At 34.2% G+C, this 72,089-nt stretch overlaps 4 protein-coding genes across 15 annotated transcripts in view; 2 read left to right on the top strand and 2 right to left on the bottom strand.

The window, feature by feature from the left end:
• Positions 1 to 23,864: 23,864 nt before the first annotated feature.
• Positions 23,865 to 33,386, top strand: LOC18435425 (RNA polymerase II degradation factor). Of its 6 annotated transcripts, none has more exons than XM_088853970.1 (16): positions 23,865 to 24,411; positions 24,500 to 24,553; positions 25,202 to 25,429; positions 25,737 to 25,835; positions 25,961 to 26,016; positions 26,295 to 26,406; positions 27,212 to 27,391; positions 27,546 to 27,809; positions 29,099 to 29,317; positions 29,980 to 30,183; positions 30,297 to 30,413; positions 30,621 to 30,995; positions 31,117 to 31,215; positions 31,751 to 32,265; positions 32,408 to 32,475; positions 32,985 to 33,386. In XM_088853970.1, exons 1-15 carry the CDS (start codon positions 24,301 to 24,303, stop codon positions 32,439 to 32,441), a joined length of 2,667 nt encoding a protein of 888 aa, XP_088710096.1. In that variant the 5' UTR covers positions 23,865 to 24,300; the 3' UTR covers positions 32,442 to 32,475; positions 32,985 to 33,386. The 6 variants fall into 6 exon arrangements, with proteins under 6 accessions (XP_088710096.1, XP_011623813.1, XP_088710095.1 ...); XM_011625511.3 differs by having other exon boundaries at positions 30,291 to 30,413; XM_088853969.1 differs by having other exon boundaries at positions 25,199 to 25,429.
• An 11,014-nt stretch (positions 33,387 to 44,400) lies between these two features.
• BLI (protein BLISTER) lies at positions 44,401 to 56,574 on the top strand. Of its 4 annotated transcripts, none has more exons than XR_016046013.1 (14): positions 44,401 to 45,064; positions 46,572 to 47,265; positions 47,396 to 47,994; positions 50,306 to 50,386; positions 51,554 to 51,619; positions 52,942 to 53,052; positions 53,723 to 53,799; positions 54,072 to 54,141; positions 54,291 to 54,358; positions 54,889 to 54,999; positions 55,129 to 55,331; positions 55,475 to 55,543; positions 55,781 to 55,942; positions 56,220 to 56,574. XR_016046013.1 is itself a non-coding variant. In XM_020668015.2 (13 exons), exons 1-13 carry the CDS (start codon positions 44,972 to 44,974, stop codon positions 56,298 to 56,300), a joined length of 2,415 nt encoding a protein of 804 aa, XP_020523674.1. In that variant the 5' UTR covers positions 44,401 to 44,971; the 3' UTR covers positions 56,301 to 56,574. The 4 variants fall into 4 exon arrangements, 2 of the variants coding, with proteins under 2 accessions (XP_020523674.1, XP_011623811.1); XR_016046012.1 differs by having other exon boundaries at positions 50,267 to 50,386; XM_020668015.2 differs by lacking the exon at positions 54,072 to 54,141.
• Positions 56,575 to 61,355: 4,781 nt separating this feature from the next.
• LOC18435423 (tRNA-thr(GGU) m(6)t(6)A37 methyltransferase) lies at positions 61,356 to 67,763 on the bottom strand. Of its 4 annotated transcripts, none has more exons than XR_016046011.1 (10): positions 66,933 to 67,763; positions 65,925 to 66,031; positions 65,079 to 65,200; positions 64,472 to 64,572; positions 64,134 to 64,329; positions 63,904 to 63,996; positions 63,617 to 63,731; positions 63,427 to 63,501; positions 62,264 to 62,353; positions 61,356 to 61,792 (listed from the first exon to the last, which is right to left on the bottom strand). XR_016046011.1 is itself a non-coding variant. In XM_011625508.3 (10 exons), exons 1-10 carry the CDS (start codon positions 67,001 to 67,003, stop codon positions 61,460 to 61,462), a joined length of 1,248 nt encoding a protein of 415 aa, XP_011623810.2. In that variant the 5' UTR covers positions 67,004 to 67,763; the 3' UTR covers positions 61,356 to 61,459. The 4 variants fall into 4 exon arrangements, 3 of the variants coding, with proteins under 3 accessions (XP_011623810.2, XP_020523513.1, XP_088710093.1); XM_011625508.3 differs by having other exon boundaries at positions 63,617 to 63,676; XM_020667854.2 differs by having other exon boundaries at positions 61,356 to 61,738; positions 63,617 to 63,676.
• A 2,946-nt stretch (positions 67,764 to 70,709) lies between these two features.
• The window catches only part of LOC18435422 (ATP synthase epsilon chain), a 9,525-nt gene continuing 8,145 nt past the window's right edge, over positions 70,710 to 72,089 (bottom strand). Inside the window, exon 2 of the mRNA XM_011625507.3 lies at positions 70,710 to 70,930. Within this exon, the coding sequence (XP_011623809.1) occupies positions 70,905 to 70,930 (26 nt within the window). The 3' untranslated portion in view covers positions 70,710 to 70,904. The remainder of the gene's footprint in view (positions 70,931 to 72,089) is intronic.

The following is a 72,089-nucleotide window of genomic DNA, read 5'->3' as shown; positions in this document are numbered from 1 at the left end:
TTCACGATCTCTGATTACGTATCCTTAAAAATTAAGTAAAAAAATCCATCTCGAAAATTGATTTTTAAAAGGTGGATCATTTCTACATGGACTCATAAAAACCTTAATAGAAATAGAAATCGATCTTTTATAAGGCTGAATCATTTCCTTTCATATCTAAAATTATGGAAGTCAAGATGATTGATGTGCAACACCAAAACTGCAATTTATAGTAACATTTAAAGTGACAATCCTTCGAAATGCTTTCCATTTTCAAGATCCACAAATTGTTTAGGGATAATGATCCCAGTCTGTGACTGAAATTTGTAGGACTATGACCTTGAATGAAATTTGTAGGACTATGGTCCCCACTGTCGGTGCGCTATTAGAGAAAGTGGAGATGGTCCATAAGTCCGTCAAAAGTCCATCATTGTATGTCAAGTGAAATCACGGATCATCTCCACCATCTATGGTTGATATTAAAAGTCTTGAACATGTTTTGTACATGAGAGTGTCCAATAAGATCATTACCCTATGTTAAAAGGAAATTATTGAAGATTTTATGACAATGGGGACTAAGGTTGGCCATTGTGTGTGATTCATGGTCTTGTGACTTGATTGGTTTTCTAGGTGTTTCTTTTAAAAGGAAATGTATCATGTCCACATCGTGTGGTTCCTGACCACATCATTGTGGACAGGTTGAAGGGTCCGCAAGTACCTTTCCCATGGTAGAGATTTCACATGATCAAATATAATGGTACAAAATTATTTTTAGTACTTTTTTTAAATAATAATTTTTTCTAAAATTTGGGTTGTAGGTTCATTTTTATAAATATAGTTAAATAAAATAATAAAAAAAGTATTTCAAGTAAAAAATGACAAAACTACCCTAAATTTGTTTTGACAAATATTTTTTATTTAAGACAATTTTATTTAATTATATTTATAAAAATAAAACAAAATTCATATTAGTATCATTTTTAAATTAAGAACTAAAAATAATAAACAAAATTCATTTTTTGACCCTTGGTTGAGGCTGGTTCAATCTTAAGTTTTGAACCATTAGAAGGTGTCTGTGGACCTTTTAAGCATCCACAGCTTGTGGAAGCAAAATACCATCCCTTCTTTTAAATATTGTTACACAGGGATAACATTGTACACTTGGTCACTTAAAATTTTTTGGATCTACTTTGAATTACTTTATAAAATAAAAGGATTTTGAGCTATTAAACATGTAGATCATATTGCCTAAAATTAGACGGATCTCACCACAATATTCTTTTCAGGCATATATATATATATATATATATATATATAACATCACTTGCATGACGGTTATTGTGCGGGTTGACTAAAGCCTTGCTTGGGCATTCTAGTGACCACATCTGAGCTATATCACATGGGTATTCATGAAAACCGATATCGTTAAATTTTAAATGTTAAAAGTGGCTACTAAAAATATCATCGTTTTTGTGAAAAATGGCAAGAGTTCTTTTTTTTGTCATTAAAATAATCCTCACGTATTTTGACGAAAGTAGATTACACTTTTAAAACACATATGAATAGTGACGTATCAAATTAGCGTGGTTGCCCACTCATGCCTAACTGTAAGGAATTTTATCTTAAGAAAGCATACAACCGAGGCTTTGACGCCCAAGCTGGTGGAAATCTCTATTTCATCTCTATCATTCATGGTGTATGGCTCGGCCATTGGGGTGGCAATATTTTCTCTCTTATTTGTTCGTTTATTTTCTACCACTTCACAATAAGAATAAAACTTTTGTACCCATCGGGTACGGGTATGGGTGCACAAGAATAAATTTTTTGTATTGTTAATGTTCACAAGCTGACCCCGGAAAAAACACTTGACAACAACGACGACTTCTTGATGTTCACTAATGTAAAAGACTGGGGAGATAATTAAGGTACAACACACAAATCTCACAATAATTGCAAGGAAAATTATGGGTTCACTTTTGGGTGTGGTTTCAAATCATCAAAGTGAGGTGCATCTCCAAACTTTGTGATGTGATATAATTTTAGTGTCGAAAATTATTAGATGGGGCAAGAATCTATTTTTATCTCTAATTATAAAATTTTAAAACTTCAAAAATATTTCAAATCAAGTAGATCTGTAGACACATGAAAATCTATAAAATAAACGATTCAAATAATGTGTTGTAAGTTGTACTATTTTTAAGACTTGAAATATATATATTATAATCCATGCATGTTGATATCAAGATGATCAATTAGATGTTTTTCAACATCAAAAAACTTTTTCCAAGGATTTTAGAGGTGCATCTATACTATGGGTGTCAATCTTATATAAACTTTTTCATTCACTTTTTAGATGCGATTACGTTGTGAAAAGGTTTTCTTATTATCGTGCCCGAGCACAGTATTCATTTGCTTCCTCGGGTAAAACTTAATCTATAGTATTTTTAGACTCCAGATTTTAGAAATGTAATCTTCTTGACCTAGACAAACCTCAAAAAAATAAAATAATAATAATAATAATAATCATTAAAAGAACAACATTCCAATATGGAATAAAGACAGGAGAACTCAAAATCCAATTTCTTTTTTTACAATAAGTATAGGGGATCGTACAAGAACACTTTTCTCTTATATGATTGCATCCACTTGCGATGGGATAGAGGGTCCGCAGATACTGGTTGAATCAAGTCAAAAGAATGGCTTCCCCGAAGACTTTCCAAAGAGATTGGTCCAAAGAAGTTGTGGTGCATTGGGGTTCTGAAGAGGTAGTTTCCGACTTACAATTATATGCTCTACCATCGGCGGAGGGATTTCCCTTTTCCTATTGTGAGGTCAAGGGCATGGTCAATCATATTACAAATCTCTTCTCTGCAGCACTAAAATTGGGCAGTTAATGTGAACAGATCCACTCTTCGGATAAGTCTTAAGTGGAGTCCAAAATTTTGATAAAATATTGAGCGCATACACCATGCTTCCGTGGGAGCATATTGTACATCTAGTAGCTTGGTTTGAAGACCTACTCAATTTTTCACTCTACAGTTTTGGGAACCACCTAACGATTACTGGATGATTATTTTCAAAAATAAAAAAATTGAATTCCGTGTTCTCCAACACTTGGCCTCAGCCTCTAAAAGTTTGGACGCTCTCTACTTGATATTATAATTTTCAAGTGCATAGAGGGTGCCAATTAAGATATTCTTTTATTGATGTTAATCTATAGATTGAAGAGGTTAGCCCCCAAAATTTAGGGTCCTAAAATTGATCCTCGACCGCGTTTAAATGGACCTCGTGCTCCCCCAAAAGTATAATATCTTTTGGCTAAATATTTACCCAACAAAATATTTAGATAAAAAATCTTCTCAAATAGCTGTTGCTTGAGCTACACGTGCTAATTTATTATACCTTCCATTCAGCAATGATGCTCGAAATTTATGGTGCTCCATGTGTTTTGCTCGAATAAGTAAGAAAGAAAACCAGAAAAAGGTTGGTGGCATAAAGTCATAGACCACATCATGCAATGTAGTCTCCTCTCTGGCCAAATAAATATGCAAAGGCATGAAATGGTGTCAAAAGTGTGGATTCAATTGTTTTGGTTGATCAAATTTTTATCGCAACTAACATCGTGAAATCATATCCTAACAGGTAGCTGACAAGCGGACTTAGAATTGCCAGAGTTAGCTCGGATTACGGGGTCACGAGTTTTCGATAGTCTCAAATCAATGAATCACCCCAGCTTGTCAAACATTGAGTAGTCCACTGTGGCGAACTAGGGACTAGGGCGATTTTTGATTGTCAGTCGGTTTCCTTTTTCTCATTTTATTTTGCTTTCTTGCTTCTTGTGTCGGGGGAATTGACGAGCTGATTCACCTTGACACTTTATATATAGGTTGGTGTCATGTGGCGACCATATCAACACTTAGATATTTAAATTAAAGTGTCCTAACACAAATCTCTACATGATACCACTTACATTTTACTTTTGGCAAGTCCATGGTTTGGTTCCCATGGCTTTCAATGTATTGCATCTCTCCTTTTCACTGTTCTTTAGCAACACAAAGCTATACCATGCTCATGGTGGGAATGGACCACATTACCATTAGTTGTACATAGCGGGTCGAGTCTAGGCCAACTTAGATCCAATTAGGTCGACTTAATACTTTTTAACTATAAAAAATTAGTATACAGACATAACTTACATTATGGCTTTTTAGATCGATATACTAGGCACTTAAAGTACCAACACCCACGTCGGTATCATGTAACACTAACAAATCCGCATCCGATTCCAACTTTTAAGACACTAATTTCAACAAAATGAAGATCAAGCTTGGATTGAAGATGGGGGCCCTGTTCTTGGATATGATTGAGCTTAGGTGAAAGAGGGTCAAGCTTGGTCTTGACTCAAAAACTGTTATTTTGTAGGTTACAAGTTCTATATTCTGGTCATATTAAATTGTACAGGTTTTCAAGACGATCAAGTAAAGAGTTTTATGTGCTTCATTTCATCAAGGGTAAAGGCGTGAGGGCAAGGGCCATGAAAATAACTTGAAACGGTTCCCTTGTTTCACGAAATTAGGCAAATCAAGTTATTAAATTTTGAAAAGGGTTTTTTTTTTTTTTTTTGGATAAGTCAATGGAGGAGAAGCCCCTACCCGTTTTTCATTAACTTAAAATGGAAAAAATACATATAATTTTGAGAGGGTTGGTATTGCGCCCACATGCTATGGATGCTCAAAAGGTGCACAAGCACCTTGTAATGGTTCAATGTTTCAAGGTCTAAAAGATTAGTGCGGTGGGTCAACACGGTCGAAGCCAATCCAACTCTCGAGTCCGACTAGCAATGTACAATTTTTCCTTTCATTTATAACATATTGTTTATGTTTTTTATTTCTAGTCTGGAACCTGACTCGAGCTGGTGGGATGGGTCCTAGTCTGGTTGACTTGGACGAGACCCAAGTCCAGGTCCAACCTAAACCTAGTCGTACCGAGTTTGGGTCCAGGTCAACCAGAACCATATCCAAACCATTCCAAGCCCCGCCACAACATGACTTTGGAGTTCCATTTTCCAAATTCAAGATTTAAAATAAAAAAGCAGAGTATAGTCTACAATCCTTGTCTTAATATGCATAGTTTTATGGTCAAGTAAGCTCCCTAGGGAGTAGGGAATTCCCAATTAGTGTTATTAAAATCTGACCGCCACTTAGCTGCCTAGGGGTCTAGCTTAGTCAAAATGAATCTAATTGTTGGTCACTATGTTTTTTATTTTTTATTTTAAAAGGTAGAAATAGTCATTGAACAACTTCAAAGATATTATGAAGAGAATGTATACTACGAGACCATGTATTATTGGTATAAGGTCACAATTATCCTTAGCTATCAAATGTGAAATTTGATGGCTTAAAGATTATCACATAGTTCAAGAAATTTAACTTTGGACCTTGTATCTAGTCAACTACGCATCTCGTACTGCCTAATTTCATAACTAATGATCAATAATTATTGTGTCTTCCTTATATCAAAGATAAATGGTCTTTTATATATATATATATATATATATATATATATTACTATAAAAGAAGTTGTTCGGCCATGCTTTACCGATCCAGCCAATCAAAAGCCACTAATGGGACCAGCTAAACCTGGTAAACTATTAATTTTGACTAACTTCAACTAAGCTTTGAATTTACTATAGACCAAACCAATCAAGACACTGATCACCAATCCAACTAGTCACTGACCTATACAATCCGATATCGATAAAATTGATCGGTACTTTTGAAAATTAATCCCCAACTCGAGATACCCACTTTACATGGGTGATAGAGATGAAGGGTCAAGATTGTCAGCGGGAACATTTGTCCGAATACATATTTCTGCTGGAAATGTTAAGGTAGAAAAATCGCCTAACAAAATTTATGTATGGAAAAATTGTGTAGCTTGATCAGTCTGCAACTGTGGGACAAAGAGCTTGAGATGGTAAATACTCCTGGCAGGAACCAAAAAGTTGTACACATTTCATGCATGATGTTTTTCTCATTGATTATTCTCCTTAATGTGGTCTAAAAATACAACTAAATAATCTTGTGCATAATTAAAATTCTTTTTAAGGGGTAAAAATAATCATTGAAAAATGGTGAAACATATTATGAAAGAAGTTACCCAGCCTCGCTTTATCAATCCAAACAATAAAAAACCACTAATTGAATACCTCTAAAAAAAAAAAATTTGTACACAACTGAAATTAGAAAAATATTATTTGAATGGTTAAATATCTTTATAAAATTACTGAGGTGGTAAAAAATCATCTCATTTTATATTAGAAATCTTATGTTGGAAGTTTTATTTGAGGCACTTCTTAAAAAAAAAATATGATAGTAAACGACTAAATTGCCTTTGTTATGAATTGGAAACCCTAAAGAAGCACCAGTGTTTTAGCTATTTGGTCTCACTTGACCCAAGGTAAATGTTACTATTTAAGTTTAGCAACACAGAATTCATTTTTTAAAAAAATTATAAACCCTTTTTTCGTGGTGGTGACCTTGATCAACCAAGGGTATCATCTGGTTTGTTTATACTTGAGTAGCCTAAATGATAAAAATGCCTTTGCTTATTTAGGCCTCCCAAACTTATACAAGAGCAATTTGATTGTATTTTTAACATAATGGGAATATTATCACAGTGATAGATTTATCTCACAAAATCATTAAATCTCTCAAAAGGTCCTATTTACCTTTGCTGGCTGTATTTTGTACGTTTTATTTCATAAAAAGGCCTCCTTAAAAATGTTGGTCAAAGATCCTAAAATTTCCCCTAATAAGAGTATCCCTGAACAATAGCATTTTGGTAAAGTGCCCATTTAAGTGGCTTGAGTAAAATACAAGTATTTATTCATGATTAGAAAAGGTCTATAGAGCCGAGGCTCTAAACAATCAAAGTAAAGCCCACTTTCAAATAGTATCGAGAAATGTGGTTTCAATACTGGAAATCTTTGTGATAACTTTAAAGTATATTTTTTATCTTTAATTATGAAATTTAAAGCTTTAAAAATAGTGTAGATCGAGCAGAACTATGAAACCTTAAAAATCTTGAAAATTGACGGTCCGAAAATGCGTTACAAGATGAACTATTTCCAAAACTTGAAATCCATTTTTTTCTCATGTCCATGCATCTTGATGTCAAGATGATCAATTTGAGGATATTTGGACATCAAAACAACCTCTTCTAGTGAAATTTTTGAGGTGGGCTGTAATTTGATTGTTTAGAGCCTCGACTCTATATAAACTTCTTCCTTATAAAAGTGATACCACTAAATAGTAAAAATACCCTTGGTTTTGTATTGTTAACCCTGAACAACCTTAGGCTATGCCATCAAATATTGGCCCACCCTATTCCATGTCTGTCAATGTAAACAATATTTAAATTATGTGAACCCTTTTTAGCTTTCTAAGGTGAATCCCTTTGCTGAAATATAAACATGACACGTTTCCTTCTGATATTTTTACTATATAAGCGTATTTCATAAAATGCTTTCTCCTATAGGAATTTGATCTAATGAGATGATTATGCCAACAAATGAATTTTGGTCGACCCCTGCCCACTTTTGGAAATTGTTTAATGACATGCATATTAGCCCTTCCCTCTTGACACTATGATCACAATGAATGGCAACTATCAGTAAGAGGGTGAGTGCCCTGAACTTTGATGTGGGGCATCAAGCTACAATATCATTTTATCTGTATCAATGTTTTAAAAATTGGAGAGAAAAATTGGAGAGTTGGTTTAGAACTGATAGGTGACCAACTAGGTTCTAACCCCCAGTTTTTCGGTTCAGATAGGTTTATACCCATTTTTTTTGAAAAAATTTCAATATAAAAAATCTTAGATAATTTATGAACTAGCTCGGGTGGTTCCAAGCCTGCTCGTGGACATTAGAGATTGGTTGACCCATTAGATGCTTTTTTAAAAAACAAAAGAGAAAAATTATATATGGGTGGGGCCCCTAAACAATCAAATTAAGGTGCACCTGAAAAATTCACTAGAAGAGGTTTTTTCGATGCCCAAAAATCTTCAAATTGATCATATTGACCTTAAAATGTATAAACATGAGAAAAAATGGTTTTCAAATATTGAAAATAGTATATCTTACAAAGCATATTTTGGAGCATCAATTTTCAATATTTTCAAGCGTTCATAGATCTGCTTGATCTACACTATTTTCTAGGCCTTAAATTTTACAATTAGGAATGAAAATAATTTTTCAGGCCATTACAAAAAAATTTAATCCTGAAACATCTTTCGATACTATTTGAAGGTGCACCTGACTTTGATTATTTAGGGTATCAACCTTATACAAACCACACCCAATTGAAAATAGATGAAATTTTTATCTTTGGTAAACAAATATGGTGTTATTGTTTATCGAATTAGGGAAAATATTCAATGAGGCCATTTACTTTCACTTGAAAGGATAAATTTCCAATATCAGATGTGAAATTGGTCGCTCTCATATATATCATTAAGGGATGTCAAAATCCAATAAATATTTTCATTTGGACTTTGTTGGAAAAATATACATACCTATTCCATAGGATTCCATGAGGGTTGTCAAAATCCAAGAAATATTTTCATTTGGACTTTGTTGGAGAAATATGACATACCCAACTCGTAGGATTCCATGTCTAACAGATTGGGATGCTTTTTATCTCATTGTGTGAAACGTAAATGGTTTCAAAGGTCCCATTAATATAACATGACAAGGTAATTATGGTATCAATTCTATTTTCTCCTAGAAATGGTACAATTAGGGTAAGAGGTGACAATGATAACTAAGAGATATTATCACATGGAAAAGTATACAATGAAACCATTTACCTTTAGTACAAGGTGGTCACAATTAATATTGACCATTAGATGTGAATTTGGTTGGCTACATTTATTCCATTGACTAAGCTCAAACTTCAAAATAATTTTTCTCGAACTTTGTGACACATCCAAGCTATCAGATTTCACATTGGATGGTTATAACTAATTGTGACCTTCTTGTATCAAAGGTAAATGGTCTCATCGTATACAATCCCTTATCATATTATTCATGATAGATGAAAGATTTGGCATCTCAACCATATATTTTGATTTAATTTTGAAATTCTCATAAAAAACACATGATATTGAGTTGGGGTGACTACAGATGGGTAGAATGTTAAATAGTTAATTTCTTACGATCCTAACAAAATTCCCATAAAAGAATAGAAGATATTGGAATATGAATCAAAAAGCACGTTTAGTTTTTTCAGACATCGGCTTCATACCTTATGAGTTATGAATCAAAAAGCACTTTCCCATGAAATATCGCTGATTTTATATAGCAGCATGAATAATTTTGCTCTGGGTACAGCTTTCGCTTGAAATAAACATGGAAAAGTGGCTTAGTCAATAAGACTTCTCTCCCAAAGAGAGATCTCACAAACTGGATGTGATGTTCCCCACGATCCAAATGGGTGGAAGGAGAAGAACACCTAGCATTCCTAATGCAATATTGGTTTTATCAATGAAACAAGAAAATAAACAACTATTGTTGAGAAAAGAAAATAAACTTTTTGAAATTTATAAGGATTTCAACAAATTGAGAGTTTTAATTCCATAATTAAATTCTTCTTGTTAGTAGGTTTGGAACCTTACATTGTTATGGACCAACATATGGCTCATTTAGAAGAAGTTTATTTTAAAAAAATGCAGTAAAATTTTCCCTCATTGTCCCTCTAGCCTATGATTTACTTTATGTAAAATATAATTTGGGTGAGAGGAGAAGCTTGTTCCACTTAGTCCTTTTTATTTGGAAAAAGGGCCAATATTTTGTCTAGAAAAACATCAAGTGGTCCCATGGGACCAAATTATTAATTGGTTTCCCAAATCAGATGCCTATTTTTGTAAATTAAACGAAGCCCAAGACTATTAAATTGTATCCATAACACTCTATAACGACTTAGGGAAATCACAATGGATATGGAGCTAAAAAATTGTCGTGAATCAAATCCACTGCAACATTAAATCTAGCTTGTCCATTTTGGAGGGCAAGTGGAGTTTTGTGCTCAACAATTTTTTTTTTCCTTTTTTCTTTTTTTTCTCTCTCTGTTTTTATAGATACAAATCTAAGATGAAAGTTTACTCAAGATCTAATCCATTTTGATATGTGTCAAACTCGTTATTTAAAAATATCAATAAAGATGTGGGTTCTGTCAAATTATGATTTATGAAGAAATTAGCCCCGAAAGACATATTCTTCACATATCGTCAGTAGGCCAGCTTAGGTTTGCATAAAAGCTAAATAAACTTCAAGAAAACTCAGAGAAAAATTGAAGGAACATGTTTTGAATGATTTGAGTGAAAAGACAGTAAATAATAGAAAATAAAGAAATAAAAATAAAACAAAAAGAGCGAAATACTGAGGAGGTCAGTTCCTCAGCCCCACACTTGAAGTTGGGGCCCGGATCAAACATAAGATGTGAATATTTGGTCCTTCACCTTCGAGTTTTGCTGAACTATAATTATCTAAACTTCGGAAAAGTGTTGCATAAGAATTTGTTTATAAGGCTTTGTTGACCTAGGAGGGATGTTCTTCTCCTAAGTTTTGATCTAAATTTATAGAGGGCTCATGAGGGTTTAGGATTACGGTTAGGGTGTTAATCTCCGAAGAGGCTCAGAGATCCGAAATGCATATTTATAAACCAAAGTTGCTCCAAACATGAAGGCGGATGGACAACAATGAAGTGTACATCACTGGATCTGCACACCGAGGCCAGGTCCAGGGATGCACACTACATTGTTGCCTCTTCGTTAGTTCAAGATAACGTGAATTGCTCCATACTTGCTTAGGTAGAGACAATTGAAGATCTTGTATTATATCATATATAGAGGCACTAATAATAGATATGAGGTTAGAGACCCCTCCAACAAATATTATTCATACCCCAAACATGATAGGGTCCCAAACGACAACTATGTTATATGATATTCAACAATTGGTACAAAACTATGTATTTATGGCTCTCTCTTCGACTTTCTCTGCTATGGGCTTGTCTGGTATGAATTCTCACCTATCCCTTAATAATTGGGATTTAGTGACTCGGGTGCCTCTAATCATATGACCGAAGTGCACTCAAGTCCATCATCTACTAAACCATACCAAGATAACAGTCAGATTCTCACACCCTATTAAAAATATATGATTTTTTTTGTATTTGATAAATAAAGAGGGTATTATTTTATCGAAATAGAGAAAGTATTCAACAAGACTATTTACTTTCACTTAAAAGGATAAATTTCCAAGCTATCAGATGTGAAATTGGTTGGTTTCACATGTATCATTGACAGTTGTCAAAATCCAATAAATTTTCCCATTGGACATTGTTGGAGAAATATGACACACCCAGACCAAAGGATTCCATGTTTAACACCTTGTGGGGCTTTTTATCTCATTGTGTGAATAAGTAAATGGTCTCAAAGGTCTCATTAATATAACAGAATTGTGAAAGGAAAGTATATATTGTATACCTGGTTAATATAGAACGTATATATTGTAATCTGTATATTTAGGAAGGGTAGATACAATATCTTATATTTATAGCAAGTATGGGTATAATATAAGAAACTGTGATTTATTTCTATATTTTATCATCTGTAATTTGTTTATAAAAGACAAATCTGTGTATTCATGCGATTAATGAATACTGAGTCTCTTCAGATAAACATGAGACTCTTCACATGGTATCAGAGTTAAATTTATCTTGGCTATGTCCATTCCTCATCCCTGAAGTATTGTCGCCAATTTTCAAGACGAGTCTGTTGTTGACCCAGTCGGTGCAACTTTTGTTGAGTCGTGCTTTGACTCTCTGCTGAGTCATTTTTCAATTACCTAATTTGTCCTCTTTGTCGAGTCATATTTCAACTCTTTGATCTGTCTCTCTGCCGAGTCATGTTTCGACTCTCTTATCTGTATTTATGTCGAGTCGTATTTTGACTCTCTGATCGTTTTGATCTTTTTCAAGATTTCTTGAAGTCATCTGTTCTTGAGGCATGTTGATTCGCCGTTGCTTTCTATGCTTGTTGATCAAGCAATTGGAGTATACACCTAAAGATCCTACTGCTCGTTTTCGCGACTTGGTGTTCAAACTCTAGCTACTCTCTTTCATAGCATTTTGAGTTTGAGAGGGAATGTGAAAGGAAAGTATATATTGTATAACTGGTTAATATGAAAGGTATATATTGTAATCTGTATATTTAAGAAGGGTATATACAATATCTTGTATTTATGGTAAGTTTAGGTATAGTATAGAAAAATGTGATGTATTTCTATATTTTCTCATATGTAATTTTCCTATAAAAGACAAGTATGTATATTTATACTATTAATGGACATTCAAACCTGAGACTCTTCACAAGAACAAAGTAACAAATGGTATCAGATCTATTTTTTCCTACAAATGGTGCAATGAGGGTAAGAGGCGATAATGATAATAAAGTAAAAGAAGGAAAATTTATCATATTATTCATGATAGATGACCAATTTAGCATTTCACTCATGCCTTTTGATTTAATTTCAAAATATCCATAAAAAACACATAATCTTGGATTGGAGTAATTGCAGATGTGTAGAATGTTAAATAGTTAATTTCTTTTGATTCTGGCAAATTCCCCATAAAAGAATAAATGATTTGGACTATGAATAAATAACCACTTTCAATTTTATCAGAAATCAGCTTCATACTTTACGAGTTATGAAGCCGCTTTCCCGTGAAAGGTAGCTAATTTTATATAATAGCATGAATAATTTCGCTTTGGGTGCTTCTTTCTCATGGAACAAACATGGGAAAGGGGCTTAGTTAACAAAACTTCTCTCCCAAAAAGAGATTTCTCACAAACTAGATATGATGTTCCCCATGAACAAAATGACATGAAGGAGAATAATACCTAGAGTTTCTAATGCAAAGTTGGTGTTGTCATTGAAAAAAGAAAATAAACAATTATTGTTGAGCAAAGAAAATAAAATTTTTGAATTTTTTAAGGATTTCAACCAATAGAGAGTTTTAATTCCATAACTAAATTCTTCTTGTTAGTGGGTTGTTTCGAAGAAGCTTATTTTAAAAAAAATGCAATGCAATTTCCCCTCATTGTTCCCATGGCCTATGATTTAATTTATGTAAAACATAATTGGGGTGAGAGAGGAAGCTAGTTCCACTCAGTCCCTTTTATTTGGGAAAAGAGCTAGTATTTTATGCTTGAAAAAATATCAAGGGGTCCTACAAGACCAAATTGTTAATTGGTCTCACAAATAAGATGCCTATTTATGTAAACTTAATGGATCTCAAGACTTTTAAACTGCATCCATAACACTCTAGAACACTCAAGGAAAGCACAATGAATATGGAGCTCAAAGATTCCCCCGAATCAAATCTACTGCAACGTTCAATCTAGCTTGTCCATTATGGAGGACAAGGGGAGCTTTGTGCTCAACAACTTTTTTTCTTTTATTTTTATTAGTTTTTTTTATAGCATGTTCTACCCAACTCTGTTATGAAAATCGTTGCAAGATCTAACCCATTTCGATATGTGTCAAACTTGTTTATTTAAAAATATCGGTAAAGATATGGATTCCGTCAAGTTATGATTTATGAAAAAATCATCCGTGAAAGATCTATTCATCTCATATAATCGAAAGGAGCAGCTTAAGTCTGTATAAAAACCAAAGAAACTTCAAGGAAACTGAGAAAAAATAGAAGGACTAGGTTTTAAATTATTTTAGAAAAAAGACCGCAAATAATAGAAAATAAAAAAATAAAAATAAAGGAAAGGGAACAAAATACCGAGGAGGACGGGCCCTCTTGCTTAATATCGGAAGTTGGGGCCTGGATTAGACAAAAGTGGCGAACTTTGGTCCTTCACCTTTGAGTTTTGTTGAATTAGAATTTTCTTGAGCTCCACAAAAGTGTCCACCTAGGAATTTGCTTCTAAGGCTTTGGTTGACTTAGAAAGGATGTTCTTGTCCTAGGGTTTGCTCTAAATTTTTAGAGGGCCTAGGAGGGTATAGGATTAGGGCTAGAGTGTTCGTCCTGGAAGAGGCTCAAAGACTCAAAATGCATATTTATAGACCAAAGTTGTCCAAAACAAGAAGGCGGATGGCCAACAATGCACTGTGCATCACTGGACATGCACATTGAGCTTGGGTCTAGGGATGCAAACCGCATAGTTCTAGACAACATGAATTGCGCCATACTTGCTTAATTTGAGGATTTTCTGATCGATTTGAGCATTTATAGACTTCAATCCTCTATTTTGAATACGTTATCTCTTTTCACACACATGACCAGTCTATTTTGGTGATATTATCCTAAACTGGGTTATTAAGAATAGTTGAGGAATATTCTAAGGTTAGACTATGGTTTAAGTGTCGTTGCAGTTTAGTGTGTCCTATGCTAGTCTGGTTCCTTAGGATAGTGTGGTTCACAGCTTCGGGGATCAAAATTAAATCTAATTTCAATGGGGGTACCTATGACTCCTAACTAGGTATTTTGGTTTCAAGTTATTAGGCAAGGCTACTCGTAAAAAGAAGATTCAAATTATTAGAAACTATATTTCTGTATAATTGGGCCTTAAGCCCCCATGGAATATGTATTATTGAGCTTGTCAAAGATGTAAACAAGAGCCCCAATTTATAGGGCTACAAAGTTGTGTACTATTAGAAAAAATAACATATGTAATGAACCACCTTCATTATATGGGTACACATAAAAGTACGAAAAATAGTGTTCCAAAAAATAAGTGCAGGTTTTATATTTCAACACTCTCCCTCAAACTCAAGATGCGTTAAGAGAGAGAAACTTGAGTTTAGACATCTAAAGACAAACCTTAGCAACAAAGCGGAACAAAATAAGCTTGAGTAGCTGCAAATTAGCGATCCGTAGAAACCGACATCTCAAACAGAGTAGTCTCTTATAACAACAAATCAACAGGCATACAGAATAGACATGATTAAGTAAACTTGATCATCACACAAGATGGAGTAATAGAAAACTCCATCATCCACTAAGATTGAGTAATGAAAAACTCAATCATTAAACATAGGCAATCCGAAACAGACAGGATCGAGTAAATTCAATCATCATACAAGATGAAATAGCGGAATACTCAATCATCCAATAGAATCGAGTAATGGAAAACTTAATAATTAAATATGATCAAGTAACATAAAACTTAACCATCAACCAAGATCAAGAAATTCGATCATCAAATAGGAGGCACTTAGAAGAGCCAACATAAATTAGCCTCGGATCAACAAAAATCAAGTATTCCCTCTGAAATACTAAGGGTGCTACTTCCTTGGGGTCATCAAGAATAATGATGGCATCTTCCAAAGGCAGTGGAAGTTGCAGTCAGATATTCTTCGGAGCTGCGTATGAAAGAAAGCACCATCGTGGTTACGGTGGGTTTAGTGAGAGAAAGGGATGGCTTTATGATGCAGAGAGAAAATAACACAAGAAAAATAATCATAAAAAACAAAGAAAGGTTGAAAGAATATATCATCTCTCAAAGGTCTGCAAGGGAATCCACTTTCAAAAATAATCTTTTCACGAAACCAAATTTTATTAACTCATTCACCTGTTTACAACGAAGGGAGTTTTCTCTTAAATAGACTAAAAAAAAGATAAACACTTTCCTATTTTATCTCTGTTAAAGTATTTCCTCTCTCATCCCTATTTCTTAACTTCATGTACGAAAAATATTTGCTTCCTTAAATAGACTAAAACAGAAGATAAACACTTTCTTATTTTATCTCTCCTCCCTATTTTCACTCTCTCTTAACCTATTTCCTCTCTCATCCCTATCTCTTAACCTCATGTACCAAAAAGATTTGCTTCATAGCCCACTTTTTATCCAAAGCTTCCCCCTAGAGGGAGAACCTTGTTTGAAAAGATTAACTCCCCTTAGACTTAACCTTATCCTATTTACATTCTTCTTTCTTAGAAACTAACCAACGCAATTGATCAATATCAATAAACTCATGCCCATCAAGCCCATCTAATTATTTGCACCTCCTATTCTTGAGATAAATAAATAAAAGAATAAAAAAATAAAAAAATTAAAATAACCCTAATTTTTTTTGCATCATTTTAACCACGATCCTCTGTTTTTTTTTTTTTTAATTCTTCCAAGATTTTGACGGTTGAAATTATGCTGCTAGGGCTAGGTTTTGAGAGAGGAGATTTTGAGCTCGAGCAAGGAAGGTTAGGGCTAAAGGCTTCTATGATGAGTCCCAGGAAGTTGCTGAGAGAGCAATCTGGAGATTGAAGAGAAGCTCCTGCTCTTCATCGTCGGAAAACTCACCAGATACCACCCTTTCGAAGCAAGAAGCCGCTAGGTCGTACCTTTCAGGTCATGCCATATCATGCTTGTTACTTGTTTTATAATAGAAGGATGGAGCTTTAATGGTCGAAGATGGAATTCCAGTTGGATTTCCGACCACAACTAGGAGATCTGTGGCTATCTGACGAAGCTTTGCTTGTTGTTCATCAAATTTTGGCCGTAATTCTTGGCCTAAAAATTTCTTGGCAACAACTGGTCGAGAGTTTGTAAGGTTGACGCAGGTGTTCCAGAGCCTGAGCTTAGCTTCCATGCTTAGAGCTTTTGGTTCTCTGATAAACGAAGGCGGAGTTAAGGCAAGAGAGAAGATTTCTAAGCTTCGACGAGAACTCTGGTTGTTTGATGAAGTCAAGTCACTTGGTGAGATTCTTTGGATCTCTTGGATTGAAGCTTCAATAGGAGAAGTTTTTAGGTCGAGAAGGTTCAGGCCTGAGGGTTTGGTTTTAGGGGAAACATCTGAGGTCCCATTGTTCGTCGAAAAATACCTTACCAAAAAATAAAACTACGGAAAATACCTTACCAAAAAGGAAAACAAGTCCCTAAAAAGAAAACAAGTCCCTATTACATTGCCAGAAAAATACATGACTCTGATACCATATTAGATATTGTATTTCTGTATAATTGGGGCTGAAACCCTTATGGAAGAAGTTGTATTATTGAGCTTATCAAATATGTGAACAAGTGCCCCAATTTATAGGGTTACAAAGTTGTGTGTCACTAAAAAAACTAACATATATAATGAACCACCTTCTTAATATCAATACGCATAAAATGAAGAAAAATATTGTTCTAATAAATAAGTGTAGAATATCTATATTTCCACACACGTAGATGGAGGGCTTGATTCTCACAAAACTTGCATACATTTGCATCTTAATTGTAGATCAAGCATCTCAAAATTACTAGTGAGTATGCTTGAGTTCTAAATAACTTGCTTTTAAGCTTCTTCTAGCCGTATAATGCAAAGAATGTGAGTATGAAAGATATTTGCTCAACCCAAGGTTCAAAATACTATCATAAATGTTTTCAACAGTTGGAGCTTAAAACAATATAAGACAACCACCACCACCGATGTATAAGGGTTTAAAGTAGGGAAGTTTTTTTATTTTTTATTATTTTATTCTTTTTAATAGTAGATTAACATGCAGTGTTTTAAGATATCTGATATAACAAACTTTGTAATGGTTATACATGGTATCCTTTTTTATTCATTAATACAGGGCAATTCATCAAAATACACATAACTTTTCAACAAGAAACAATTTACCCTTTTACGGGACAAAATGTGAAGGTATTTATTTTTCATAGAATGGATATAACAAAGTTTATAAGCCGCTCTTAAATTTAAATTCATAAATTAAAACACCAACTTATAACATCTACTATAATCCTCAAATAGATATTTAAACACATTGCGTATATATCGGAATGTGCAAGGCCCGAATGGTTAAAAACGACAGCTATATATCATATTTTAGTTTTTATTTTTATTTTTCTAGCCCCATGCTTTTTTGTGAGCTGTGTCAATTTCTCAAATTATTGGGCTGGTTCTCGACGTGAATCAGGCCAGTTAATTTGATAAACCATTGTTTTTGGGTATACGAAGTGAAAAATATATATATTGAGCTTTTTTCGGGGACTTTCTTGAATCAATTTGATCCTTATTTGCAAAAAATTCTTCCCAAATCTCTCATTTGATCATTAATCCATCAATTTTTAAGTAGAAACAAGCTTGAAGTTTTTTATTTAGGTGGGGTTCTCCTCAACATCCTAATCCGCCTTTCCTTCTCTCGTAAATCTCAACTTAAAAATTTGAAATTTGTTCAAAATATTGCCGACCGAGCCGACTAGCAAAGCCTTGAGTAAATTGATTCAAAACATATTGATTTTAGTACATTTCAACACCCAAATTTTGGGTCTTATGAGAATCGATACTCTAATCCGCCATTCTTTTTTGTTCTCTCTCATACCACCAAATTGTTTCGAATGGTTCATAATTGATCCCACTACAAAGGCTCCATAAATTTATTGGATCAATTACAAAATTTGAAGATATCTAAGCTTTTTAATTATTATTTCTTTAAAAATGCCTCAAATATTTGAATAAGTTTTGTTCTATTATGGACAACTAATATTATGTTTAGTTTTGTTAGGGATTCTTCTCTAGTAGTATTGAACTGGTCCAGATAATTTTTGTTAATTTTCCCCTAATTTCTAATGAAAACGATATATTATTGCTCGGTTCTCTAATTTTTTTTGGAAAACAACACTTGAATTTTCTTGGAAACCTAATCCAGGATAATCTCATATGAAATTCCCTCTATTTTACGTTTTAAACTTAATCAATAAAAAGTTGGTGGAAAAGAGTAGGGTTCGTTGAATTACAGTATGGGAGAAGATCGATCTACGAGAATAGAGCTTCTCGTCATACACCATCGGCGGAGACGGCTAGAAAATTGTATAAAAACTAAGGAATGAAACCCAAAAAATTAAAGGGAAAATATAAAGAAAAAAACTAAATTGAAATTAAGTTATCCTGAGACTTTTTGATTTAGGGTTTCATAGTCTGCAGAGAATTGGGGTTTCACGACCTAGGGTTTCTAGGTTTGAATGGGGAAGACAATAGGCTCTATGATTTCTCTCTGGGCTAAGAGTTTAGAGTTAGGGTAGTCTCTTCTAAAAGAGACTAGAAGAGATTTCTATTAAGCTTCAATGGCTCCTAGATCCATTAGGAATAGGAGTTATGTAATATCTAGAAATCCTAGGGTTTTTAAGTTTCTAAGGCTGGTAGAATTTGATTGGACTCAAGAATCAATAATTTAATTTTGAGGCTAGTTGAACTCCCAAATCTTTGATAATCTATCCCCTAGAAGTGGAACTAGAGGGTGGACCCCTCGTCTTACAATACTAAATTGCCCCGGCAGCAATGTAGATGCATCGCTTGGCTAGCGACGCATCGCACATTGCTGGGCCTTGGCGACAACTTCGGAGGTCCTGTCCAATCTCCATGTTAGAGTTAAAAATTAAGTCTTCAAATATATCTCAAAAATAGATTTCTTAAGAGGCCCACATTTCTACATATGCGAGCTTGGCCACATAGAAACCGGATCCATTAAATTGAGGCATTTTTTGCCATGGTGCATCTGGGTTTCTTTCCTGTTTTCTGAAATCTCGTTTATCTCATTATGCACTAACTTATTTTAAATCTTACGAATTTGAAGGCACTTGTATTTAGATTTTTGTAACAAACAAAAAATAAATCAAATAAAAATGTCTAGAATCTTGTAAAAAAAATAAGTGTCTGGAATACAATTCTCCTGTGCTTCATATAACCATACTTGTCTCACATAACGCCATCTGCTCATATATTTTGCTTCTTGTGGTTAAAAAAATTATACAAAATTCAGTGACAAAAAAAAAACAAATTCACTGACACAAACAAAAAGCCATAAAATTATTGACCCTAAAACTTTCATCATTATCATTTCAGTTTTATCCCAACTATTTGGAAACAACATATGACCCTAAACTTTTATATAACAAATACATATAAAATATACATTAAAAATTTTCATGTCGGGCCAATGCTGCCCTAGGCCCTGACTTGAAAATAATTTTGGCATAATAGATCCAGCCTTGGTCCGCCCTGTTGGCATCATGTGGCCCAAACCCAACCCAAAGCTACACCTGCCCGGGTCCCTGGCAGCCATAGGCCTACTTGGTTGAAGCCACTTTGAGCTGTCTCATCCATTCAAGGTCAAACCGGCTCCTATATGTCGGTTGAGAAATATGAGCATTCTTTAATTTTAGGGTGTGGTTTCTCTTAAGTTGCAACCTTAAACAATCCAATTAAGGTGCACCTCCAAATTTTATCATAGCATGTAATTTCTGAAAATCTATTTTTATCTCTAATTATAAAAAACTAAGCTTAAAAAATGATTAAAATCAAGTAGATTTATAAACATGTGAAAATCTTGAAAATTGACGGTCTAGATAATGTGTTACAAGATGCACTATTTACATGACTCAAATTTTTTTGCTTTTTTCATATTCATATATCAATTAGAGGGTTTTTCATCATTAAAACACCATTTTCCGACGGATTTTTTAGGTGCATCTTTAATTATACGTTTTAAGGTTGCAACCTTATACAAACTTTTTCCTTAATTTTAATGGTTAGTTACTGAAATAATACCACCTTGATGTTTCTTTTGACAAAAATACCGCCTTGGTGATTCTCTAATTCCAAAATATCTTTCCAAGGGAAAGTAGCCAATTAGCCATACACCTGTGGCGCACAGAATACGATAAAACCATACGGATATCTGCCGTCTATTGTGATGACTAATGGTGGAGATCAACTGTAGCTGAGTGACTATCCACCCAGTAACATTGTTCAATCTCCACCATCCGTGATGCATAATACAGTATCTTCATCACAGCATATCATATACCATGGATATTTTTTTATTTATTAAAATATATTAAATATTTCGATTATTTAACATTTAAACTTAAGGTATCATTTGATGGGCTATTTGAAATTCAATCAAAAGAATGATGGGCAATTTGAAATTAGATAAAAAGATTTAGAATTTATATTAAATGGTACAAATAATAAGTGTAGTTTGATAAATTTCCCTTTTTTTCTTTATAAATTTTCCTTTCTTCTTTCTTTTAGCAAGCATACCATATTACTAATGCATGTTATACCGCTTATTTGCAATTGGTGTAGAGAGAGAGAGATGCCATGGCAATGCATGTTTGAAGTTTCAACCACTTCATTTTGAGAGAGAGAGAGAGAGAGAGATTCACTAAAAATAGAATGAAATGTCTAACGAGCATTCCGTCACCTCTTCAAGAAGCAAAGCAGATTTTTGAAGCACTTCATTTTCTTGCTCCAAAAACACAAAACTCCACTTTAATGGATAAAAACAAACGCAACCTCTCCTTTTCGTTGAGGGACTCCGCACCTTACTTATTTTCCCTTTCTAAACCAATGCAAACAAAAATCTCGACACACTTCCAAGTATTATTCCGGGCTTTTTTTTTCTTTTGTTTTTTTAATAAATTATCAGAAATAGATCTTAATTTTTTATTTATTAAAAAAGAACCTATACTTTTCTAAAACTCGTCTATATTTTTTTTTTTTACTTTTCACATTTTTTATCGAAATAGTATTCACGGTAGTCGTATTACTATAAACACATCGATATATACTCAGTACTATGATGAACTTAATATTTTGAGGCATCACATTACTTAAAATACCGTGATGAGGTTACCTGGCCAATCCTCATATCAATCACAAAAGCCATATGATGTTTCCTTGTCTCTCACATCAAATGAGAGTCGGCAGAACCCGTCCAATTAAGCCCATCACGATACTGAGTATAGCGTGATGCTTTCACGGTCATATGATTATGTAATTTTGGTAAAAAAAAAGGTGAAAAGTGAAAAAAAAAATAGTATAAACGATGTTTACGAAAATATAGGGTTTTTTCTAATAAACCAAAAACTAAAGTATATTTCGAAATAATTTCCCTTATTTTTTTTAAAGTGCCTAACTATCTTCTTTTTTTATCGGGCAGAGTCTTGAGTTCTAATCTTATAACTTCCCAAAACCATCCCATTTGTATACTCTCCCTCTTTTCACTTATGTTGGTTTTCTCTCTCTTGCTTTTAGTAGTTTCTCTCTCTCTCTCTCTTTCATTCATTTGTAAGCCATCCTATTTGTGTTCTCGCTCATTCGTATATACATGTTATCTCTCTCTTATTCATTGTATACAAACAAGACATGTTATCATTCTCTTATTCATTGTATACAAACAAGACCTGTTATCTCTCTCTTATTCATTGTATGCAAACAAGACATGTTATCTCTCTCTTATTCATTGTATACAAACAAGGTTTCTAGGAGAGGGGCCGATTCATCTATTTAAATGACATCTCTCTTAAATCTATTTTAGAAATGAATTTTAGATTTAATCTCTCTTAAATCTATTTTGGAAATCGATTTTACATTCAATATTTCAAAGAACGAAAATCTCAACCATGATGAGTGGGAACCATGAAAAAAATAAATTTTAAAAATAAAAACTAAAATTTTTTGACATAATTTGCGCAGTTGATTTTAAAATTTTTGGGGCCACTATTTTCTAACGTCCATCTCCAAAATAGATGTTAAATGCCTTAGGGAACACTGTTGTAGAAGTGCGTCCCCTAACACATGCACTACTTTCCTTTTTGTATATTCTCTCAACAAAAATCTGAAGTTTGTCTCTCTACTTCCAAGTTCTGATTCCTATTCTTTTTTTGATTTAACATTGCCTTTTCATCTTGTCAAACAAAGTCTAAGTTCTAACCTTATAATTTATAAAGGGAAAACCTATTATATTTGTCCACCCAGCTATATTAAATAACCTCAATTATAATTTCACACCAATGTACCATTTTATTTTATTTTTTTTCTACAAATTATTTTGATATCAAATTTGGAGTGTCTCACACTTCTAAAAAATAATAAAAAAAATTTATAAAATAAAATGACCAAAATACTTTTAAAAGTTTCAAGAATATTTTGATCACTTTATTTTTTAAAAAACATTTTTAATATTGTTTTTAGATGCATCACATTGAGATGATGACATGTACTAAATTTCATACTTACATAAGTTGTAAAAAATAAAATAAAATACTATGAGACACATGATCTAGATCAAACAGTCAGTGACTCACTGACTCACGAGTGATATTATTTGTATAGTCTCTCTCTCAACTTTCATGTTCATTTGCAGTGTTTTGAAACCTAGTTTGTTAGGGTGGATTGTTCATCCACATATCCTTGTTGAATTATTAGATTGATGATTCGGATGCGGTCAGTCCGAATCTGTGTTTTAAAGAAATATTGTACATAAAATAAATTAATAATTGAAATAGGGGTTCATGGGAATTTAATGGGACCTAAAAAAACCTTAGACAAACATAAAAAACAAAAAAAAAAAAAAAAAAAAAAAAAAAACCCGAGAAAAGGGGTATTAGGAAGAACATGGCCTAAATTGTAACATCGTTGAACATAATCAGTCGAATCATTTCCTATCCAAATCGGTGATCGAAATCCAAAAATCACTTAGTTTTAAAATACTGTTCATTTGTGTAAGTCATTTATTGTATATTTTTAGTGTGAAATGAATGGTCTAGATGATTTGTTACAATATGCATTATTTTTAAAACTTAAAATCTTATTTTATTTTTTCACAACCGTAATATCCAAGCTGAGATGATCGATTTAAAGATTTTTTAACCCTTAGAATGGAAAATGAGGTGAGGTTTTACTTATTTTGATTTGGATAGGGCTGCAGCACCATCAAACCATTCCTCTTTATAGTTAGCCCTAGAAGCCTAAAACAATTGGGAGAAACAAAGGCAGACAATGGCATTTTTCTAAGACTCATTTTTTACTACTTCACTGTGTTGCTTCTCTCTTATTGGTCCTTATTCTTTCAGATTTCCATGGACCCCATTTTACCCCTATATATTCGTCCATAAACCCTTCCCATTTTCGACGGCCATTTTTCTTTTACTTTCATATCTCCTCCTCTCGCCAAGTTCTCAGTCCATTGGCTTAAAGTTGCCCTACATTAGGGTTTCACCGTTAGGGTTTTCTCTGCGAGTCCTGGGGCTTGGGCAAGGATTTTGGTTTTTCTAGGGCTTCGGCTAGGGTTTTGGTTTTCAGCTACAAATGTAAGTTTTCTTATGCAATTTTGCTCAACAATTGCAGGTGGGGCTTTTTCTTGTACTGGGGTTTGTCTGTTTTTTTGTTTGTTTGGGGGTTTTTGCTGGAGGTTTTTAGGGTTTTGGGAGAAGCGAGTGGAATTGAAAGGGTTGGAGAACTAGGGCTTTTCAGCCATGGAAGCTGGGGCTGGGCGCGGTGAGCCATTGCCCATGCCATCACATTCAGGAAGAAAGGAGTGGAGGGCTGTTACAGAGAATTCGATTAGGGCAAGCCCTGTTAGCGAGGTTAGCTTCGAGTTTTGGCTGTCAATTTGGGTTTTCGTGTGCTATTTTTGTGCTCAAAGGACTGAGAATTTGTGGTGATTTTGGTCAGGAAATAGACCTATCGAAGCTGACTCAATCATCAGATGAGCGAACTATTTACGAGGTAATGCTTACCGTCTTCTACCTATGTTTTATTGTTTGGTTTTGAGATTGAAACATTGGTGTCAATGGATCTAGGGTAAAGCTTTGGAAAAGTGCAAAGACCTGGATTGTTTTAGGGCTTGAATACCTTTAACGGATTCTTACCTCCAATGCTCATTTTTCTATTGTTGATTTCTGTACTAAGACAGCGAGTACTTGGTTTGAAATTTGTTGTCTTTGATACTTTTTTTGGTGTTTTTTCCATCCATATATTGCTTTGTCTTTGTTCTGAAATTCATGCGGCATCATTATTGTTTCCTACTTCTGTAGTCCATGCATTTTATTTGAAATATTCTTGAATTTTGTCGTTTTCTCTACTTGTATAAGCCATTGTCTTACTTAAATGTATCTTTATTTTGTTTAAAAGTTTATGGGGCATTGATATTGTTTCCTACTTCTCTAATGCGGTTACTATTTCCCACTTTTTACACTTTGTTCCTACTTCAGTAAGCCATTACTTCCATTACTTCTCCAAACAAATGTGTGTTTTTTTGTTTTTTTTGTCTTTTGGGAAAAAACTTGGGTTATTGTTATTGTTTACAGCTATTGTAATGTAGTTACTGATTTCTACTTCTATAATCTTATGTCTTTCTTTTGCAAGGTACAGCAGGGATCAGGGCCCCTTGATGTCGATTTTTGTTCAATTACCATTGACAATGTCCCCAACGGTGACCCATTGCAACAACGCCTGCATGACATTTCTACTCAGAGGGAAGAGTTGCAACAAATGGAGATTGATCTTAGAGCAGAATTTATTGCGCGATCAGAGATCATGGAAATGCGAAAGAGCTTTGATGCACAGCTTAAAGAGCATGCCAACAATGCTGCCAAACTTAAGGTTCTTAATCCATTCTTTTTCTTTTTTGTCTATTGTTTAGTTTTTAAAATAGTGAACTATTTTTTATTTGTATTATTTTTGTGTTGTGGTACTATACTAGTTTATCATGACTTGAATTTCTTCAGTCATAGTCATCTATATTCATGAACTAGCTTCATGCTATGTTTTTCATTTATACCATTCTTTTTTTGTAATAGCTATGTGTTAGGTACCAAGGCATAACAATGCTGAAAGAGCGTGATATGTTTGAAATGAAACATATAAATCTTCATAATATCTTATGCTATGGGAAATTTGACTTTGATAGGAGCAACTCCAAGAAAGAGAACGGTGTTTACATGAGTTGGAGATGAAAATGGAAGAGAAAGAGAGGGAGCTCCGTGCTATTAAAATTGACAACGAAGCGGTGCGCTAAAATATTTTTCTCTTGGATCCTCTTCGTAGTGTTTATATAGCTGTCAAATATTAGTAAAATGTTGGTCTCAGTTCTTCCAATTTTCTTTTTTGGTGATAAGTTTATTATTTTTTTAGGTGTGGGCTAAAGAAGACCGTTTGAGGGAACAAAATAAAGAGCTAGCTACATTTCGGTATGTGCAAAAGTCTTTATTGGACAACTTCTTGCATACTTATTAATTTAGTATGTGGTAGTGTCAATTGAGGGTTCACTCGAGACCATGGAGTCCATAAATATTCTCAAACGATTTAGTCATCTCTAAATTCTAGGTAGTTTCAAAATATCAATATCTTAACTAAATGCTATCTTTGTTCCTTAAACTATGAACATATAGCAAAAATGAGGTTCTCATTAGAGTCGCAAGAGAAAACTGTAAAATTATTGAATACTCATTACAGTTGCTTCTTGCAGAAGAGAGCGTGATAACTCTGATGCTGAAAGGGCCCAACATCTTTCACAAATACATGAGCTAAAAGAGCATATCCAAGAGAAAGAAAGGCAATCCCAAGAAATGGAGGAACAGGTTATTCCTTTCTAAGTGCTTCTAATTTTATTTTATTAGAATTAGGTAATGGTGATTCAGACATCGACCTGACAGTACACATTCTCTCCTAATTGTGGAATATTATTTTATAAAATCTGATGTGCATGTAAATGCTTTACACTTATGCTTGTGGTTAATAATACCGAAAGACCTAACTTCCATGCATTCCACTGGATTTTGTGTTTCATTTCTTTCAAATTTTCAGTATGAACCTTCGCTGCTTTCCACGATAGTGTGGTTGACACCCTCAAACAACCGTTGAATTATTGTTGTAACCCATCTGGGAACTTCTCGATCGCTGGTCTGCTATCTTTTTTTTCGGCTAAAGGGCCTGTCATATTATATTTGTCCAGTTAATTTGAGAAGAGAACTTGCAATATAGCGAGTGACAGTAAAATAGTGTGCTGTTGCCTTTAGACCTCTTTTAGTCGATGCTTAATAGATTTTGTTTTATTTGTGACATCATGGGCCTCTTCTTCTGAGTCTTCACTAACATTCTGAAACTGCAATAGTTTTATCTTCTTCTTCTTCTTCTTCTTCTTCCTCTCTCTCTCTCTCTCTCTCTCTCTCTCTCTCTCTCTCGCTCTCTCTCTCTCTCTCTCTCGTATTTCACATTAAATTCATGCTGGATATTTAGTGAGTTTCTTTCGCTAGATTTTGCAGTTTGCCTTTTTAATATCCAAAGGTCTGTCTAAGTTGTTTAATTTTAATGGATTGGAACCTAGCTAGAAACGCTAGAAGGCTGCATGGGGAACGTGGGTGTCTAAAAATAAATATTTTGCAGCATAGAGCCGCACAAGAAGCTATTCTATACAAGGATGAACAATTAAGGGAGGCTCAAGCATGGGTTGCTAGAGCTCAGGAAATGGATGCATTGCAATCAACTGCCAACCATTCATTGCAAGCAGAACTGCGGGAGCGCACTGACCAATTTAACCAACTCTGGATTGGTTGTCAAAGACAGGTTGGCACTTTGATAGTATGCTTTAACAATTCTTTTTTATTTTTTTTCTGATTCCAGTTTTCATCATGTTCTTATTGAAGTTCAATTTTTTTTTCTTTTTTGTTTGTAAATCAATCCTTTTGGAAGCTTCAACATTTGGTTTTGTTAATTATAGTTGGCTGAGATGGAGAGGCATCATCTGCATACCATACAACAACTTCAATTAGAGTTGGCTGAGACCAGAGATAGGAATGGGAATTTCAGTGAGAATGGGAGAATATCCAGGGCAAACACGAAGGATACCACAGCATATCAAAACAAAGGAAATCAGTTTGATGCGAATGAAGCGAATGGCTTAAACGGTAACCTGGGAATTCTGACCAATGGGGATATAGAGAATGGATCACATTTTGTTCAGGCATCCGTTGCATCAACTCATGTAGGTTAAGAAGAACAAGTTTGCAATATTTAATGTTGTTTTTTTAATGTTCCATAGAGTTTGAATCCCACTAGGGCTCCTGAAACCGTGGAGAAGTTTCATACATGTTCTCCTTTCGTATTTTTATGTTCTTGGCAATGTTTTTATAGCTTAAATTTCTCTGCTTTTGAATCATGAAGAAATACACATGTCATTGGATTACGAAATGATGAGATCAAATATAAAGGCCTATTCCCTTGCCAAAGAGGGAGTGCGTTGAGAGGCCTTTCACTGTGGGATACATTACAATTCCCTAAAAACTGGTTTTGTGAATGGTTTTTTATTGGTTGTATTTTTGGTACAACTTGATTTATACCGTTTTGCTTTGGTTTCTTATTTATTGAAAGAAACTCCTCCTCTAGTCTTTAATAAAACGTACACTTAGGTCCTGTGTCATATGCACCTATGTCAGAATACACTGTGTGGTTCAACTAGATGTATACTGCCCCCCTTTTGAAGTTTCAGGGAAAAAAACACGAAAAAGAAAAGAAAAAAGGGATGATACAATTCCCAAGAGGAAAATGAAGGAAAATTCCGTTCATAATAAGAAAGTTTCAGAGTTCTAGTTCAATTGATGCTAACAGATGATTGTCATATTACTTTCTGATGCCCTTATCGAGTTTGAGCAAATTTTTAAAACACAGAATGCTTTTATTTGAGTGTCTTTTCCATGTCTTTCTCTAGTTAAGCAAAGGACAATGTAAAAAACTATGGTTTTCAGAGTTGTGATAATTAAGCAGACGAAGAGAGAGGTGGGGGGGGGTGGAGGGGCGTGAGCTTGATAGCTGTAAGAGAAACATACATTCTTTAGCCCAAACTGAGTACTTTATGCTGTAAATGGGATCCATTGAAGTGCAGTTCCGTGGACCTGAAGATTTATAATTGCATTTAGCTGCTATCTGGTCAAGTAACTGATTATAAACTATAGTTGAATACTTAGTTCCTTTGGAAGTTTAAGAGTTCTTAGTAGTACTTTCTGTTAATCTCATATTTAATGATCATTATAGACCTGCCTGCCTTTTCAACATTTTCTTTCTCTATGAGTCACTTGCCATGATCCCAATAACCATTCTGACTGCGTAAAAGCTGCACTGTTGCCTTGGCAGCTACTTCTTAGCATTGTATAATGACCATGTCCTTTTTTATCTCTTTTGAATCTGTCCGCCTTATCTATTTGTGATTTTCTGAGAATTACCAGTCAAAAGAAAGGAGGACCATCTCAACTTGGTTTTCTTGTTTTTTTGTTACAGGTTGAACATGCTCCTGGATTACCAGTTGTTCCACCTTCACTTATGAGTGTGAGTGCATTTCTACCACCTGGACAAGCTGCTTTACATCCATTTGTTATGCACCAGCATAATGTGGCTCCATCCATGCCATCAGCCAATTCACATATTACTCAGCCCCATGTTGGCCAGTTCCAGCCTATCTCAGCAGTACCATCCCATCAACATTGGCAGCATCAGCAGGTAGACATACATAATGGACTATCAATGTCGTCTGGTAAACATGGATAAGTAATTATTCTTTTTATTGTTAATCAAGGAAAACTACAAGAAACTAGACAGGCTTGAGAAAATTTTTATTAGTTTTGAGAAGATTTTTATGTGCTTTAAAAATATGATCAAATGGAAAAATTGGAAATGCTATGCGGTACCTGATCAGCAGATTGGATGCATTTAAGGTCAAACTGGATCCCAGAATGGTCCTCGATTCTTTTTAACTATAAAATTTAAAATGGACAAGAACCAATCTACAGATTTCCTCTAATCTTTTCTTTCCTAATGAAATTCTCTTAATTAGTTGTTCCAGTTAGTTAATTGAGTGATTATTGCAATTATCAAAACTACCCAGTTCTAGACCTCCTCTCGCTACCAGCAAATTTAGCCTATCGTTGTGTGTAACAGTCTGTTCCTTGGCTCGTGTTCAGTCATTATTGTTTGACTTGATCGAGCACTTTTGACGGGATACTGGAACAAATGATAGCATCTAGTTCAGGTTGAACTAGCACATTGAGTTACTTTGTTAATGTTTGGCTGGTACCTGATCCAGTCTAGTGTTTGAATTTGTTTTTTGTTAGTATCTACATTGTGCAGTATTTCATGCTTAGGTTTTTCTCTCTCTTTCTTAGGTGATAACTGAGACTCCTCAGATGACAATCCAGAACCAATATCATGTTTCCCAAACTGAGCATGGCCATTTAAGACCTGAGATGCATTTTGACTGTGATCCTTCTTTAGAAAGAAACTTGATCTCTTCAGACTACCTGGAAGCTCATTGCAATCCTGATCAGAAGTCTGGCCCCACCGTCATAATATCGAGTGAAGAAGAACAGGTAACGACCTCAACACGCTATTTATTTCCTTATGACCATACTTGGAATCCAACATGCAATTCATTGATATGGTGCTTATTTATTTAATTTTGAATGATTTTCCTAAGATACAGAAACTGGCTTTAAATCGTAGCATGGCATCTCAACAAGCAGATCATAACATTGAGGGGGCCTCTCAATTTCCTGACCAACTTGAGTTGTCAGAAAATACTTGCCAAAATGAACATAAGGTAACTGATAGTAAAGAAAAGGTTCTTGTTTCTTAATAAAAAAAAAAAGGAAAAAAGAAATGGTTCCTGTTTTCCTTTGTCTTCCTTAGAGCATTGGAGCACTGTTTAAGCCTTGAAGGAAAAAAAGAAAAGGCGAAATCATACTCTTCACCAGCTGATGGTATATAGGTTGGGATATTTATATCTCTTCTTTTTTGACACAACCAGGATGTTTCAGAAGGTATGGTACAACCACAAACAGCGGATGGGTCTAGAGGACTGGATTCCACTAATAGTGTTTCAGTTCCACAAGGTAGAGATAGAGATAAGAAGATAGTGGGAGGAGCCAACCAATCTAATGCGCAACAATCTTTGAGTGGTAGCCTGGAGAAATTGTCTATGCTGACTGTGTCTGATGCTCCAAATCAGACCAAAAATCCTAGGGATAATATTCCTGAAATTCCTCCCTCAAGTGTGACATCAGGTATAATGGGACCCGCAAAAGTTTTAGAATCCCAACTTCTCGATGAAAGATCCTTGTTATCATGTCTTGTGCGTGCAATTCCTGTGGGGGGCAGCGGTCGGATCAGAATAAGTACAACAGTAAGAGTTCTAATCAAATGAGAACCTCCTTTACTCCTTTAAGAGTTGCACCTGAATGTTTGCTCCTATGAGATTCACTCTGTATAGAACACTGTTGTACATCTGCCTCTGTTTTATGCAGCTTCTTACGAGACTTAGCAAAATGCTTGCACCTCTGCAATGGGATGACTATAAGCAGCGTCATGGGAGGCTGGAGGACTTTGTAGCTTGTCATCCACAAGTAAGGATCTTTATGGCTCTAAGTTTGGGTTGCAAATTCCAGGCTTTTAGTTAGAATTTGGTGTACTACTGTCCTATTGAAATCAAATCTGGCCTAAGTTTGCTGTAAAGTTGGAAATTATTTTACTGTATGTTTTCTTAGAGTAATCCATTTTTGGGCAACTAAAAAACAATGGTCCTTTTATCTAGGAAAAGAAAAAAAAGAATGTCCTTTCCTTCTCCTTGAAGGTTTGAAGCAAAATTCAGGCTGAAATCTAATTATAATTACTGTTCTCAGTCACATTTGAAAAAATTATTGTTCTCAGTCGATATTTTTTTTTTTTTGTGTTTTGACTGAAAGGAAAAAAAAATATCCTTAACCTTTACTTTGACCGCTCCCCTTGAAGATTCAAATTTCAAGCCCTGGGGCATGAAGCTTGAATTCACATTTGCTTAGAGAGATTCACTAACGGGTCTTCTTATTTAAGTTTTGCAATTTCATCCATTTCTCATCAAAGTTGACTTAGCATGAAAAATCTCATTTTTGCAATTTTTAGCTATTTGTCATTGAAGGTGACTTTATTCATCTACGAGAAGGAGCACATGCAATTATATCAGCAACAACAGCTGCAGCAAAAGTTGCGGCCGCAGCCGCTGCATCACCTGGTGGCTCAGGATTACTGCCAACAGTTGCTCTGACTCCTGTGGCACAAATTCGCCGCCCTAAAAGGAATTCATCCTTTGATCCCAACCCTCAAAACCCAAATTTAATGGGGAATACTGAAAATACCATGTTTACTAATCGTGCAATCGTGCAAGGAAAACCCCTGCAACTTATGGTAAAGCAGAACCAGAGTTTGAATGGTCATTCCAGTATTAAGATTTTGAGCAAACCAAGAGATCTTCAGGGGCAAAATGGGGCTTTGGCAGAAATGAGATCCAGCAGTTCAAGCTTAAATGCCACTGTTGGAAGTGGTGCTAGACCTGATAAAGGTGGATCTAATACTTTTCAAAGCAATGGGTCTAACAGTGGTGCAAATGGCATGAATCTCGGTACTAAGCAACAGGGAAGGTAATTAAGGTTAACTGTGTGGACACCTAATGATAATGCTATATACATTATTACGAAAACTTAATGTAATGCAGTGTGTCTGAGTTTCTTTGCATTTCTATTTTGTCACTTTATTTGATATTGAGATACATATTACTTTCAGGGTACCTGCTGCTTCGTTAAATGCGAAAAGATAGTACATGGGTGATTATGACCGATGTTGCTGATGAGGTGTTGCATCTTTTTTCCCTTTGAATTTTGTCTTATTTTTTCTTCTTTTGGATGCATTTTCATTAGTTAGAGACTCTTGCTTTGAGAGAGAATTTTGCTTTTGTTCGTCCTCCTGGTTTTCATTAGATGGTATGGAGCTACTCTTTTTATTTCTCTACATTCTTGGATGAATAATTGGTTTCTTTAGTAGAGTTCTATGGTCTCAATCTGAACATAGACTTTACTTCCATTTTGCATTTTGAGCCACCTTAATTTTCATTTTGGGGGAATAAATCCTAGAATGTATCAGAGAATGATTTAAATGCCAGAAAAAAAAAAAAAAAAAAAAAAAGGCTAGGGAAGCTTGTTTGGGCTTTTTGAACAATCTTCAGTGACGTGGGCCTTTGACCTCTCTCGTCCAAAATGTTATGTCTGCCCCTGAGCTGAAGCTTAAGGGACAAAGATTATTTTACTTATAAGATGCAAGTTAATGCTTTCTCTCTTTTTTTTTTTATCTTTTTCCTGGACAGATATTTGGGAGGCTTCGAACAACTCACGAGTATCATCTGCATACCTGTTACAAGGTCTGCAATTTTTTGATTGCAAGGAATGGTTTCCTTGAAGGCATGAATCCTGTGCTCTTCTTCTAATTCTATTATCAACTGGTTGGCATCCCTATTTGGTGAATCAATTGGGATATTTTGATTGAGTTTCAAGCCTAAGCTTTCCCTTTTGTATGAAGCAAAAGGTTTGTTTTGTTACCTCTATTTTTGAGTATGGATATATGAGGAGATGAAAATTGATGTGATATTCATGGCTAGGTGTGTCCTTTTTGATGTAACATGTGAAAAATTGGGAAAGGCTTATTCTCTTTGTTGACACAATTTGATTGAATTTCGCTTGCATTGATTGGAGGTTTGTGTTTGATTTGATAGTCTCTTGTCACTTTTTCCTTTACTTCTCCAGCATTTTTCTTTGACATCTTGAATTTTATGTTTTAAGGTTTTTAGCATTATTTTATGGACATATATGATACGAATTCTTTGATTAGATGAGTTTAACAACTTAACATTTTTGCAGAAATGTCATTTCTGGAGAAAGTTCACAGAAAGGATTAACTTTATACTACAATAGTAAGGCGCTCTTAAAAAACCCCTCTGAAAAAAGTTGTTCTAGCATTGGAAATCCCTTCAATTTATCATTTCAACCTTGTGATGTATGGAAATGAAAAAAAATGATTTAAATTTTTTAAAAATAGTGTATCTTGTAACATATTATTTGGATCATTCATTTCTTTGGAGCTTTAAATTTTACAATTTGGCTTGGAAATGCATTTGTATGTTATTTGTAGGAGTTTATGGCACTGGAGCTGCGTATATTATATGTTCCCGTATGAGCGTACCATACATTTATATGTTCCTGCAGGAGCATACCGTACATTTACTTTTTGAGCAGAAGAGTAGTTTGTGAAGATTTTTTATTTTTTTTTTGTGATAGCAAAAATTTTGGGAACAATCAAGATGATTATCTTCAAAATAAGAACGTTTGAATTTTTGATTTTCTGGCACTGAAAAAATGGACGGTTTTTATACAACTTTAAAGCGTTATTTATTTTCAAGCCCATGGAGAATGCAACGAGTTCTTTTATTGACATATGGGTTGAAGATGTTGAATCCCTAAAATCGGGGGTCCTAAAAGTACTCCTAGATTGGGTTTTGCCAAAGGGAGTAATTAGATAGCATGTTCCCTCTAAAGCATAAAATCTTTTGGTTTATCCAAATAGCCATGAGGGATGAACTTTTTACCATTCTACTCATCATTTGACTCATATCTTTTGATTTAATTTTCAAAACATCCATCATTGGCACGTGATTTTGAGTTGGAGTGGTTGCAATTGGGTAAAATGTTGAAAGTTTGTCTGAGGTTGCAACTTGATATTATCATTGAAGTATTGAAGCAAGGTGCACCTCATAAATCCTCCGAAGGGAGTGTTCTCACGTTGGAGAATCCTCCAATTGATAATCTGGACATCAAGATGAGTGCATTATAAAATAAAAAAAATTGAAGTCATGAACAATCCAATTAAGGTGCACCTTCAAATTTTACCAACATATAATTTGATGTAAAATAATTTTAGGAGTATCTCAAAATCTATTATTATATCTAATTATAAAATTTTAAACTAAAAAAATAATTAAAATCAAGTAGATCTATAAACATATAAAAATATTGAAAATAGACGGTCTAAGTAAATATGTTGTAAAATGCACAATTTTTGAGACTCAAAATCCATTTTTCATAGTCATACATTTTGATGTCGAGATGATCAATTAGAGGGTTTTTCAATATTAAAGCAACTTTTTCTGAGGGATTTTTGAGGTGCATTCGTAGTTCTACATTTTAAGGTTGCAACTTTATATAAATTTTTTTCTTATTTAAATAGTCTACTTTCAAGATTTTTTAAGTGTATATAAATCAACTCTATGTGTAAACTTTGTGCAAATTTGAATTTCATAATTAAGGTTGAAAATAGATTTTCAAACCATTATAAAATTTCCATCATCAAAATTACATCTTCAAACAAATTTTAGAGGTGCGCCTTCTTCTACGATGGTGCCTTTTACAAACCTCATCCACAAGGAAAAAAAAAAAAATGTTTACGTGGAAGTAAGGTGCACTCAAAGCTCCTGGGCTGAAAATGGCAGGAGGGCGTCATTAGTTCCTCGACCTTTGAATCAAATGTTTTTACTTAGCTTTATGTCTCTTCAGATCGTTAGATTTCTTCTATGTAACTTCTACACCATCACCATTCACCAAGAACTTGATCTCCTCCACTGCTTCTATTAATTATTCCGGAGCATGATCTGCCGCGAGATGATGCAGAAAAGCTTGCAAAACTATTGCCCTAAGATTGATATCAAAATTGGATATGTTTTTTATTGCGACAGAATAGGTGGATTTTTTTCTTTTTGTTTCTGTCAAATCTCTTGTATGTTTATCCTCCGATCACTTGCCCATTTTTTTCAATACGGGGAGTCTCAGAGGTGGGCCTAAACCTTTTAAATGTGAATTAAGTTGGCTGGAAGATAAAGAGGTGCTTGATCTTATTAGTAGAACTTGGTTAAATACTGAGGTTGGTGGCTCAATGGATTTCCAACTTTACAAAAATTGTTGAATGTCAAACATAAACTAATTGCGTAAAAGAAAGAGAATAAGATTAATTTAAAGGCTACGACTGAGAGGATTCTAGCTGAGATTGAGGTGCTGGATCTTAACACTCAAGTGAATGGTATGCTTATGGAGCAAGCAGTGATTGAACGTAGTGTGAACTTAAGGAGTTAGAGGAGTTACGGAGATCGGAAGAAATTTATTGGAAACAAAGATCGAGAAATAAGTGGTTGAAGGAAACAGACCTTAACACTAAGTATTTCCATGCTATTGCTAGTGCTATGAGAAAACAGAATGATATTTCGGGTCTTATCATTCATGGGATAGATTCTGATGATGGTGCTACTATGGAGTTAAGAATTATACAACATTTCAAGAATGCCTTTTCTAAGGAGGTGACCTTGAATCTCAATTTCGCTAATGTTCTTTTTAAGACGTTGGATGTGGAGTGTATAGAGTTGTTGGAGAAGGAGATCACCATTGAGGAAGTAAAAAATGCAGTTTTTGCAATGCCCGGTGATAAGGCGCCAGTTACAGATGGTTTCCCTTTAAGTTTTTTCCATAAATTTTGGAATATTGTTAAAGATGAATTACTGCTGCTAGTCAAAGAATTCTTCATTAGAGGTCACATTTTTAAAAGAATTAACTCAACTTTTCTAGCCTTGATTCCAAAAAAATATGTGATGTCTGAGCTTATAGATATCAGACTCATCAGTTTGTTGTCGAGTATTTATAAAATTATTGTTAAAATTCTTGCTGGCGCCACAAAGGGGTTCTTCTTTTCCTCATCTCAACCTCACAATTTGCTTTTATTCAGGACTCTTAAATTACTGATAGTGTCCTAGTGGCGCAAGAATATATTCATTCTCGAGTGTTGAGTAAGAAGCTAGGAGTTTTGCTGAAACTAGATATAGAAAGGCACATGATAGAGTGAAGTAGGCGGTGTTGTTAGAGATTTATGAAGTTGATGGGTTTTATAGTGAGATGGAGGAGTTGGATTTATGGCTGCCTTTCTTCAGCCCATTTCTCTGTTCTCGTTAAAGAGAGTCCCATTGGCTTTTTCATTGCCTCTAGAAGTCTTCACCAAAGTGATCCACTTTCTTAATTCTTATTTACCATTTATGCATAGTATTTGAGCTTAATGTTGACTAGAGTGAAAAGGGTGGGAGCCTTTTCGGGATTCAAGATTGCAAATTCCAATATTACGGTCTCCCACTTACAATAGGCTGATGATACACTTATTTTTTGTGATGTAGAGGCACTGCATTTGGGTAATATCATAAGGTTTCTTGAAATTTACGAAGTGACCCTGGGGATCAAAATTAATTTCCATAAGTCATCCCTGATGGGTATAAATTGTACAGAATCTTTGGTGAATTGTCTGGCTGTTGTAATGGGATGTAAGGTGGGTTCTTTCCCAATTACATATTTGGGTTTACCAATTTCAGATTCAAAATGTTCTGTTGCGGTTTGGGATAGGATAATTGAGAGGGTGCAAGACAAACTTGATCTTTGGAAGCATAAATATCTATCATTGGGAGGTAGGGTTACGTTTTTAAGATCATGTTTGACCAACCTTCTGGTGTGCCAGATGTCGGTGATCTAAATTCCAACTTTGGTAGGGAAAAGAATTGAAAGGATGATGAGAGATTTTTTGTGGGGTTCGTATGGAGAGAACATGAAATTCTATTTGTTAAAATGGGATAGAGTTTGTACCCCCAAGCGTGAACGTGAATTGGGTATTCGGAATGTTAGAATGTTTAACCGAGCTCTCTTGTATAAATGGTGGTGACGCAGCACACACTTGAAAGATCATTTTTGGTACCAAGTTTTGGTTTCCAAATATTGAATGGATTGTTATGATTTATGGCCTTGGTGGTGGTCGAGGTAAGGAGACGTCTTATATGTGGCGAGCTATTTAAAACTGCAGCCCATGATTTCTGGTTATTTTAGGTAGAATGTTGGAAGTGGTCAACATGTTTTGTTTTGGCATCACAAATGGTTTGGGGATTTTCCTCTTAAATCTGCTTTCCCTGATTTGTTCCCTATGGATGCTAACCCAAATATTTTGATTTGTTCTCTCAGATATAGGCGTTTAAATAATTTGCTATCATCCCAGTGGTACTTGCTGATGGAACTCCTGGACAAAGTGTATATTTCACAAGATGCAGATGATATGTTAGTAGGAGAGATTGAATGCGATGGTAACTTCTTTGTAAAATATTGCTATAATTTGTTTTTCCATGATCGGTAGAGATGGCCATGTCCTAATATTGCTTAGATATGAAAATTGCCAATACCCCATAAGATTCAAGTATTTATTTGGTTGACTGCGCAGGACAAAATCTTGACTATTGAAATGGATAAGATTCTGTCAAACATTTGTTTACTTTGTAAACAAGACGAGAAATCAGTAGCTCATCTTTTGATCCGCTGCTCATTTACTTCACGAATTTGGCATTGATTGATGGACTTGGTAAGAGTTTCCCTAGTGTTGCCTCTTAGTTTGCTTAATTTTGTTGCTCAATTCATGTTCCCCTTTTTGCCTAAAGTTGGTGGTGTAATATGGAAAATTGCAAAAGGGGTGATCCTGTGGGAAGTTTGGAAGGAGAGAAATAGGAAAAAGAACTTTTGAGGGATCTGCTTTGCTGTTTGACAAGTTAATCCATTTAATCAAACTTTCTATTTGGTCAAATCTCTCGGTGTCCAAGGAGGGATGTGGGATCTCAAAAGTTGATGTTATGGTTAATCTCTCTAATATGTTTTCTCTTGGCGTGAGTAGATGTCGACCTAAATGATTGTGGTTTGCTCCGCCTACGGGTTGTCTGAAGCTAAATTTTGATGGGAGCTCTTTTGGGAACCTGAGCCCTGCTGGTATTGGTGGTGTTATTCGTGATTGTTTTAAAAATATTGTTTTATCTTATGCGGGACCAATTGGTACGGCTACTATTAATTTTGTGGAATTAAGTGCCTTGCTTAGGGGTGTGAATATTTTCATAGAAAGAAGCTTGGGGACCAGCTGTTTAATTGAAAGAGACTCTTTTAATGTTATTAGAAAGTGCAAAAAAGAGCAAAAAATTCCATGGGAACTTTGATCTTTATGATTATAGGCTATGGATGCTATTGCATATATATCTGTATTTTTGTCCCATGTTTACTGTGAAGTTAATAATGTTGCTGATATGTTAGTAAAGGGCAATATTTCTTTTGGTTCTTTTACTATTTTTGATGATGTAATTTCTTTTTAAGTTATTAAATTTTTTTTTGAAAGTTGGTAAAAAATAATCTATTGCCCTAAAAAGATTCACACGTATCTTTCCCCATTAAATAACACTATAAAACCATTAAAAAGTAGCAAGTAAACCTCCTATCCAATGGTTTAAAAAACGGATCGGTGACCCGGATCGGGCTTCCAAAAAACCGATCCGGATCGGCGAATCGGCCGTCCGGATCGGGAATCGGGTGAATCGGTCATAATAAAGCTTAAAAAAAATCCGAAAAAATTATTAAAATTCATTATAAATATTGTTTTTTAAGAATTCAATAAGAAATGAGGGTACTCCATTAAGAAATTTCATGTTTTTGAATGAATATACGAATATTGATATGTTCTTTCCCTGCATGAATCACCATTCAGCATTTAATTTACATCACACAAAAGGATAAACATATAATTATCATGGAATAAGTATATCAACATACATGGACTACAATAAAGCATAAAATTAGTAACATATGATATAAAAATAAAATGATAGACGACGTTATTGTTCTTCTTGGTCACGCTGGTGCCATTGATTGAATTCGTTTAACAATTCGTTGATTCGATCTAAAAACGAATCATCGACATTAACAGGCGTCTGACTATTCCCAAATCTCTGAGTGTTAGTGTTTTGTTGTGTTCCCAATCTAAAATCCCCGAAGATTGTCCATCCTTCATGCTCACCTGTACTGTCGTGCTCATCCCTACACTGTTGCTGAATAATATGGCTGGGATAGGGCGGCCTCAGAATCATCATCTCTCTCATTTTCTCTTTGAATAATATGGATTAAAAAAAAAAATAACAAATTTTCAAAAAAACTGATCATGGATTAAAAAAAAAATCACAAATTTTCAAAAAATTCTGTCATGGATTACAAAAAAAAATTCGATCATGGATTAAAAAAAAAAAATCACAAATTTTCAAAAAATTCTATCATGGATTACAAAAAAAAACAAAAAAAAAAAAACAAAAAATTCAATCGTGGATTACAAAAAAAGAAAAAAACAATTCGATCATGGGTTACAAAAAATTCAATCATGGATTACAACAAACTCTATCATGAGTTACAAAAAAAGCAAAAAACAAAAAATTCGATCATGGATTACAAAAAAAAAACAAACATTTCGATCATGGATTACAAAAAAAAAACAAACATTTCGATCATATATTACAAAACATTCGATCATGGATTACAAAAAATTCTATCATGGGTTACAAAAAAAAAAAAAAAACAAAAAATTCGATCATGGATTACAAGAAAAAAAACAAACATTTCGATCATGGATTACAAAAAATTCGATCATGGATTACAAAAAATTTTATCATGGGTTACACAAAAAAAAAAAAAAGCAAAAAATTCGATCATGGATTAAAAAAAAAAAAAAAACAATTCGATCATGGATTACAAAAAAATCGATCAAGTATTACAAAAAAAAAAAAAAAAAAAAAAAAAAAAAAAAAAAAAAAAAAAAAAAAAAAAAAAAATCCGTACTTGACTCGCCGATTCACTGATCGGGCTCGTCGATTCCGTACAGTGAATCGACGAGTCACTGTACAGAATCGTCTGGTTCTCTCTAGAACCGGATGATTCCCGTTTTTTTCGTCGCCTATCAATAACTAAAGGGTGACGTTTGCAAAAGGCCGCAAAACCTTAAACAATCGAGGTAAGACACATCCCTCTAAACTTTGTCACAAGATTCAATTTTGGTGTCAAATTTTTTTAAGATGGCCTGAAAATTTATTTTCACCTTTTAATATAAAATTTTAAATTAAAAAATGATTCACATCAAGTAGATATGTAAATACATGGAAATTTTGAAAATAGACGGTCGAGATAATATGTTGCAACATGTATTATTTTTGGGATTCGAAATATTTGTTTATTTCTATATTCATACATCTCGATGTTAAGATAATTCATTAGATAGTTTGTACAAACAAACATCTAGATACAAAAAGAGAGCATGGTGAATAAAATTAAAAGAATTTTATGTCGATTTCAATATAGTTTTATAATAAAACCCACAAAATATAAATTCTACATTAACAAGTCATTAATTTGGCACACTTATTTCTTTCTTTCTCTCTCCCAATTAGGCAAGAGATAGATCATGAATCAATGGGTATGAGAGTGATGTGTTTTAGGAAAAGGTGGGCAGGTTGGGTTCAGACTTGAGAGAGAGAGAATATTATTTGATTCAGTGCATAAGAGAGATTCCATTGTAGAGATGTGATAGGAGTTGTGATGTTTAAGACGATAATATATACACAAAAAATTAGATTTAGTGCAAGGGTGAAAATGTTTGTGTATGTATGGGGTATGCGACAATAAGAGAGATTGAGTCGTCATCTAGAGAGAAATTGATGATGGATGAAAGAGAGCATGTAGGGAAATAATTGGTGATGAGAGAGATCCTCTTAACAAAAAGAATACATGGGTGAAAGAGAGATGCTAATAGATGGAAAATTTGGGGATGAGAGAGATCCTCTTTTTCTTTCTATTTTTGGTTTTGTACGCGATTGTGTCCCAACTCTATGCAAGAAAGTCTCTATGCTAAATAAATAGTGAGTAGGTGAGAACGATAGTTTTGAATAGATAATGAGAGATAAATTAAATACGGATAGAAATAAGTGCGACACCTCTAGATATAAATTAAATACGACACCTCTAGATATGAATTAAATACGACACCTCTAGGGAAATAAAATATTAATAAATATGAATAACATTAAATACTTAATTTAATACATTATTTTTAGAAAATATTAGAGATGGATAAAAAAGACCCCTTGTCTTTAATTATTTACAAGCGTATATCGCATTGGAAATTATAAAAATACAAAAATCAAAAATTTGAGTTAAAGACATCCATTTTATTGCGATAAGTAGCATTTTAAGCTTCACTATAACAATAAAATCAATAAAACTGTCAACAAACACTTAGATATAAAACATGTTCTCGATAATAAAAATTCATAACGCAACCCCACGTAATCCCTTTTTTTTTTTTTAAAAAAAAAAGAACTATATTTTAAATAAATTTTAAATTTTTTTTAATACTTTTTGAAAAAAAATAAATAGTCAGATTCCACTTAGCCAATCTACTGATCTGGATTGCTTATCAGAATCGATTTTCGAGATGGCTGATCGAGGTGTATGTTTTTGACATTCTCCCCTATTTCCTTGCCTTCGAGCTTACCCCAACAATTGGGTTAACTTCTTGCTAAAGCGAAATGGAATTATCCAAGATTTCACGACAAATGTTCCCCTACAAACAAGATGCGTGTTGCTGTTTCATGATGAAGATAATCGTTTAAATACTCAAAAAAAAAAAAAAAAAAAACAAATAAAGACTTGTTTGCTCTCCAAAAGGCCTCACTCAGTGTGTTTTTATTTTATCCCTTGTTAAAATGGGGTACAAAAGAAACACGCAACACATTAGTTGTCCATGAATCATTACACCTCACCAAATTAAACTTTACTCTTTGTAAAACTAAACTATCAATAAATCATAGAATGGTAATAATAAGCAAGAGAATTGGAAATCATTGAATTTGATGTTGTAAAAGTATATAAGGATCTTCCTCCATCATTATAACATAATCATGCGAATTCAATGAGGGAAAACACATCTTAAATCGCCAAAAAGGAGTTTATGCCTTGGATCCATCCATTTCCAGCTCCAGAAATAGTATACATATGATGATATATAAAGAAATAGAATGAATGATCTTTTTCGTTATTATAACGGAATCATATAGATTCAATCAGGAAAAACGCATCTTAAATCACTAGAGAAATATTTCTTCCTTAGATCGATCCATCTGAAACTCCAAACGTTGCATGTATCTGATGATTTTTTAAGAAGTACAATGAACAATACAAATAAATAAAGTTGAAATCTTTATATATATAAAGTTGAAATCTTTATATACGTGAACACGATTTCTCTGAGTCAATGCAGAAATGAGTTGACTCTTAAAAATCTATTTTTGAGATGGATTTTCGGAGCCAATATTTAATGATATGTCTAACATGGAGATCATGAATATAAATATATAAATAAATAAATTTTAAGAAATAAAAATAATGATATAATGAAGAAAACATTTGGACCGTTAGTTTCTATTGTTATTCAATGGACCACCAATTTACATCCATCTTTATATTAGTGTACTCACACAATGGAGATGGGTGTGAAGTTGTCATCTACATGGGATGTGACATCATCCATATATAACATTAAATATCACTAGGGTATTCCATGTGGGGGTGATATCACACTTTTTATAATGATAAAAAATACTCTTATTAAAAAAAGAGAAATAACGTTGTGAAACCTTCCCACACTCATGTGTAGGACCGCAAAGGATCACCATTAAATTTGATATAGATCTCTAAAAAAGTCAAGTCCCACACCCATATGATAACTTTTTTAGAGATCTCTGCCAAATTTAATGGTGCTCTTTTGAAGTCCTACACATATAGATGTGGAAGAATCTCATAAGATCATTACTTTTAAAAAGATACTCTATGTATAAAATAAAGGTATAGAAATGTCTAAATATAATGATAAATTACTCTATAGTATGAGTATCCTATCATAACTGGATTGAGATTATCTAATTGTAAAATTTTGGACCCAAAATTCATCTTTCAAATAAGTTAGAGATAAATTTTGGAAAAGTAATTAATTGGGGTGCTAAGACTTTGTCCTAAATTGAAAGAGAAAGTATGATACGAGCCATTTTGGAAGATGTCATCACCGTCCACATGGATCATCACAGGCATGGATCATCACAGCAGGTCAACGGTGGAGGGATAGGGTCTCACATGCATATCATTAATTTGGTTACGTGTGCCCTTGATCACGGTCGGAACCATAATTTAATGATGACCACGTGGATCACATTATAAATGAAAGAAAACTTATCAAAGTCAAAAGATATGTTGCTGCCGCAGTAGCATACTGTCCATTTGCATATAAGAGATGAACTGTTTTACAAATTGATAATTAATTTTTATTTAATTTCAAGAATTACATCAGATATTCAAACTATTCAACATGAGTTTGAATAGTTTATGAAAGCGTAAAATGCCAGGTGGTTGTTAATTGTATTTGGATAAATTCTCCTAGAAAAATTATGTGCTATGGCTACGACAACAACATGATCCCAAGGGTCATCGCGGTCCAATCAATGGGTCGATGGAGACAAAGTGATCGACAAATACACGTAGTCACATGTTAGGGGCCCACTGTTCCTTCATCACCACTCAACCAATTGATTGGACGGTGATGAGCCTTATAACCACTATATTACGATGAGCTATCCTTATCTAGTTAAACCCACGAGCTATGGGTGCCAATGGGTCGGGTCCAAGTGACTTGGACTCGGACCTGTACCCAGGTAGGTCCAATCCATATGATCTCACAATTAAAAGAAATAGAAATTTATTTTATATACTGTATAATACATTTTATATTTATTTCATGCTGAGTTATTTGAGGTGACTGGGACCCAATAAAAACGAAATTTGGACCTGACACGCCTTGTCCAAGACATGGAACCAGCGGCAAACGGTGCCGATCGACCCGATTGCATGCCTACCACGAGCCACGACATAATTACTCGCACGTGCCTCAGTCAGAAAGATCGCTCGTGCGAAAATGACATCAGTCATCTGAAATGAAAATGGCCCGTTACTACTTTCTGCCTTTCTTAAAAACGATTTTACCATTTTTTTCCTTACTATTTATTGCGAGAAAAAAAGGAATAAGTGCAAGAACGCGAGGATCCAGAATTCGAATCCTCTGTTTTTTTGGCGATTTTCCCCAATTTAGGACCAGGAAACCAGGTTCCGAGGACCTCGATTCCCTAATTTCTCTGCAAATCCGGGGTATTTTTGGACGGCTGCGCTTCTTGCGCATGCCATTTTGAGCCATTTTTTTGAAGCAATGGCGGGCGATCATGGACGTTGCTCCTGAATCTAGGGTTTTTCTGGGTCGATTCTGGTTGAATAACCGCAGGGATTCAGTGATCTGGTTTTAGAGGGAGAAATTGGGGGTCTTTCGACTGGTTTGATAATGGCATCGGCTCAGGTTTTGCCTAATTCTGTGGCCTCTTCTTCTTCTTCTTCTTCGAGAAAACAGGGGCACCTCGAAGCTGGAAAGCGTAGGGTATGGTCACTTTGCTTTGAATTCGTGGTTTGATTTTTGTTTTGTTTAAAATAAAGTAATTGGGATTATGATCAATTGATTAATTGGAGCATGCATTTGTTCCTTCTCCATCGAATAATCTGCATTCTTTGCCCTTGATTGTTCATAAAAAATTTCACCTCGATTAGGATTTATTGTGCTGTAACATCTGATTTTTTCATAATAGATGGGTAATTTCGAGTGGAAGTATTTTGAGATGTATCTTGTTGCATTCACCTCAAGGAAATTTTTTTTTTTTTTTTTTTCATTCACCTCTTTAACCGTTAATTAATGTGAAGCAGAAGTGTTTGCAAGTTTTGAAATTGTGAATTGATGTTGATTCTCTCAGTGTCATTAGAGAGAAACTTGAATTCATAATCTTTTGTTTGAGTTACTGTTTTAAGCTCACTGGGTCAAATCATTAAAGACACATGTCGCTGGTCCACTCATCCCATGGGATTCTTTTTTTTTGTTGGTTTTGTTCTTTGAATTGTTAATTTTTTCATTGATACTGAGCAGTATGAAAAGGATATTATTTCTAAGTTTTCATTCATTAATGGTTGATTTCTATGGTCCTTCGCCCTGAAGATAAACATGCAGTATTTTTTGTTGTCTTACAATTAAAATTTTACTGCTATTTTGGAAACACATGCTGAAGCAAACTGGTGTTTTTGACAAACACATATATGGCTATAAGTAGCTTTTCTTTTTTTAAGTTTGGTGGTTGGGCTGGTTTGAACCTCTGATAATGTTGACCTGGACCTTATGACCCAAACTACCAAGCATTAGGCAAAATGACTGGACCCAACTATGAAGTAGCTTTCCTTGGAATTAGTTTAGTGTTAGACATTGAAATAGCTATCACTTATCAGCCATCCAAAGACAAACTTAAAAAAGGATGCATACAACGTTCAAAGCATGTCATATGTTGGCTCATATATAGGTCTACACTCCCTTTATAGGAAACGGATTTACTCAATAGTCCATGTCGTTGATGTGCCTGAACCTGATATATTTAATTAATTGAAGTAACTCCATATGGAGTTGTTTTGCCTGGGATCTGGGTTATGTTGTGTTTTTTTGAAAAACCATATGGGTCTATCTTGTTCTATCTAGATTTATTCGATGGGACGTCTTGGAAGTTATTCCATTGAACTTCCTCAGAGTTTTAGCTCGAGAAGTTTTGAATGGATGGGTTGCAATTTTTGCTATCACTATTTAGCAGGGAGATATTGCTTGTCACATATCACAGGTAATGAGCTTGATGAGATAAGAGATTTACTAAGACGCCTATCAGCACTCTCTGCTGCATATTGATTATTAGTTAGTCTTTTGCATTTCTGCTTGTTGGTTTTTGGTTTTTGGTTTATGATGATAAAAATACATTGGTTACATGTTTCAATTTCTAGCATGTGATGTATACATATGCTCTATGCAAAAATTAAATGGATTTTGTTTATAATGAAGTTGGCAAAATGTGCTGTTGCAGCTGGAGGAGTTTCGAAAGAAGAAGGCTCAGGCCAAAAAGAATGCTTCAAATGATCAATCACCGTTTGCTGATGTGGCTTCTGCCTCATCGGAGCAAGCTCTGCAAGGAAGTCAGCAAGCGAAGATTCTTGATTCGGATGGAGTATCTAAAAGAGATAATGGTGTGGATCAAAACATCACTGCTTCTGACAACTTGATGTCAACTAGCTCAGTCTTGCATGATGCCCAAGCTGTTCCTGTGATTAGAAGTAGTGTCACTGTTCCTTTACATGGGAGGCATTCTACAGATAATGTTGAAAACTCTGATGCATCTTTAGTACAGATACCTAGAAGGACAGAGGTTTCTGCCGAGCTTGATAGTGGTGGCTTTCCTGGGCCTATGTCCAGTACAAATGACATTAAAAGAATTGAAGAAAACAACCAACATGATTTTCATAAAGGAAATGGAATAACACCCCAAATTCTCACAGACCAGTTTGCTTCCTTTACTTCAGTGCATGGAGCGCCAGATGTTGATGAGAGAATCCGGCGAGCCAATTCCTATGGTTCAATTGGTCCCAAGTTGAATGAAGAGTCAGGCATCTATGATATTTTTGGAAGGAGTAGCCTGGTAAATACAACCTCAGAAGTTCCTGAACATAGCCAGGTCGAATATAGCCGTCCAACTTCCAATCGCACATCGAGCTCTTATTATGGTAAGAACATTCTTATATTGTATAATATTATTCTTTTTTTTTGGAAAGAAATTGTAATTTTTTTCTAATTCTCTTATTGCTTAAAATTTGATGTATTACGATTTAATTGCTTTGCCATTGTTGTTTGCAGATCTCATCTATTCTAACAGCAACAAAATGGAGCCAGCGTCAAAAGGTTGGCAAAATGGTCCCACCGTTGACATGGAAGGAAGGAATTCTGGTGTGTCTGGTAATCATCATTCTCATATCAACAGTATACCATGGCAGGCATCAGAAACAACTTCTACAGCTTCCAATTTCAGTTCCGGAAGTTCTTATAACCATGTTCCTTTGGTGACTGCAGCATCAGAATCTAGTAGTCATCGATCCCGCCCATCGTTCCTCGACTCTCTTAATGTGCCTAGAGTTTCTTTAGCTACTCATCCTGCATTTAGTGATTCTTATAGTGCTGAATCTTCTATGAAGTTTAAAACTCCTGAGGTTAAATTCATGGAGCATCAGACAAATGAATCTTCCCAACTTCCATTTCCAGAGGCAAAGGATCTTGAGCATTCTGGGACGTTGAACGATCTAGATGTGCAAAGTATGAATGACCACAGTTTATCGGTTTCTTCTCATTCCATAAGCCATGATATAGAGTCTCTGAGGCAGTTGATCAAGGATGAGAATTCTCTGAGACAGTTCGAAAATTTGTCCAAGAAAAATGAAGACTTCGCTGCATTGGAACAGGTTAATTCTTAGTTCAGTGGTTGCTCATATTGTTCGACTTTAGTGTAGAAGTTATCTGCTTAGTTTGATGTTTTGTTGTCTATACTGTATTTTATTGTTATACTTTACCTCTCCGTTTAGTTGTTTTCTATGCTATGCTAGGCAATCGCATAGCTTATGGATCCAAGAATCCTATATGTGATTTATTATTGCTTTCCAAAAGGGATTAGTTTCTCCTTAGATATCTGATAACTCGAGGGTATCAGACCCATTCCTGAAAGCAGGTAGAGCAGTTATATTCATTCTTTGGTCATAGACATCCTATATTAGTAAATCTTTATTTATTTTTCAATGATGATGAACTTGAATATCAGGAAACAACAATTACTTGGACTTCTGTATAGGCTAACGACTAGGGGCAAAACATGGGTCCTCTCCTGTATAACTCTAAAGGACTTTATGGATGCACCAAAGGACTGTATGGATGCACCCATTATCACAAATAATTCCTGTTAATAAATTTATTCATCATAAGGATTTATTTGTTGTTTGGTAGTGCCTTTTATAAATTGATCTGTTACTTTTTCTTGGATTGCCATATAAGCTTCTCTTTTGAAAGAATGTTGTTATTTCATCCAATATAACTCTGCCCCTTTATGCTTTTTCTTTTTGAGCAATCCAAGCTTTCCCTTGCAACTGGGGAAGCTCTCTCTCTCTCTCTTTCTCTCTCTCTCTCTCTATATATATATATATATATATATATATATATATATGTATATATATATATATATATATATATTTCCACCCCTTAACAAATCACAAAGCTATACACATATGTTCAGCACTGACGAAAAAGTAAGTGATTGGATTTCACATCAGAATTCAACAATTTATCATAATAAATGAGGAATCCGTCCCATAACATAAACTTCACATATGCACATATAATTGAATTTCACAAGAAAATGTTCTTCTGTTGAATTGTATCAAAAGCCAGTTAGGAATCAAATAACTTGTTATTGGTGAAGTTTCACAAAGAAGCTAGTTTTGAGAAGCCCTAGTTTCAAAATCAGGGCACGAGTTTTTGGGACCATTCGAATCTGAAGAATGGCCAAGAGGTCAGCAATGGAAGTTGCAGAGGGCCTCAATATTGCTGTCATAATGTAACGAGACCCTAAAAACCTGCTTTCTAAGAACCCTACATGAGTTGTATGGTTAAACACTTGATTGAATGGTTGTGGATACCTGTCACCAATTACATGGGGGTGAATGATATTGAAGTTAATGGTGGAATTCAAAAAGAATGGAGTCTTTTGGTGAAGAATCAAAACGCTGAACTCAAGGTGGAACGGGTCATGAAGGTTGGTGGTGGGTTTTTTGGTGAATTAGCTGGAATTTATCACTAGAAAAATTACAAAATCTTTTGAAAAACAGAATATTGCATTTGCGGTGAAGGTTATGTGAGAAATTGGGGTTTCTTTGTGGGGTTTTAGAAAGATAAAGAAGGGTTATTTGATGCAGAGAGAAGATGATGATCAATAGTTTTAGAGAGAGAGAGAGAGAGAGAGAGAGAGAGAGAGAGAGTTTTGAATAGAACAGATTGGAGCTTTGAAGGTTAAGGCCGCACGGCAAATTTTCAATATGCAGAGTTTTTGAACAGATTGGAGCTTTGAGGGTTAAGGCCGCACGGCAAATTTTCAATATGCAGAGTTTTTGGTCAGGGTACCAAACAACTAGCCCAAACAATATTATATGGAACATACAGTATCCACAAACATCCAAAAACATAATATTATGTTTATACTAAATAGTCTGCTCCTGATAATTTTGACTTTCGTCTGGAAAGATGCACTCACATCTACAAAATTTTCAGCCTCCAATTTAATGTTGTAGGTCCATGATGGTTAACGTTTATTAGATGATTCTCTTAATTCCATGCCTGACAACTTCATGAACTTTACTCACAAATCTTTGGTATTATCATTGGCTTTCTTCCTGATATGATCTAGCTGATAGTGAACTGGGAATTGAAATATGGTATTTACAAATCTTTAGTTGATTATTGTAATGGTGCTCTGTTGTAATGTCATTGATATATCCGCTTATACTTTGTAAATTATCTTGTAGTGAATCTTGTAATGGTTCAATTTGGTGGTTTGCAATATCATTCCTATTAGTTAATAGTCATTTTGTCTTGCATCGTTTGTTTAATTTTTTTACCTCCAGGCTGTCTGGACTAACTGCATCTCCCTTTCTAAATTCTTATGCTTCATTTGGGCTTTGATTCTTGCAGCATATTGAGGATTTAACACAAGAAAAGTTCTCTTTGCAGCGAGCCCTTGATGCATCACGAACTTTGGCTGAAACATTAGCCTTGGAAAATTCTTCTCTTACAGATAGCTTTAACCAACAGGTTGGGTTCTTCTTTTAACTAGATGATGGAGTTCTTCAAAATGCATTTAAGAGGAAGCAAATTACAGTTGTTGTGTTCATGCAACAAGTCTAGGACAATTTGTTTCCCTTTTTTTGGAATTATATGAGGAGTTATTTAGATTTTGTTTATTATAGTTGTTTAAATAATTGAAGTATGCTAAGGATTTGTTTCTTCCAGCATTGCATCAAATTGTCTTAGGTTGTGGCATGATAAGCTTCGATTTGCATCGTAATGAATCAACATGTGCGTTATGCATACTTATTTATTAAAAATTCATTTCAAAAATTTCAAACTAATGCATTAAGAAATTTTAATCATATCATTTCATGCAGGATTAGAATTTGGACCATATGCTTAGATCGGGCAAAGAAATGCCCTAGTTAATCTTTAAAGTTGCAGCATGGTGGACTTGTTTACCCTAAGCAACTCTAGGCCTTGACTGGCATATAAATGTCACTTATCTTTTCAGAAAGATAAGCAATGTGTCAATATTGTGGGGAATACATGCAACGATATTGAATTAAGGGCATGTCCTTTTATCATCAAAGGCATTGCAAATGAAGAAAGGAAAATCTGAAGGGTTGCATAATGGCATGTAGGGAACTTGAATCTCCAAAGTTTCCACATGATGATGAAGTATGACTTCATTTGCTTCTAAGGAAATACGTATGAGGCCTTATATTCGAAGTTGAGTTTAAAACTTAAACTTGGCTTAGGAACATGATTGGTCCTGAGTTGTGTTGACTCATTGAGTCTTATCCAATTAACACATGGATATTATGTGTTTTTCTATTTTCTAAAGACTCAAATTGTCAGAAAGTCAAATCTAAATGTTTAGAATTCAGTTTTTTTTTTTTTTGGGAAATACTTATATAGAGATTCTAAAGTGAAGCCCAAAATTCTAGATCAAGAAAATACTCCTTAGTAGATCTCTCTCCTGAGGTAGTAAGTGTGTCGTTTGTCCAGAAGGAGTATGCTATATGTGTCTTTAAAATAATAATTTATGAACTGAAATTTGTTGGCCTGGCAATATGTTCAAGAAGATGTAATGAACACTGGATGTCTACTTTATTGATTACCTTTATCTCCTTGAATCTTTGTGTAATTGATTATTTCTTGCGTCTCTAAGTATGTGGTGATTGACAGGGGGGAGTCGTAAACCAACTGAAATCTGATCTGTCAAGACTACAAGAGGAAATCAAGGTTCAGCTGGTTAGTTTATTGGGATATTGTATATGAATTTTTTGGTTTTTCTTGCATTTTTATTCCAAGTTATCTAGTTGATTTGGCTTTATCAGAGAAAATAGGCATGTTTTTGTGACTTTCTGTGTTTTGGGATTTAGGAGAAATTGGTAGGTCAGACAAATAACATATCAACTAATATATGCTGTTTATAAATAAACTAATCTTCTGTCACTAATGTGCTGTGCAATGTAAGGTGGTTTAGATGTAGGAGGGAATGACCAACTACACCTTGAACTTGCCTCACAGAGTTGTTCATTGTTGTTGCTTTTGCTATGTAGTTTTTCATTTGTGAATATTTCTTATGTTAGGAAGCTTACCAATTCCAGATAAACAATCATATTTCTTATTTTAGTAAGCTAATCAATTCCAGATGCACATCTTAGATTGGTGGTGAGACAGAAAAGATAGTTGCTTAGGTGGCCTAGATGAAAATCCGTTGCACTGGAGGGGATCTAGATAGGAGGGTGGGCTTAGGTGGGATGATGTCCATGTCGCCTGCTAGGATGTACCATAGACTTGCCTTTAGCACTACCCAGTGCTTCTTTCTATGCTTTGTATTCATTTTGGTCCAGTTGCATTTGTGCTTCTTGGGTTATCATACTTTGTAATTGTGCAGAACCCCGAATGGCGGATGCTCTATAGATTTGTCTATTCCCTGCCCTGTCCCACCTTTCTGTCATCATAATATATGCCTCTCCTCTCGAGCAACGTTGGATGTATCTAGCAAGAATATCACTGCCTTGTGTAAGTCATGACTGATTGCAAAACAGCAATCAATATTTATCTTTTTGTGAGGCTACTTGGGTTTAGTGGCTATTTTGGCATTTTCAAAGCTCAAACAAGTGATGTTCTAAAATGGACAAACACGTTATGGAACAGTTCCCAGCCTAGTTCCTTCAGAAGATAGAATTAGACATGTTTAGTGGTCCATCCAAACTGGCTCTTAGAGTTTCATGGAAGCATATTTTTTCTTATCATCTTAAGGCGGTTTTGTCTTGCAGGGGCAGTTGACCCTTGATCTCCCTCTATTTCCCATTTTGTCCCAATTTCTTTCCCATTGAATCAAAATAACAATGCCTTCAGGTCTTGCTTCTTGAAACTAGTGTTTATATTGTTGCTGTGGAGTTATTTTATATGCTTTTCGTCTTTTAATCAGGATTTTTATTTTCTTTGCTCTTTTTTTCATGACGGTGTTTGTGAGTCCAAATCCATCACACGCTGTTATTGTGAGTTCAGATTATTTATGTGGTGCTAAATCCTTGGTTGTTACAACTTTTATTAACCAACAGTTGGCACTTGATACAATGAAAATGGAGTACACGAATGCTCAACTTGAATGTAGTGCTGCTGATGAGCGAGCTAAGATACTAGCATCTGAGGTTATCGGTCTTGAGGAGAAGGTATCCCCTTGCTTATTTTTCTAATGCATGTCTATTTTAGAGTTATGCTGTTATAATAAATGCTCTTCCTGGATGGAAACTCTGAGGAAGGTGTGGCAACTTAACCACTACTAATAAATGCTTTTTTTATTCTTTTTTGTGCACACAGCATGCCATTATTTCTGTCTTATTCATAATGTGAAGTATTGAATCTTTTTTTGCCAGCTATTGGATTTTGATCAGTTTGAGGAACTTTTGTCAAATAATTGTTTTCATCTATTCACGAGCTGAATATAGCAGCATATAGGACAGAGATAATGGTAGATGATAAAGTTAACTATTCATTTTTTGCTTAACAGCATTTTTGTTTCTTAGTTGAAATGATAGCAGCATTTTTATATCAGGATATTACTTTTTAAGCATTAGTGTGTCGCTCTTGAAGCCTTGTCGGCGCTCCATTCTTAAGGAAAAGAATCCTACTTTTAGGCCTTGGATCTTGAAAGGAACCTTGGCACACTGAGTTTAAAACCACAGTTTAGCTTTAAAGCGATTTAATTGTATATTTTAGTGACAAGCATTGTATACTGCTTTATGTTTTGGTGTTTTTGCTATATATAATTTTTTTATAAATTATTTTGTCACTATTGATTGCTTTGAAATCTCCATGCCTAATTGTAAATTTCCCTCACAGGCGCTTAGATTGCGATCAAATGAGTTAAAGCTGGAGCGACAATTGGAGAACTCAAATGCTGAGTTTGCTTCTTGCAAGTATGGGCTGTCAGAATGCCACTCTTTTCCTTTAAGACATTTTTCACCATTGCGTGGTGCTTTGGGTTCTCTTTCCTGGATATTGGAATCTGGAAACAACTTTGGTTGCTAATTTTTGAAACTCAGACAAACAATTTAATTCTTCATACCAGACTTGCCTATGACAGTGATATTTGCTCTCCCGTTCTTTCTGTTTTATATTTCTGTGTCTGTTGGCAAGAATTCTATATTATTTTACCCAATTGCAGTGTATTGTGTGTGTGCTTCTCTAGCATTTTATCTTTCTAGCTTCAAGATTCTACCATGTTCGCCAAGGCTTCTAAGACTGGTGGGTTTAGCATGGTATAATCTTTTTCCACACTAGTTTAGAGCCTGCGTTGAGGTCATATCGTGATTCTTCCATTACTTGTTCACGGTTTCTTAAATGCAGTCCTGTTGAATGTGATCCTTTGATTACATAGAATTTCTTACAATATTAACTATTGTTGCAGAAAGAAAATATCCAATCTTGAGAGAGATCGCAAAGAATTGCAGGCTACAATAGATGCTTTACGCGAAGGTACAAACTGGTACTCATTTTATATGATTGTCATTGACTGTTATATTTTACCCAGCTGAGTGCATTGCTTGTGGAAGTTAATCTGTTCTGGACAGAGAGCCTTCCCTTTCATTCACATACCCATATATCTATCCTTCTTGGGTGTGCATGTGTGTGTATGGTTGATTGTTGATTAGAAACACACTCCTGGTGGAGTATAGTACTGCTGAAAAAACAATCATCAATGAACGTGTTAACCATGTGAATTAATCGCCACTGCTTGTCTGTGGCTTAGTCTGAAAACAATTAAACTTGTGTGTTTAATTAAAGGTAGTGAAATTCTTTCAATTATTTTGGTTCATTTAGTTCTCAGGAGATTATTTAAGGTTTCACTTACAGGGAGTTGTTTTATTTGTACACTCTTGATTGCTACTGAAGAGTGGATATTCAAGGATCTACCTGGAATAAAATAATAAGATGTTTATACATTCAATGCTCCATGAGCTACTTTGTAAATAGTATCTTATGTACATTATCTTTCCCCTGCACAGAAAAAAAGCTATTGCAGTCGAAGTTGCGTAAAGCTGCGACTGGGAAGGTGGCTGAGATTAGCAGGAATCCCACCGTTACCAAAGATGTATCAACATCCACTGAAGATTTAGGTGTGTGCTATCTACTGTAAAGCTTATACTTCTTATAATGTATTAATTATTTTCCATTGCTTAATATCTATTCCCCATTTGAAAAAGCCATGCTAATTATGGCATATAATGTTTTTCCCTGCCATACAGGAGCTGAAGTTCGAGATTCTAATGAAGGGGAGGCTGTTGCTATGGATGCAATGTCTGCCATTGCCTCTAATCAAGTGGAACGTATTGAATCTTCTGCTTTGCTACAACCTGCAAATATACAAACTTATATTCAAGACTCATCGGCTTCTATCCCCCCTGACCAGATGAGAATGATTGACAACATTAATTCTTTGCTTTCTGAGGTACCAATATTTTTCCTTCATTTTGTATGATCAAAGGTTTGATAGTTTTGAAGTAGAAAATATTTCTCTTGGCTTTTTTGGGTAGAAATGAACAATTCAAACTTATCATTAGTTTACTTACCTGAGTATCCTTATAAATGTAGTTGGCATTGGAGAAAGAACATCTGACAAGTACTCTTGCTGTTGAATCATCCAATAACTCGAAGCTTAAGGTAATGTCAGAAACTTTGTGCAATCTCACTGAATTTATTTCCCCTTGCAGTAATTTATAAAAGCTTCAGACTGAAATTGATAAAGTAGAGATCTTGCGTTATTTGTTTCTAGTATTAAATGTAACTTTTCAATATTCTTGTTGGAAGTGATGGGATTGTTTTTTCATAGTATTTAGACATAAGCCTATGCATACCCTGATTCACTCTTGCACATTGCAATTTACTTCTCTTTTGAAGGAAACAAACAAGGAATTATCCCAAAAGCTAGAAGCTCAGACTCAAAGATTGGAGCTTTTGATTGCTCAAAGCATGGCCCATGAAAGTATTTCTGGCTCAGCTGTACCAACTGACTCCCATATGATGCATGATGCTACAGTATATGCAGACGAAGGGGATGAGGTATATCCATATTCTCTAGTAGCCTTTTATATTCAATTACAAACAATTGTGGTTGAACTGAAAGATGCTTGGAGAGTGTTAATTTCTCTGTGAGCTCCACATCAGTTGATCTTCAACCATGGATATGGTCAAGGACTACATACCATAGTCACTCGACTATTGTATAATTTCCCTTGTAAAAGTAGCTGCTGCTTTTTTTTTTTTTTTTTGCCCGTGTAAAAATTGCTTTTCCCCTATGCAAGCTGATAGTTTTGGTTATGATGCTTATTTATATCAGGTGGTTGAGAGAGTATTGGGATGGATAATGAAGCTCTTCCCAGGAGGCACAACGAAGCGTCGCACCAGCAAGCTCCTTTGACAAAAGCCATAGGGGTTTTATTCTACTCAATTTTTTTTGGTGGTATAAAGCTACCACCTGTATATTGTGAAAGTGATTTGAGAAATATATCGATATATAGTCCATTCTTTGAACTGGAAAACAGAATCTGGGTTGGTCCTTGATGGGTGGTTTATTCATGGAATAAAGAAGCCCTTGGTCTACCCTTTCTCCTATTGACAATCGGAAATTTTGTATTCTTCCCATGTTACAAGGAAATTATAAAGATCACGTTCATGTTGTTCATGGATAAAAACCGTTTTAATTGTTGTGAAAATCTCCAAGGACTTCTTTTTAATTTTTTTGGGTACCATTAATGTGTAAATGTTGATGAAAAATATACATCCTGGTTTGATTTGATAATTTCAAATTATCTTCGTTGAAAAAATAGCTAAGAATCTTGTGTTATTATTTCAACTCCCCCAGTGGTATGAGAAGAATGGAGTAGAGAAATGCATATTAAATGCATCTATAATGGTGTTCAATCATCAAAACGAAAATTTCCGAAGAATTGATTAAAAGACAGTTTTTATTTCCTTTCTAACTGGAAACCTGGAAAATTTCCGAAGAATTGATTAAAAGACAGTTTTTATTTCCTTTCTAACTGAAAACCTGGAGAAAATTTTAACTCCGATCCCATCATATAGATCATCTAATAAAAAAAATAAGGAAACAAAATTCTTGTTTTTTAACAGTATGGGAATGGCAAGAGTAAATGATATTGGAAAAAGTTTATATAGAGCTGAGGCTCTAAACAATTAATTTAGAGCCCAACTCAAAATTTTACTAGAAGAGGTTGTTTTGAGCGCAAATATCCTCAAATTGATCATCTTGACATCAAAATGCATGGATATGAGAAAATATGGATTTCAAGTTTTGGAAATGGTACATCTTGTAACACATTTTAAGACCGTTAATTTTCAAGATTTTCAAGTTTTGAGAGATCTTTGCAATCTATATTATTTTTGAAACATTAAATATTATAATTAAAAATAAAAATATATTTTAAGGCTATTACAAAGATTTTCAGTATTGTAACCACATTTCTCAACACTATTTGCTGGTGCGCTTTACTTCAAGGTTTTACACAACCGCAGCCCCTGCCCCCTTCAAGTAACTAAGAAGTAATTTAATGGTTGAAAACAAATACTTACATTTAAATATAGAAAAAGATAGGGCTGCAGCCCAATCAAAATAAATAAAGCCCCACCTCATAATTCATCAAAAATTACAATTCAAGAATTGAAAAACCTTTCCATCGATTATCTCAACTTAAACATATTAATTGTGAAAAAATAAAAAGATTTTAAGCTTTGTATATTGTAACAAATTTCTATAACCATCCATTTCACCCAAAAAATAAGTGTTCAAATTTTATTGTCTGTGTTAGAAATTGATTTAGATCCATCATGGATATTTTTGTTGCCAAAGTGCTTTCCAGATGAAGATTTGAGGTGAGGCTTTATTTTGTTTTCATAAAGCCTATGCCTCATAAAAACTTCATTCATATAAGAACATACACTCTTTCGACACAAAATATGCTTATGTTTGAGAAAGGGGTTGGGCTCATTGTGGTAGTAGCCCCACTCTTGTTATCACGTTGTGGTTTTCATTCTCACCGCTAATACCACCCCTATTAATTCATTCAAAAAAGCTAACTCCTAATCTATTTGAAAAAACGATAGGGGTTCTTCCTCACTGAATTATCCAAAAAAATAGAAGGGGAATGATCTTGAGTATTAAAAATATTTAGGGTAATTATTGCCAATATGCCAATATACCTATATTTTAGCTTTATTAGAAAAAAACCCGAACTTTCAAAAACCTTGTCTACACCGTTTTTTTTCATTTTCGGATTTTTTGGACGAAAATGACTTTCATGGTAGTCATTTTATCGCAATTCATATTAAGTTTTACAGTAATTAAAATACGGTTATAACTTGAAGTAGTATTACGATAATTAAAATATTGTAATAACTTGAAGTAGTATTACGATACTTTAAATACAGTAATAGATAACATTTTCTTTACAACATTCTTTTTACGTAATGTTTTATACGGTACTTTAATTACCGCAATGTTTAACTCACCGCAATGTTTAACTCATTTCATACGGTACTTTTAATCCTACGTACCCCTCTTTCTCTCAACTTTCCCCCTCGATCTCTCTCAATCCCCCAAACAAATCATCTCTATTCCTTTCAACTCTCCCACTTGTCCTTATCTCTATTTCATCTCCATCCTCCTAAACTTTCTCTCTTTCTCTCCAAGTCACTCTCATTTCCCTCTCAAATCTCTCTTACATGTAAAACCCCTCACTTCAAAGTCTCATCTCTCTCTCCTCTCCTTCATTGGTCGAGAAGGAAGCTATACATGGTGCCTAATTACGGTAGAAATAATGTTGTAAAGAAAATGTTATCTAATATTATTTCAAGTTATTACGGTATTTTAATTACCATAATACTACTTTAAATTATTATGGTATTTTAATTACTGTAAAAGTTAATATGAATTACGGTAAACGACTACTGTGAAAGTTATTTTTATCCAAAAAACTGGAAAATAAAAAAAAATTCTATAAACGAGGTCTTTGAAAAGTGGTTTTTTTTCTAATTAAGTTAAAATATAGGTATATTTGTTATAATTATCCAAATATTTAATACCCAATGATTATCCAAATATTTAATACCCGTTCTTTTTAAAAAATTCCATTTACTTATCTTCTTCCTCCTACCCTGAAAATATCTACCAAGCATATTCCGCAAATGCCTCTCTCTCTACCCGTAAAAAACCTACCATGCGGATCTTCATCTGTCTTCACCCTACTCTTTTCTCCTCTCTCAATCTCTCTCTGCCTCACAACTTACCCTCTCTCTCTTCACCTCTCATTCAAAAACTCCCTCTGGTTGTTTTTTATTGTTTTTTACAATATTTTCATTCAAAAGATTTCCAGCAGAGAGCTTGAAAATGAAAATAATGAAAATGATACTTACTTGAATATAGAGTCGTCTGATTATGATTTTGGTCAAGAGACTGTTGCTTTAAGAGCAAAAGATTTCGGAGACCAAGATAAGGAATCTTTGGAAATGGTTTCTGGTTATGACATCGTAAAGAGTTGAAGAAGTTAATATGGGTGCTAGTGGGTTTATCAGCAAAATTCCCAGCGAGTTTCCAAAGGTCGATGAAACTTCTCTGCAGCCTCATTCAAAAACCCCCATGTACAAATCGTTCAAAGCTCTACAAATATTCTCGACCCAGCCTCATTGAATAATAGCCATTGCTGGTGAATTTTGCAAGCCCCAAAACCTAACATCCAACAACCAAAAACCCGTTAAAACCCCCAACCAGTGAGAAAGGTTTGTATGCTTCCGCTACTGCATAGGAGTTCTATCCTTCCCCTACCATCTAGCTCTCCAATAGTGAGAAAGGTTTGTATGCTTCCCCTACTGCATAGGAGTTCTATCCTTCCCCTACCATCTAGCTGTCCAATTTTGATCAAGAGAGGCACTCATCGTTTGATCTTAGATTGGACGATATCAAATTATTTTATATTTAGGTTTTTTTATACAAATTGTACGAATATGAAATATGATACTCGCCATCTTCTCGTTAGGCGCACTTATGAAAAAAATATTAAAAATAATTTTTCGATAAAATATAATGATCAAAATACCTCATAAAATTTACAAAAGTATTTTGGTCATTTTATTTTATTGAAAATAATTTTTTTTATATTTTTCGCTAGTGGGAGTTTAATAAAAGGAATGGATGTCCAAAATTTGGTATCATAATAGTTTATAGAAAAAATTTTAAAAGTAAAATAGTGTAGAGATCTGACATTATGATTGGGGCAATCTTAGCCATCGATTCAGAATGGACGATTGGATAAAGCGGAGAATAGACTTCTATGCTATATGGGAAGCATAGCCCGTTTCTATGTTCCCCTACATTCTATATTCCCCGTACCATCTAGCCGTCCATTTTTTTTATCAAGAGAGCCACTCACCGTTTGATCTTAGATCCAACGTCTCGAAATATTTTATTTTTAATTTTTTAATACAATTTTTTTTATATAAAATTTGGTACGTGCCATTTTCTCATTAGGACGCACCTATAAAAAATATTAACAATAGACCAAAATACCTTTTAAAACTTTTAGAGGTATTTTCGTCATTTTATTTTATTGAATATATATATATATATATTTTCTTTAGTACGAGTTTAATATAGGAATGGACGTCCAAAATTTGGTGTCAAAACAATTTATAGAAAAAAAATTAAAAATAAAACAGTATAGAAACGTGACATTGTGATTGGGATAATCTTAACCCTCCATTAAAACATAGATGGTTGGATAAAGGAGATAAAAGAGAAACATAAAAAGCTTTCTCGAGAGAAAAAGAGCAAACTGGTCAAAGATGTTTTAATGGAAGAGGCCTTTCATGCCCTCGCAACTTAGTAGCCTCCCAAAATTTTACACCTTGAAAATCGTTGGTATGATACACTCCAACAATATGTATTCAAAATAGGATCATTTCCTATAAAAGAAATATGCTCTTATTTTTACGAAAAAAGTTTATACAAGGTTGCAAACTTAAAATGTAGAATTACATGGCACCTCAAAAATCTATGGAAAATGTTGTTTTAATGTTGAAAAATCCTTTAATTGATCGAATATGAAAAAAACAGAAGTTTTTGAATTCCTAAAATAGTGCTTTTTAAAACACATGATCTAGATCATCTATTTTCAAGATTTTCATATGTTTATAGATCTACCTGATTTTAATTATTTGTTGAGTTTAAAACTTTATAATTAGATATGAAAATAGATTTTAAGATAATCTTAAGAATTTTTCACACCAAACTTGCATGTTGTGATAAAATTTAGAGATGTACCTTAATTGGATTGTTTAAGGTAGCAACCTTATAGAACCACACCTGTTTTATTACCAGTGAGCATCTCTAGTATAATAGTCAATTCCCTTGGCGAGAGAGAGAGAGAGGAGAGAGAATCCATTAGATCATTAAAATGAAAAGTAGCGAAGACAGAAGATCCTGCCAAAATTTCATTAGTGACGATCACAACATTAGCAATGTCTAACATTGGCAAAATTTAAGGTCACAATCGCATATCAATCAACTTATGAGATTCCCTGTATATCTCCCCACATCATATGACTGCAACGGTTGCTGGTGACCCTCTCGATATTGAACGACACTGCAGCTTTCTCTACCATGACATTCAGGTCAACGTCAATCCTATACGACACATCGATACCTTCCAGTATCAGATGATATGCGACATCTCGATCAGAACAAAGTGAGATTTCTTGAGTCTCAGATTCACCATCTCCTTCTATGACAGTCGAAGTATGGGGCCGATTTTGTTGAGAGAATGATCTTATGTCCCATGAAAGAACCTGCTCAATCAAGCATTGGAGCTCACTTGGAGAGGAGTAGAAAGATTGTTTCTCCTAGCAGCCATGTGTAAATAAGATTAGCTTCTTACTATGATATTATATTCAACAAATTTGAAGGGAGATTTATGCATCTAAACAACTTCTTGAATCTGAATATCGTTGCAATGATGATATTGAGTTTCATAAAATGAAAGAGAAAACATCTTCTAATTTCTGTTCTGGTCCTTTTTCAGTGCTTTTCTTAAGCCTGCCTTTCTGACTTCCTCCAAGGTCTCTCTCACACACACACCCACAGCCCCCTACTCCCCAATTTCTTTTGTGGATAAGTCATCTTTCCAAATCTTTGCCAAAAGAATTCACAGCCCCTCTTCAATTTCTTTTAGAACACCAACTGTATAAGCTAGCTCATAGGGGTTCTTTTCCTTATAATAGTTCGGCATGGGGTATGAGAAGACAAACCATGCTTTAACAGAATCTATCTAATCAAAATAAATGGACATGGTGTTCCTGGTTTTTAGGGTTTACCATTGTTGCCCAGCAAAGAGAAAGACTTTCAAAGAAACTGGGCGAGAAGTCGACAGTTGAGACAGCTAATGCTTTAGCATTGCATTCTTCCTGCATCATATAATCTGATATTAGTACACATGATAAATCAACCAAATAATCGCAATAAAACATTTGTCCCTCATTATGTAATCCAATGCAAGTTGAACTTCATAACCTGTGAGGAACAAAATATGATGAAATTGTAACATATTACTTGCCTTTTTTCTGTTTCTTTTTTTTGTTGACTTCGAACAAATTACTTACCTTTTTCAATTTGAAGAACTCCACAACTAATTTATGCTGCGTAATCGCAACCCAAATAGGAGAAAATTCAAGCCTTCATGAGTCAACATCATTTGGAGCTCATTGTGGTAAACTTCGTTTTTATTCCGATTAAAATCTAAAATGTTCTATGGTGTAGATCTGATGGAGGGGGAATCAGCATCATCTAATACTTTTTCTTTTTTGTGTTTCGCAATAGAAACCTTGTAAGAAAGAATTCCCATTCTAAAAGAAAAATGGAAAGTTTTCTAAGAAAGAATTCCCATTCTAAAAGAAAAATGGAACTATTACTTGATGTATTTGAAATTAGGAACAGGTTAACAATTTATGGGGACTTTGAGCTTCAAATTTTACTACTAACAAATACCAAAACAATATATTGTGGTACATAAACAAAGTATAGTCTAATATAAATTTAACCTAGAAAAGGATTGTTACATAAAACCCCTAATGTGTACTCTTATCTATTTTATAGTTCAAATAAGGCTCAGACGATGATGATGTTCACTTAAGTTTGATCCTATATTATTGGTTTGCTCATGAAAACATGGTCATTCATTGTGCCCATGGTTCCCAACCAAAGGGTGTCGTCAATTGAGAAGGGAACCCAATAAGGCGTTCACCAATTGGGTGAGCAGCAAGTAACAATTTGGACAATTCAATTCATAAATTTTCCAAACCAGGACCTTGTGTGTATATGAATCTAAATTGTTTGAAAAGAGAAAACTAGTAGGAAACTTCCATAATCAGAGCTCGAAAGTTTTGATGAAGGAATAATACTTTTGCAGAATCCATGGTCCCAAATGAATGGGACAACCTCAAGATGCACTAATTCAACTAAAGCATGGCAATAAAGTTACCTCTAACCACTCTGGGACAGTTGCTCCCTTGATGCTATCAGAATATGGTAAATATGGCTTGATGTCAAGTACTGGCTGTGGATAAAGGAATAAAGCAATCAGAGAAAGATCACATAAAACTTGAGCACAACAAGTTTTAATAAATCCCACTGATAATGCTAGAAAACGAAAGTCAAATAGAACACTTAACCGTGCCATCAACAAGATCTACACCAGAAAGTGAGACCATACATCCATGCACCCCCTCTATCTGGCCCACCAGATAAATTATATCAGTCGTCTTTCAGAAGACAATAATAAACAACCTACAGTCAATTGTTGTATGATTATGTTTCAGCTCATGCAAAATAACAAAAACTAATTCTCCTTCTAAATCAAAAGGAAAATATAAACCAAATGAATTTGGTGGAACTATGGAAGACTACTTGATTGGATTTGACAACTAATTGTTTGAAGGGATATCATATGCATCCATACCTTTGCAACAGTGAGACCAATAGGGCAAGGTCTATGTGGAGATCTTGTTGCAAATACGCCCATCTTACCGCCTTTGAGCCGTGGCACTCTCACCTACCCATATATGACTCCATTACATGACTAAGCAATGCAAATCATCATAAAGAACTTGCATAAAAGTGGATATCATGATTGAGTAAATGTGATAGTGCACGCAAACTATAGGATCGAATAAAAACTGCAATACTGACCTTAGCCTTAAACTTTGAATTTGTTGGCTTCCCCCACAACTTCTCAAGGTCAGTGTTTAAATGAAAGACATAAAGGATCCAACAGTGAGAGAATCCTGAAAGGCCTTCAAGAGTGGCTGGAGGAATTTGACTTGGATCAAGTACTAAGCATGCCCGAGCAAGAGGTATGAGAAGTGGTTGTCGTGGTGTCCCATTTCTATGCAGAAACAAAGCATCTATAAGAATCAAATTCACCAAAAATACCAGAAACAAATCTATATCACTATATCATTTTCTGACGAGTGAATCAATATCACCACATAATAATTCAGTATTTTGAAGCTCAGACTCGATAATACCTAGTAGAGAAGCAGGATTGCACAGTAGCTATAGGGGTCATGGGGTATGAGGTGAAACCTGATTTATCAGAGTTATGCCCACTCAATGCTTTCCTTAGAGCCTGTGAGATCCAAGACATTATAATTCTATTATTCAATGTGTGATATTTGTTGAAAAAACAAAACACAAAATGGAATAGAAAATTTTGTTGAAATTCAGTTGCCACCCGAGATGAAACAGCCATACAACAAAATGATCAACTAAATGTAAAATAGACAATAACCGAACAAAAGTTGGTTACTCTTATTGCCGAATATGGATGAGACCCAAATTGAAAAACAATGATCTCATTGGCAAACATCAAACTGCACTCTGGGGCTATAATATATATTTTAAATATAGAAATGAAAAGAAACAAAATTTATGAACTATATGATTCTCAGTACGCTAAATTGCATTTTATATTTCTTTTTACAAGTAACTATGTTTTTTAATTTATTTTTACAATTTAATATGGATCAATTACTCTTTTCTCACTCTTTAAACATAATTGGTGCCATATCCCCCTTTATTCACATGGGCCTGATTTCAATTTGCCTACATAGCATGTTCTAAAGAATATCACACCTGTTGAGCTCGAATTCTGCCTTTCCTTTCAGAAGCACATTTTTCTAAAGCAGCATTCAGACTTTTTTCCAACTCCTGCACTCGGTTCTTTACAACTTTCAAATGCTTCCTCCACATATATACTGCACAAATCAAAATTCCCTCAAACTTTTCTCGCATAGATCAACAGTTTAGCTGCCGTAGAATCATGGAAAATATTTTTTTGGGTATGGGTAAGTCAAATTAGGGAAATTATCAATTTACAAATACGAATTTCTATGAGAAAAACACAATCCCCATTCCCCAGGCTGATATAGTATGGCAAAAAGGAAAAGATCAAAATGGTCAATTTCATTAGTGGGTGGTCATATTTGAAATATATATATAGCCAGGAACCGAAATGAAATCTCATTTCCAATAGTGGGAGAAAAAGTTCCCAAAACTGGTATTAAACCAGAGCTAGCCACTGTACATTCGTCTTTTATATTTATTTATCCACTCTAACAAAATTTTCTCCCCCAAAAAAGAGAGAGAGAAAAAAAAAAAAGAATAAATGCAAAATCACTATTGCCCCCAAAAAAGGAAAACCATTTTGTCCAAGTTTCTTGCTTTAAGCCTTAAGGTGTCTAGAAATCACTCCATGATCATCTGACTTGTTGTTCATTACTGATAAATAAACTCGAAAATTCGCCACTTTTAGCAGACAATCTACCACCATTTAAATTGGACAAAGAAAATTGATATTATACAAAAAGAAAACAGTCCATAAAATTTACAGAGCTTGAAGGGAAAACATAATAACACAGATAATGTGTGGTGAAGGGAAAACACAATTACACAGCTAATGCGTGGAGAGAGAGAAATTACTTGTTGATAAAGCGGTAGCAAAAATGGCGAGTGTTAATTTGACCGTTGGACTCCATAATTTCAAATTCTGGACTGAGGCCATGAAACTCCGGGAAGGATCAGCCACCCTACAATCCCAATGAAGGGGAAGAGATGAAATTTTATTTTCGACACGGTTTCTATGCGGCCTGCCCGCATATTGTAGATGTACGGGCTTGGCAATAAATATATATTCTAAATATAATTTAATCTTAATTTTATTATGGCTGCAACTTTAAACAATCCAAAGTACATTTTAAAATTTTATCTTAACATGTAATTTTGTTATAAAAAATTCTTAATATTATCTTAAAATATATTTTTATACCTAATTAAAAAATTTTAAATTTTAAAAATAATTAAAATCAAGTAAATCTATAAATATATGAAAATCTTGAAAATGGACGATCTAGATAATGTGTTGTAAAATGCACTATTTTTAAGACTAAAAAACTTTGTTTTTCCATATTCATACATCTCAATGTCAAGATGATCGATTAGAGGGTTTATTAAACATTAAAACAACATTTTCGATAGAATTTTGAGATGCATATGTGATTCTACATTTTAAGGTTGCAACCTTGTATAAATTTTTTTTTTTTTTTAAATTTAAATGAGGGCTAATTTGGATGTGTCTAAAATTAAAATAATTTTGGATTTCAATTTAAAAATCTTGTGAAACTGTGACCGTTTAGACAACTCCACGTGTTTTATTTGTTATATTTTTAGATTGAAAGAAAAAAAAATCCCAATATAAATTGTCATAAAAAAAATTGACGTCAGACTTTTGAATTTTTTCTTTTTTTGGCTTAAGTCGGGTCACTCGCTGACTCTCACACTCTTCCCTCTCCTTCCGGCTTTTCCCTCGACTCCTTCTGCTCTCTTTCATCAATGAGAAGAAAACTCAAAGCTCTACTCTCTCTCTCTCTCTCTCTCTCTCTCGAAAGCGCTTATCACTCTTTTTCTGGTTTTGCCCGGAAGGGACGTTACCATTTTTTGAAAGGTTCATAGCCATGGTTGTGGAGGTGAAAGCTGAGAGCTGTAAGCAAACGGATTTCCATTATAGGGCTCTTAGTATTTCAGATTGGAGATCCACAGGAACCCTAGTCGTATTAGGGTTTAATGGAGGGTTGGATGCTGTTATGGTTTTGAAGAGAAGTGGATTGCAGAGGGAGAGACTGTGAAATACAGGCATTTTTACAGGGAAAGTTAGGGTACTATAGAAGGCGTTATGGAGGTGAGAGATATCCATCAATTTAGGGCTTTGAGAAAGAGTGGGCTGTAGAGAGAGATGTGAAATACAGGGGTTTTTACATGAAAAATTAAGGTCTTGTCTTGTACTGGATGTTATGGAGGTGAGAGACATCCATTAATTTAAGGTTTGAGAAAAAGTGGATTGCAGATGGAGAAACTCTCGAGTACAGGGTTCTTGCAGGAAAAGTTAGGGCCTTGTCAAAGTTAACATTATAAAAAAGAAAAGAAAATTAGGGCCTTGTAGAAGATATTATTGAGAATGACAACCATTAACTTAGGGTTGATTGTAGAGAGAGAAACTGTTTGGATACAAGTTCCTCTTTCTAGAGGGGCTTCTCGATGCTTCTCAATCAAAGCTTTTCGATGCTTCTCAATCAAAGCTTTTCGCTGCTTCTCTATCAAAGCTTCTCAAATGGTGGACTCGCTTCCGAAGATTTTTGGCCTGAAAATGGCAAGATTTTGTCGCAAGTTATAATAACGGAATTGGGTCCTTTTCTGGTCGCGAAGATGGGGGTATGGTTGATAGGGAGCCAAGATGGATGAAGGTTTTTTTTTTTTTGACAGATCAATGAAACTAGACATCCAAACAGCCAACATGATAATTTTTTGCGTTGTCAATATATTTTTTTTTGACATCCAAACTGGCCCTTAATTTTTATTTTTAGAGAATTTATAATTTTTAACATGGAGACCATGAATATTAAAATAATAATAATCATTATTATATTAAAAAAATATTTGGACCGATAGTTACACTTGTTTTTATATGGACCACCTATTTGCATCTATTTTCAAAATAGATGTTTTATACCTCTAGACCACGTATTGTAAAAATGCGATCCAACCCCTATGAGACAATTTTCCAGTTTTTTTTTTTTATAATAAACAGTTTTCATAAGGTGACATTTACTAAAATAACCCCAAGTTACTCTGAAATAAGCCACGTTAGGATTTTTTTTATTTTTTTTATTTTTTGCACCGGGCCTTGTAAGAAACATACGAATTTCATGGTTAGTATTAGAGAAATTTATGCCCATATCATGTAAGTTCTTTATTTAAAGGTGCAGTTTCTATAGAGCCGAGGCTCTAACAATCAAAATGAAATGCACTTTTAAATAGTGTCAAGAAATGTGGTTTTATTACTGGAAATCGTTGTGATAGCCTTAAAATATATTTTCATTCTTCCCAAAAAAATGTTACAAGATGCACTATTTCCAAATTTTGAAATCCATTTTTTTTTTATGTCCATATGTCTTGAGATGGTTAATTTGATGATATTTGAGCATCAAAATAAACTCTCTTAATGAAATTTTTGAGGGGGGCTTTAATTTGATTGTTTAAAGCCTTGGCTCTATATAAACTTTTTCATTATTTAAAAATATCTTTTTAAATTTTGTTTTTATCGATTCATACTCATTTCTTCTATTTATTTTTATAAAATTGCCGTGTTTCAGACAATTTGTTCCTAAAAAACAAACCGAAAACAAACTTCTAGACCTTAAGTTCTGAAGTTTAATTTTATCCAAAAAAGAAAAATAAACTTCAAAATTAATTGACTTTTTGAAGGAGATTCTACGAATGTTATCAGGTGGTGCTTGATGCCAAATATCACACCATGGAGGTTTTGTGCTGTTATGGACGAGATTTCTATCCTACTTAGTGGATGTGAGACTTCCTTTCTTCATGTTGACTGTGGATTCTACACAGAGACGGACCTGCAAGCAAAGAGGGCTGCTGCATCCTGACTTTGTCTGATGTTTGTGGTTTTAGCCTCGTTGTATTTTCTGTTTTCTTTCTTTCTGTTTTTCTTTTGTTTTCTTGTACTTTGCGTTCCGTTGTTGTAGTCTTTCATTACCTTAATGAATTCATCACATTTGATAAAAAAAAAAAGAGAGTTTTCAAGAGGGAGATATATTGAAATTCATCTAAAAATTGAGCTATTTAATATCTTACGTATAATTTGACAAATTAAAAAACCCACTTTGGCATGTCATTTCATGAGATAAGTGAAGTTTGATCAAAAGAATGATGGGCTCTTAGAAAATAGATAAAAATATATAACAAGATATTAGATAGTTCAAATATTAGTTGTAGTTCAATAATTTTTCCCTCGCCACACTCTTACTGATCTATAATACGAAAAAAACCATGGTTTTAAAGTAGCAGTATTTCTGCTTTATGGTATCCGCAAACATACCCTTAATGAAAAAAAATGATTGAAAGTTTTGAAGATTTACGCAAAAAATTAATTACAGTGACAACAAATCCATAGACGAATAAAATAACAAAAGTAACATAAGAATAAATATGTTTCCTTAATTTAATAAATTTTCTTAGTGCGGATTTAAATATACAAAATACTAACACACATTCATGTACAATAATGCAAAGTTTTAAAAATCGGTGATCCAAATCGATCCGCGTAGGGAATCCATTAAACTGATCCAAAACCGGTTAAATATCAAGAACTAGATGGTTCCCCATGAACTAATTGTTATTTACCAGCGCTTTCTTAATCAGAATATTTTATCAGAGAATTGGTCCCACTTTATTTTAAAATTATTTTAAATCTTCATATTCCTTAATTTATGAATTTTTTCTTCATTGTTTAACTAAGCCGGATCAACAATCCAGATCGCCTATCCCTACCTCTGATCCGTCTATCTGGACCGGTTTTACAAAGACGCAGTCCAAGTCACCAAACCATAGGATAAAAAAAAACCCACCTGAAGCTTTTAATTTGGGATATTTGTTAGTTAAAGGGTCCGGTTTTGAACGCCAAGTTCAAGCTTAATTTCATGTATACAAAACAAACAACTAAAAATTAAAATATACTATACACTCTCAAAAAAAATAATACGAGTGTAAAATATGAAATATAAATATTAATTTTATATTTCAAAAATAAATTATAATTATTTTTGTAAATTTCCCATAAATAAAATGAAAGAAACTCGTTTTCAAGAGGACTCGACACTTGTAATGAAATCGAAGGTGAGAATTCGCATGATCTTTGTTATCTCCTGTGACGTAGTATAATACATGCACTCTTGTTTTCAAGAGGACTCGACACTTGTTTTATTCCCTCTTCAAGTTGAGAATCACTTGAGTCGGGACTCTTTTTTTTTTTTGGGTTAATTAGTCCTTTTCAAGTTGAGATTCACCTAAGTTAGGAATTTTTTTTTTTCTTTTTTCTGGCTAATTAGTCCCCTTTTCAAGTTGAGAATCACCCAAGTCCGACTGGATAATACGGACTCAGAATCGTTGAGGGTCTTAACTCCTAACCCTAAGTTCGTGTTTTCACTGATCAAGACAAATTAAAATCCAAAGTCAAAAGGACATGAACATTCTAGTTAACAGGTAACAAAAAGAAAAAGAAAAAGAAAAATATGAACATTCTAGTTCTCGCTCATGTTCATTGAGCTTTTCTCTCTCTCACTAGAATACACAGACAAACACAAGCACTCACATGAAAATAAGAAACAAAGTTCTCATCGCGGTTGTCATCAGTTCTGACAAATAAAGAGTGTCTAACTTTATTCAAAATAGTGCTCCTTATGCATCATCCAAAATTACTAAATTTTAATTGAAAATAAAAACATCTAAATAAATCCCTTACAAATGCAAGCAAACCCATGCAGTCAAACAGTGAAGCAATCATCGACAACAAATGCATCACCTTATTGATTGCTTTCCACATCAATAATTTCATTCAGCAGAGTCCTCGCGAACAACTACAAATACAAAACCAAATTAAACAAGTCATACAACTGATTTTTTCCAAATTCATCAAAAACTAAAAGCAATCCGCATCAATACAACACAATAAAGAAATGTATTCAGTCTTACCATGGTTAATTATAGATCTCCCTATGCATTTCAAATTACTGCATATATTCCAATTTCTATCAGCCTTAGGAAGATGTACTTCCACCCAGGGCAAATTTACCTAACAGGTTCATTTGACCACCTCACTACGAATGGTTAAGATTTTCTCTACCAACAGGTTCATTTGACCACTTCACTACGAATGGTTCAGATTTTCTCTACCATCAAAACAGACTTCTTTCAAACAAATAGGTAACTTTTCTGTTTCATAAAGAATTAGGCAAATAGACACTTTTCCTAATGTTCAGTATTTAACATTTAAAATGGTTAAACTTATTCTAGGTATTCCAAGTCATGTCTCTAAGCGATTTGTCCACTCCCCACAATTATCTCCCCACAATTAAGCCCCTGAATCAAAATGATATAGCCCCTCAAGTCAAGTCCCAAACCAGAAGAATAAATGAAAAGCTCAATCAAGTCTTCTCAAGATTACATTTTTAGCTTTTTACAAGTCAGCGGACTCATATGTTGTTGTGCGTCCTGCCGACAGATCTATTCAACACATGGATTTTAAATCCAAAAATTTAGGGATCTATAATCTACGTTATAAAGATCATAATTTAAAAAAAATTTAATAAATTCTAAACTTTGAAATGATTTTTTCGAACTTTTTTTACGCCCTTCATTTTATTTACACCCTTTATATTAGGGAATGATCAGGTCCCTTGTTAGTTTATTCAAAAAGCAGAAGAATGTTAACATCTTAAAATTTTCTACAAATTCATTTCATACCAGAACCATCATAATTGATCCCTAAAAGGTGAACTTTTCAAGCATCATAATAAATTGGGTGAAATATTATGTCGTTATCCACACGAGCAGATAATTTGGATAGTGTGGAGAAATATGCCCTAGCACAATGTAGGATCATTTATCCCATTTAGGAAGAATCATTGATAATTCATGTATCTGAGAAATGCATACATAAGTTGCACCAAGTGGTTTACAATCATATTCCAACAAAACTGATTTTTTTGGTAAACAAAAAAAATGATTTCACCTAGT

This window comes from Amborella trichopoda, chromosome 12, assembly GCF_054954075.1.
Source record: "Amborella trichopoda isolate Santa Cruz 75 chromosome 12, AtrichopodaSantaCruz75HAP2 v2.0, whole genome shotgun sequence".
Lineage (NCBI taxonomy): Eukaryota > Viridiplantae > Streptophyta > Magnoliopsida > Amborellales > Amborellaceae > Amborella > Amborella trichopoda.
This window is presented reverse-complemented; position numbering and strand designations above follow the sequence as displayed.

Coding starts and splice junctions, on each gene's coding strand:
- LOC18435425 (XM_006845470.4), top strand. CDS start 24,301: ATGGAAGCTGGGGCTGGGCGCGGTGAGCCATTGCCCATGCCATCACAT. Junction 24,554..25,192: donor ATGAGCGAACTATTTACGAG/GTAATGCTTACC, acceptor TTCTTTTGCAAG/GTACAGCAGGGATCAGGGCC. Junction 26,017..26,294: donor AAAGAGCTAGCTACATTTCG/GTATGTGCAAAA, acceptor TGCTTCTTGCAG/AAGAGAGCGTGATAACTCTG.
- BLI (XM_011625509.3), top strand. CDS start 44,972: ATGGCATCGGCTCAGGTTTTGCCTAATTCTGTGGCCTCTTCTTCTTCT. Junction 55,000..55,128: donor AACATCCACTGAAGATTTAG/GTGTGTGCTATC, acceptor CCTGCCATACAG/GAGCTGAAGTTCGAGATTCT. Junction 55,332..55,474: donor TTAATTCTTTGCTTTCTGAG/GTACCAATATTT, acceptor TTATAAATGTAG/TTGGCATTGGAGAAAGAACA.
- LOC18435423 (XM_011625508.3), bottom strand. CDS start 67,003: ATGGAAATCCGTTTGCTTACAGCTCTCAGCTTTCACCTCCACAACCAT. Junction 64,573..65,078: donor GCAGAATTCGAGCTCAACAG/GTGTGATATTCT, acceptor TGGATCTCACAG/GCTCTAAGGAAAGCATTGAG. Junction 63,502..63,616: donor TAGATCTTGTTGATGGCACG/GTTAAGTGTTCT, acceptor CTTTATCCACAG/CCAGTACTTGACATCAAGCC.